The following is a 72,089-nucleotide window of genomic DNA, read 5'->3' as shown; positions in this document are numbered from 1 at the left end:
CTTTTGGACTTACATTGTGCCCTTGTTTGTTCGTTTTGTTTGTAATAGGTAGTGTTTACGCCGGACGGCTCCATTTGAGAATATGAAACTCTGACAGGGGGCCCCTTCTCTCATTGATTAAGGTAACGAGAATGCAGCTCGAGTCCTACTGTTAGTTAATGGAGGGAGAGAATGTATTGAATTAATGGTCTTTTCTCTCCATAGAATTGCTTTTAGAGGGGTTGGATTTCCAACACCCCACCCCTGTCCAGTATATTCGTTTTGCTGAGCGGATTGTTCAGCTAGAGGTCAGTCTAATAGACCGTGTATTTCCTAAGAGAGGTTGTCTCTGCACTCCCCTTTTTAAATTATGTCCAGATTAATTATTTTTACACTACACATGTGCAAAACCGATTGGTGGAGGTGTCTGAATCATCACTTATAGCGCTATTGATATAGAGAACAGTTTTGAGATTGTCACACATATAAATATATGTAGTAAACTATAGATAATAATGATTGTTATTTATTTTCTTTGGTCACGTAATTCGGTGCTTGTTCTTATGTGGTGGGACTTTCGGTCTGCTCTTCACGCTTTGAGTAAAGGACTTGGACATTGGTAGGCGAGCATAGAGGTTTTTTGTGTAATGTATGTCATTGGAGTGTGCTTTTTTCTATATAGATTGCTGCTGCTTTCTTTGTCCTGAAGAGGCCAAAAGGAATTTATTGGCTGAAACGCGACCGCGTCGACAATTTTGGTTTCACAGAGGGCCCTTAAAAAATTTGAATGAGTTGGGACTTAAGAACTTTGCATTGCCTTTGAATTGGTGGAGATATTGTTTTCCTTATGCAATGTACATGCCCTCTGGGATGTCCACACTATTGAAAGGTGGATCCATGATCAAAAATCTGTTGTTGGGACAGTAGCGTAGTTTTGTTTTATGTATATAGGGTTTGGTTTGTAAAATATATGTCTTTTGTATTTGCTCAGCAAAAAATGAAAAATGAGATGTGAATTGACACACATATGAAAGGATAATTAAAAGTGTCCTTATTCAAAAATATTGCTTTATTTGTTCCTCCATACCATTTTCTTTATATTACGTTTTCCTTACCCAGGTTATGGGAGGGTGATTGATGGGTATACCCCTAACTTTCTAGATCATGCAACAGATGTTGTGGCCACACAGGGAGGTGTGGACAGGTTTGTGCTGATCTGTCAGAGGCATTGGAGAATGTCCTGATGCACCACAGTAAGGGCATCCCACTTTGCCTCCATGCGGGCATGGTGGGCAGCCTGCTCCTGTTGTATGTCCTTGAGGATCCCCACTACCTGGCCAAATCCTCCGGTGCTATCCTGGTACGCATCTATGATGCGTGTCAGTTGGGGTTCATCATGCAGTCCAGACCCCTCTGCAAGGCACGCCCTCTGCCTCCCACCCCTCTCAGCACCCCTATCCACATGGGCAGGACCAGCGGCGGGATGCACAGGTGACACTTGGACCCCTTGGGTGGTGTTGCTGGTGGTGTTTGCTGTAGCTTCCGGGGGGTCCTGTGTCCCTCTGCTGTGGGTGTTCAGTGGCCTTGGTCTGTCCGTGTTGGCGGGGGTGCCCTGTCAGTTTCCAGATGCTGGAGGCGTGGGTACAGGGGGTGCAGATGTTGATGCTGCTGGTGCTGGTGCTGCATGATGACTCACACCGGAGGGGCCAGGTTGGTCGTCATCATCCGAAGAGGACAGAGACAGAGTCAAACCAGAGAGCTCAGTGTCCACCAGAGTCTGGGACTGGGAATCCTCTTTATTTGGTGATGGGTCCCCAGCACCACCTGTGTTTGGAAGAGACACACAATGTAAGATATGTTTATACAGGCATCAATGGTTCACAAACATGACATATTTTACTGTACGAACGGATGCCTGCCTGTACACTGCTTTTTTCCGGCTTGTCACGGACAGAGATTGATATTGTTGTTGCACATTGCCCAGCCATGAAGAAACATTTCAATGTGCATGTCGAAGTGTGTGCATGCCCAGCTCATGGATAGATTTGTCTGTACATGACCATTGCTACTCAAGGGCCATCACGTTTCTGACACAGGTGTGTCATCTCTACACATGTGAGCTTTAATAAGGACATACGTGCTATTCCACTGTGGATATCTAGTACTATTGGGGCATGTGTGGTAGCAGAGTTTGCTAGTCTTTGTGTGCCACATTGGTGTATTGGTACGACATGGTCACAGTCCGGTATGCCTGTGATCTCTTTGGAGGAAGTATTTTCTTCCAGTGTTCCTAGTTCCCATCTCATTTCATACAAGTGATGATGTCACCATCGTTAATGAGTCTGGTGCTGAGTTTTGTACGTGCATATGTGATTTGACTTGTCAATGTTCCACATGTTGACATGGATTGGGCAAGGTAGCACTCTGGCTTTTCAATGATCATGACAGTGAGGGCCGGTGGTGTGTGTGTTGCAGTTTGGCTGCTGTGAGTAGCATGTCTCCTCCAATGCTGTCCATGTTTGACCTTGTGTCTACAGTGTCTATGTCAGTGAGTGGTGTGTTGTGTGAAGGATGCCTATGTTTCTGCACAATGTAGGGGTGGAATGCAGCTCACAACAGCACAGAGTGTGAATGTGACCATGCTATGGTGTCGGCTATATTGGTGTGTCCATTTCCATTCACTGTCAGATGTCCCCTGTCAATGATGTATATGTGAATTCCTCTGTGTTTTGAACAATGTACCATATATATAGCTCTCCACAGTTCTGATCTGCAAGACACACCTCCCCTGCCCGGCCAGGGGGCAACCCTGAACACTGCATCCCCAGACAATGATTTAGAACATATGGTTGCAATGGTTGTGTGTGCGACTGGGTTTTGTTTGGTCAGTGCATATGTGTGATTGTCAGCCACATCATTTCTCAGGCCCAGTGTCAGACATCTTGACAGTCCCTTCCCACTCCCTGTGTGGCGAGCATGTGTCAGTGTGAGCTTGCTGGGCCATGTGGGTGGGTGTGGATTGTCTGTGACTGCAACTCCCATCATGCTCTTGGCTACAACCCCTTCCCAGCATGCCCATACTTCCTCCCTCTTGACTCTGCTTCCCTGTGAGGGGGTGTGACAGCAATGGCAAGATGGCTGACTGTGATGTCCTGGTGTTTGTTGTTGCCCAGTTCCCAGCAGGGCCTTGTGCTCCCCACAACAGAGCCCAGTGTCAGACATCTTGTCAGTCCCTTCCTTCTCCCTGTGAGGCGAGCATGGTTCAGTGTGAGCTTGCTGGGCCATGTGGGTGGGTGGGGATTGTCTGTGACTGCAACTCCCATCATGCTCTTGGCTACACCCCCCTTCCCAGCATGCCCATACTTCCTTCCTCTTGACTTTGCTTCCCTGTGAGGGAGTGTGACAGCAATGTCAAGATGGCTGACTGTGAAATCCTGGTGTTTGTTTGGCTACAAGTCAAAAGAGAGCCCCTGTGCTTCACACAGCAGCACCCAGTACGGGGTATCTTTTGCTGATATTTCACTGAGGTGTGGGTCAACGCATTCTACCCAGTGAGTTGTGTGGAGTTTGTGATTGGGGGTGTCTCCACATGCTGGTAAGTATGGTCAGAGCAGTCAGTCCTCCTTCCCACCTGGCCAGACATCCCACCATGAAACGTGCTTCCATTGGAGGGCATGCAAGTTGTCTTTCAGGATGTCAGTCAGTAGTGTCCTGCTTCTGATTTGCACACAACCCCTACCAGGGCCTTGTGTTCCCCACAGCAGGACCCAGTGTCAGCCATCTTGTCAGTCATTTTACACTCCCTGTGATGTGGGCATGTTTCTGAGAGGTCTTGATGGGCAATTTTGAGGGGGAGCATTATCTGTGACTACAAACCCCATCATGCTTTCGGATACACTTGCTTCACCTGCATCCCCACTATTCCTTCCTGTCAGTCAGCTGCACTGTGAGGTAGTGTGTTTGTGGTTGCAAACTGTTTAGCAGTGTTTATTTGGCGTTGTGCCACTGCCTTGCTCTATTTGTTTGTAGGTTGGTACATGTCATGACACAGTTCCAAGTCACTATGAGATGGCTGGTATTGCGTTTGTCTGACTAGCATACACATCTTGTGATGATTATCTATTGGTTACTGTGGCTTTGCTTGCGGTGCATGGTTTCACTATCCCCTTGCCCCACAATATTGGGTATGTTGTTTGTGTACTCACCAGGCTCTGGTATGGCTGTTAGACCATGGACGCTCTCTGGTGGTAGGATGTCCCGCACCTTCTGCTCCCAGGTTCTGAAGTAGGCTGGTTTGGCAGGAGGGCCACCGCCGGTGCACTGACTCAGAGCGTGATCTTTTTCAATGAGTTTCTTGACCCTCCTGCGCACGTCTTACCACCTGTTCTGGATATCGTACTTTGTGCGCCTTGCTGGTGCCTGTGCGTTCACCTTGTCCACAATCCTCACCCATATCTTGGTTTTCTGTGACATGGGGGTCCTTTGGACCAATGTACCAAACAAATGTGGCTCTACTCTGATGATCTCATCTACCAGCACTTCTAACTCACTAACTGTGAACTTTGGATTCTTCTTTGGGGGCATGTTGATGGGTGGTGGTGGTGAGTGATGTGTGTGTGAGGGTGCAAGTGAGGGTGGGTTAGTGTTGGTTTTGCTAGCTGTACATGTGTGTGCTTTTGGTGAGGTGCTGATGGTGTGTGAGTTGTGTGATGGGTGAGTTGTGAGTGTGTCTGTGGTTGCTGTGTGATGGTGTTTGCTGCTGGCTGTGTCTCCTATTTGCAAGGGATCATGGTAGTGATTGAAGTCCTTTATATAGTTGGAGTTGGGGGTGTGTCTTTGTCCCAGTTTTTTTATATTTGATATTTATTGGCTTTGCCATTGCTTGTTTGGTCCTTTTTTTTCTTTTTTCCTTTAAGTTTTCTAGGCATGAAGGAGACGTTCTTCTGACGGAAACGGATGCTGATGTTGGCTCGTGCGGGCTTCTCCACCTCGTTCACGCTACCTATCTTCTGTGTTTCATACGCGTCAGTCGCGGAGATCTCTATTACTTGTGGGCCCGGTTTTCTGTGTGTGTCGGTCGTGCGGCTTGGTCTCCGTGCGAGTCGGTCTGGTTTTACACATATTGCATCATACTGTGCGGGTCGGACATCGCGGGTACGTATCGTTTGAGTAAATTTCAGGTTTGTGTCGGTCAGTGAAACTCGCGTCGGTTTTCCGGCCGGATCACTATTTTCCCTACGGCTCGGTCGTACGGCTTGTATTCCGTAAGTGTCAGTTGTAATTCACATGCGTTGCATCGTACTGCACGGGTCGTACGGCGCTGGTCCGTGTCGGTCGGTCTCCGGTCCGGGTCCGTGTCGGTCGGTACGATTTGCGGCCGGAATCAGAATCGGCCCCTGAGTTGGGAAACTTAGAAGAACAACTAAACATTGAACAGAAAGAAATATATCTACAAGTGACAGAACAGATACAACATGGTTTGTTGCATGAAAAATGATGAAATTGAACAAGAAAAGACTATTGCAGATGAAATAGCTAACAACAGTTCTCAAGATAGTCAAAGTTCTGGTCGACCTAGTCAAGATTCACTGGGACAACCAATAATCGAAAATAAAGTAGCAATAGCCATGAATAAAGTAGAAATTGCAATGTAACAAGCACAACAATAGAATACTATGTTGGGAAACTTAGAAGAACAACTAAATTTTGAACAGAAAGAAATATATCTAAAAGTGACAGAACAGATACAACATGGTTTGTTGCATGAAAAATAGAATGTCTATGTTCATCATTTAAACCTATTCTTATGTACATCAGCGGTCAAGCTGGAACAGGTAAACGTTTTTTAGTTAAAGTTTTGACCAGTTATCTACAAAAAAAATACAGTTTCACATTTATCTTGTGTTGTAACAGATCAGACTGGATTAGCAGCACACAATATTAAAGGAATTACTTTACACAGATTAGTTATGCTACCAGTTGAACATGATAATAAATTAGAAAATTAGAAGCTGTCTGGAGATGCTTGTTATGAAGTATCAAGAGTGCTGAAGAAAATGAAACTTTTAAACATTGATGAGGTGAGCATGGTCTCAAACTTAATGCTTGCCTTTGCACACTTTGGAATTCAACGGGTTTTAAAAACAGATTACGATGTTTTGTTTGGAGGAAAACATTTAATTGTATTTGGAGATCTACAACAACTAACTCCTGTAAAATGACAACCAGTTTTTAAAACACTTGTGCATGAAGACACTAAGAAATATTTGGGAAGTATTGGAAATGTGAACATGTGGTTACATTTTGAATATAAAGAACTTATGAAGAATATGCGACAATCAAGTGATGAAGATTATGGAAATATTCTCAAAGATGTAAGAATTGGTGTTCTATTGAAACATGGTAAACAAGCTTCAGAAAGTCGACAACTAAGGAACTTGTTTACAACTGAAAACACAGCAGCTGAAGTAATATACAAGTAGATTGCAGAAAATAAGTCTATAGTTTGCCTAATGCCTACACTGCAAGAGTGTTGTACATTTAATCAAGAGCTTCTGAAACTGGAAAAACAATAAATAGTTCACATTGAAGCTATTGATAAAATAGAGCACCAGGGTGCAACCATTCTTCTTTCAGAGAAACTACAGACTAAATTGCACTATTTGGAAAAGTCTGTATCTAAAACTGCTGGCTTAGAAAAACTTTAGATGTATGTATAAACTGTCGGGTAATTTTGCGGCGTAATTTGAATGCAGAAGAAGGTTTAGTAAATGGAGCAATGGGGAAAGTTGTTGATTTTGTAAAATATCAGAACAGAGATGGAATAGAATTTTTGAAAATAAAATTTGATCAGATTACAGAGGTAAGACAGAGTGGGCGTTGTGCTGTACGTTTTCCGTTTATAAAAGACTTGTATGTTTGCAGAAAACAGTTTCCTTTGTCTTTAGCATATGCAGTAACTATTCATAAATCTCAAGGTTTAAGTATAGACATTGTTTTGGCAAATATTGGAAGTACTGTGTTAAAAGAGGGAATGGCATATACTGCATTATCTTGAGTAAGAACATTGTCTAGTTTGTATTTGATTGATTTCGATGACATCAAGATTAGTGCTGATGTAAATTGTGTAAGAGAATATATTCATTTAAGAAGACTTTATACAACAAATTAGGTGAATATCCCATTTATGAGAAACGTGTTGTGTGTTTAAAATGAAAATATGTTAAAGAATCAAGTGTGGTTTAAAAAAAAACAAAATTGAAGAGCAAAGAAAAGGTGTAAAGAAACAGAAAATGGAAAGTGTTGATGACGTTGTGGGATACCAATTGGAAAAGAGTTCAGGTATCAACTGTTACGCTAATGTGATTCTGAATGTTGTATTTTATCTACAAGATCTTCATCATGACATCATGGGAAATCATGAAAAAATAATATTTTCTGCACTACATTATGTATCATTTGTGCTGATTGGTATTGCAATGGTGTTGAAATGCAAATAGTTTACATATTTGTACTGTATATTGTAGGAGATGTAAATGAGTGTATATTTTGAAAATGCTCTTGAGATAAATGAAAGACATCCTGTAGAAGAAGGATGTAATGAAAAATTATAAGAAGGAACACACATAGGCACAGATATTGAAAATAATGTTGTGCACTGATTTGTTTTTGTTTTCAACATTCTAGATAATTGTTTTTTTCCCCGCTGTTTCATGATGATACTACATTGACATCACTGTGTATAGTAAAGTCAAGTGGAATCTGAGAACAGCAAAAAAGGTAAGATGAAATCTTATGTAAATCTTAAATTATGCTGTAGTCTTAAAAAAATAACTGTGTAATTTGTGTAATACATTACATTATATAACTGTTTTTTGGATTATTTTATTGTACGTAGTGGTAAACTTTGAAAAGAGTTTTAATGATGAATAGCACAATAGTACTTTGATATTTACTGAAAAAACCATAGGTTTGAGGGACTTTACCGTTAGAAATTAGCATTAAAACATCTTTGAAATTCACTGAAAAAAACCTAGGTTTCAGGGATGTTTAGGTTAGAAATTAGGATTTTAAAATCCTTCAAAATTCACTGAAAAAACCAAAGGTTTCAGGGATGTTATAGTTAGAAATTAGCATTTAAAAACCATTAGAATTGACTGAAATAACCATAGGTTTCAAGGAAGTTATAGTTAGAAATTAGCATGTAAAAAACCTTTGAAATTCACTAAAAAAACCCTAGGTTTCAGGGACGTTATAGTTAGTTGGAAAATTTCACTTGTATAAAACCAGAGAAATTTGGCTGTTACAGTTAGTTGAACTAACTATAACTCGCGCCCCCGCAATGCACTGCTGATAACGTCATATATTATATCACTCATGACATGGTCAGTGACATCACTGATAACATCTCAAATGACATCACTGATGACATCATCCACGTGATAATCTGATGAACCTCCTCATACCCTAATATAAACTTTGATACACCCACTCTAAAATACAGACTACCTTTTTAGAAACCATAGACACACCAATACTAGTTACTACATACCCACTCAGTGATTCCTAGGTCTACATACACATCCACCTATTTACCCATACAGTCATTCATACATGCAGTCACTCATCAATACAGCACTATCAAATGCACTCATACACCTATACAAACACTCAACACTGACACTAATCCATAAAGTTACTCACACACCTAGTCCGTCATGCAAAGAATCAATCACACTCCCATTTATTCACCTATACAGTTATACACACACCACCTCACTTACTCATACAGATACTAACACATACTTACTCTCTTATACAATCTCTGACACAAGCACACGCTCATCCACGCAGCCACTCTCACAATCACTCACTCTCACATATAGTTATTTAAATACTTCAACACTCACATATACTTCTTTTTACATATGCAGTTACTCACACATGCACCACTGAGACATCCATTTACTAACCAACACACTCATAGACACACTCACCCACCCATACAGCTCTTCACAGATGCACTCTTGAACTCATACACCCAGTGTATCACCAACTTACACATCTATGCACAGTCATACACCCCACCCACCTACACAGACACTCAGGCACCCATACAGATACTAAGACAACCAATCAATAACCCATATAGACAGTCATGTAGCTACTCACCAACCCATGCAGCCGCTTATACACCAACTAACAGACTGATACAGACATTCCCAAAGATTTGTCACTAACCCATGAATTCAGTAAGACATGTTTAATCACACACCTACTAAATCATCCATTCAGACCCTCATACACCCACTCATTCTTCAATACACCTTGGCATATATATATATATAAAACATATTTAAACTTTTCAGAAACACACAGTCACTGGATGATGTCATCAGTGATGTCATGAGTCAGGTCATTTGAGATGTCATCAGTCATGTCACTGACCATGTCATGAGTGAAGTAATATGTGATGGCATCAGCATTTCATTGCAGGGGCGTGAGGTATAGTTAGCTCAAATAACTATAACGGCCAAATTTCTCTGGTTTTGTACGAGTGAAATGTCCAACTAACTATAACGTCCCTGAAACCTAGGGTTTTTTTCAGTGAATTTCAAAAGTTTCTTAAATGCTAATTTCTAACTATAACGTCCCTGAAACCTTTGTTTTTTTCAGTGAACATATATATATATAATTTGACTGACGTTAATTTATCAATGGCAGAAAAACAAATATTGGGTTTGGGACTGTCATATAGCCCAGAGAGCAGCTTTAACTATGCGGATACTTGCATGGACATTTTTAGATTCATAAGGAAATTAAAGCTGAGTAAATTCCACATGCTACAATCGAAGAAAAAACCTACTAATAGTGAACCATCGTTAAGTAGCCCTTCCCTGTTAACGGCAGGGGATATGAATTTGTTTCAAGAACTTTGGTCGCTACAAAATGAACAGTCCACAGATATTGGGGCTTCAGGCCTAGAGTCCACTGACTTTAATGGCACGATAAAAACACCATTTAGCCAAAGTCTTTCTTTCAACCCACCTAATGTATAATAACTTGGACGTTTATCATGAACAAGTGACAATAGAACTCAAACAACTATATAAAGCAACCAGCAATGCCCGACACGGAATCAATAGACAAAACAATTGTTATATACAGCTGATGAAAAAACTGCGGAACGACAATAATATAATTGTGAGACAATCAGATAAAGGCCGTAATGTTGTTCTATGGCTACGTAAGCTGTATATGGAAGAGGCATTGCATCAGTTGACAGACATTGAGGGGCCGATTACGATCCTGGAAAAACCCGGTACAAACCGTGGGTCGGAGCGTTTTCTCCGTCCGACTCGTACCGGGTTGTAAAACTTTACAAACATGCAATTACGATTCGTACGGAAACACCATTTCCGTACGAATCGGAAAAAAGACCAACCGACAGAAAAATACATACAAATGTGATCCGGGACACCGCGGATGTGACGTCCGGACGGAGTTAGGCATGTTTTTACGTACCAGCAATTACGATTCGCACCGACTGCAGTCCGGATGGGAATATTTTTACGGCACCTAAAAAGTGCCGGAAAAGCTAAGTACGCAGCGATGCGAGCTGATTAGGGGGCCGGGTACGCACCGTACCCCCCCCCCCGCCGCCCGTATGTTTGCGCCGTACCCCCAGCCCCCCCGCAGATGGACGCGCCGTACCCCCCAGCCCCCCATATGTACGGAGCGTACCCCCGTACCCCCCAGCCCCCCGTATGTACGGAGCGTACCCCCCAGTCCCCCATATGTATGGAGCGTACCCCCGTACCCCCCAGCCCCCCCGTATGTACGGAGCATACCCCCGTACCCCCCAGCCCCCCGTATGTACGGAGCGTACCCCCACCCCGTATGTACGGTGCGGGTACGGTGGGGGTATGCTCCGTACATACGGGGGGCTGGGGGGTACGGGGGTACGCTCCATACATACGGGGGGCTGGGGGTACGGGGGTACGCACCGTACATACGGGGGGCTGGGGGGTATGGGGGTATGCTCCGTACATACCGGGGGGCTGGGGGGTACGGGGGTACGCTCTGTACATACGGGGGGCTGGGGGGTACGGGGGTACGCTCCATACATACGGGGGACTGGGGGGTACGCTCCATACATACGGGGGGCTGGGGGGTACGGGGGTACTCTCCGTACATACGGGGGACTGGGGGGTATGCTCCATACATACGGGGGCTGGGGGTACGCTCCGTATATACAGGGGGCTGGGGGGTACGGTGCGCCCATCCGCGGGGGGCTGGGGGTACGCTCCGTACATACGGGGGGCTGGGGGGTACGGCGCGCCCATCCGCGGGGGGCCTGGGGGTACGGTGCGAACATACGGGGGGCGGGGGGGGGGTACGGCGCATACCGGGCACTTGTTTGGACATCTCCATGGTTGCTATGGGAGTTCGCTCCGGACGGTCTTTTTTCCATACAGTTGTACAATCGGACGGATGGGACGGATCGTACTTGCGCATTTGGACTTCAGTTTTCCCATTTGTACGTAAAAATGTCCGGGGACGTGTCGGAGACTTTTCCCGACCCGAGGACGTGTGGGGGAATTTTCCCAATGCGATTTGTATGGACTTTTTCCCATACAAATCGTACTTGGCAGTTTGTACGGCGCTTTTGCCATTTGTACGGAAAAAAGTCCAGATTCAATTAGGTTGGGGAAATTTTTTCCAGGATCCTAATCGGCACCTCAGTGTTACAAGAAAAGCAATATACACATTGTTAAATCAGCATGGAATGACTACTACTTAAAATTATTGGCGTGGAAGAGCGTGGGGCTGATAAGTGAAGATGAATATCGCTTTTTTAAAAAAATGAACACCCAGTCATCCCTGCTCTTTATTTCATCCCAAAAATTCATAAGTGTGCTAGCAAACTCCCAGGTAGGCCAATAATCTCTGCCATTAACAGTGTTATGGAAAATACATCCAAGTACGCGGACTATTTTTTGCAAGAATGGGTTAAAGGTCTGCCATCATATATACAGGACACATTGGAATTTCTTAGAAAAATTGATAACATTACATGGAGTCCCGATCTACTTCTAATAACATTAGACGTTACATCTCTTTATACGTCTATCCGACACTATAATAGACTTAAGGTTATTCAGCATTACTTAAACCTAAGACCCATGTATCTTTCCATGCACAACAAAATGCTAATTACAATGATCTCTACATGTCTGGAGCAGAATTTCTTTTTGTTTGATAATCAAATTTATCAGCAGATCAGGGATGTTGTGAGGGGGGCCTGCTTTTCCCCCAGCTATGCTTATTTGCATATGGTGCTGTGGGAGGAGCAGGTCCTCATGGGACAGTTCAAAGATACAATAGACCAGCATGTAGTGACCTGGTTACATTATATAGATGATTTGTTTCTTATTTGGAGAGGATCTGAAACTAGTGCATTACAGTTCATTGATCTGATCAACAATTGTTTTAATCTCCAGTTCACCTCCACCATCAGGATGTCTTCAGTATACCTTATGGATGTGGAGGTATTTGTAAACAAGGACACCATTTCCACCAAGCTGTTTAGGAAACCTACTGTTGGCAACACAGTGCTGCATGCTAGTAATCACCATCCACGCCACTTGATACAGAGCATCCCCTATGGGGAGATGCTACGTATCAAGCGCTTCTGCAGCACAAAGTAGGATTGCAATGCAGCTCAGAATTTGAGCAGACAGAGGTTCCAGGCAAAGGGTATGCCCCTAACATCATAGACAGAGCGATTAACAAGACTAAAACTCTGTCTAGAAATGAGGCTCTTGCATTAAAACCTAGTCAGGTAGAAACTAGCCAAGATAATTCAGAGCAGCAACCCAGGATCATACTTACTTACAATAGGCAGCACCAGGCACTCAGAAAGATTCTAAATAGCAATTGGAGTCTGGTGCGGGGTGACCCAATCCTGGGCAAATATCTACCTGTGAAGCCTATCTTGACCTTTAGAAAGCTAGGTCGATGAGCAACAGCTTGGTTAAGAGTAGTCCAGAACTCAAATCACCTACCAACTGGCTTACAATGCATAAAGGTTTTAAAAATATCCAAACTGCAAAGCATGTAAATTTGCAAATAACAAGACCCACTACAACAGTCCCTTTAAGCCAGATCCCATACTTATTAGTAAGAGACTGAATTGCAAAACGGAATTTGCAGTTTATGTGCTGGAGTCTCCCTGTGGGTTGCTGTATATCAGCAGTACTAAACTGCTGTCCCATAAGCGGATACTCCAGCACATAAGGGTAATCAACAACAAGGACCAAGACTACCCAGTAGCCAGACATTTCGAGGCGTGTCATGATAGTAATCCTGTACATTTACAGTATTTCGTTATTGACGCAATTCCTCCCCTGAGAAGAGGAGGAAACCGAGAAGCCAAATTGCGCCTCTTGGAAATGAGATATATATTGGAGCTCGACTCCGTAACATGCATATATAGTTAAGTTAGTTCCATCTCACTTAACTATTAACATGAGAATTTTTGTATTCCATAAGCAGAACCCCTCCTTGCACAGTAATACTATTTTAATTATTTAATTAGCCCTTATGAACTTTTCTGCACCGATAGTAGGTCAGTAGGGTGATTCTTACACACTGTTTAGCATTATGACCCAGGTGACTACAACTATACATAGTTTTGGCTCAGCCCACTTAGGCTTGATTTTGATCAGCTATAGCAACAAGGAGTGATACACCATGACACTTGAAGATTGTATCAACATTTATGTTTAATATGTTTGTTTTATACAATGTTTTTAACCAGAAAGTGCATTAATGATGATGGTATCTATATATCCATTGCAATTTGGTAAAAAAATATTAGAATTTTTAGCTTTTACAAATCCAATTTGGGATTGTTTTAATAGATTTTAAATGCCATTCGTTAGTACCATTACTTTTACTGTGTACATATTTTTTAAAAAAATGTTATCATTATATTTATACATTTATGTATTTATTGTGATATTTATTCGTATGCATATTTGCACCAAGTGAACCTCTTGTTGAGTAGTAACTTTTCTATATCTATGTATTGGTCACCTGAGTCTCATACTTTATATTCTGCACTTGCACTTTAAATCCTGGTCAGTTGCAACGCATCATGTGATCAAGGCCCGAGTGGGGGTCGAAAAGCGTTATGGCGGATATGCTGGGCATCTAACAAAATTCATCGAATTTGCACCAAGAACCGTGGGTCCGCTCTTCGTCTTTCCATACAAAATTTGGAGCAGTTGCTGCTGAGGCGAATCCTGCGAGATATATATATAAATATATATCAATGCTCCAAGACTCACGCACCTTGCAGTAAAAGTCCAGCACTCGGGGGGTCGCTTCACAGATGTTTATTAAGCCACACAAGAAAACAGACGCGTTTCGGAAATTCCTTCGTCAGTGTTTCACTGACGAAGGAATTTCCGAAACGCGTCTGTTTTCTTGTGTGGCTTAATAAACATCTGTGAAGCGACCCCCCGAGTGCTGGACTTTTACTGCAAGATGCGTGAGTCTTGGAGCATTGATTTTTACGTGGAGCACTGCCACGATGAGCACCCACCTTTGAGTGCCTTGGCCTTCCCAGGTCACGGAGAAGCCCTCCCGCGGATGAGCGGGTCCTCTGAAGTCATTCATATTCTGGACAGGAACGATGTGTGTTCGGCTGGGATATACCAGTCCTGCGGCATTCATACAAGCCACACAGCCCCACTTGGGAGATGAATTATATTTGAGACTTTGGCAGCCGTACTTACCTGTGATTATCATTTGAAGGAACTCCATTCACCAGCATGCACTTGTGGACACGCCCAGTGGGCGGAACTTCACTGCTGATGAAAAAGAGCGGCGGGATTCTGCCTTCGTTCATACAGCCAGCACCTGTGACCAAGGGCGCTACGCCCGAAACGCGTCAGGACTTGATGGCACGATGACTTTGTGGGCTTCTGTGATTGCTGTACTGAGCTGCCCATCCGATTAAAGATTCACTCACCTGTATGTGGCTCTCCATGTTGGGACCTCTTTTTTGTGATGCAAATTAATGCGGCCCTCCCAGGTCGCGGAGAAGCCCACCCGCGGATGAGCGGGTCCTCTGAAGTCATTCATACGTCGGACAGGAACGATGTGTGTTCGGCTGGGATATACCAGTCCTGCGGCATTCATACTAGCCATACAGCCCCACATGGGAGATCAATTATATTTGAGACTTTGGCAGCCGTACTTACCTGTGATTATCATTTGAAGGAACTCCATTCACCAGCATGCACTTGTGGACATGCCCAGTGGGCGGAACTTCACTGCTGATGAAAAAGAGCGGCAGGATTCTGCCTTCGTTCATAGAGCCAGCACCTGTGACCAAGGGCGCTACGCCCAAAACGCGTCAGGACTTGATGGCACGATGACTTTGTGGGCTTCTGTGATTGCTGTACTGAGCTGCCCATCCGATTAAAGATTCACACACCTGTATGTGGCTCTCCATGTTGGGACCTCTTTTTTGTGATGCAAATTAATGCGGCCCTCCCAGGTCGCGGAGAAGCCCTCCCGCGGATGAGCGGGTCCTCTGAAGTCATTCATACTACGGACAGGAACGATGTGTGTTCGGCTGGGATATACCAGTCCTGCGGCATTCATACAAGCCACACAGCCCCACTTGGGAGATGAATTATATTTGAGACTTTGGCAGCCGTACTTACCTGTGATTATCATTTGAAGGAACTCCATTCACCAGCATGCACTTGTGGACACGCCCAGTGGGCGGAACTTCACTGCTGATGAAAAAGAGCGGCGGGATTCTGCCTTCGTTCATACAGCCAGCACATGTGACCAAGGGCGCTACACCCGAAACGCGTCAGGACTTGATGACACGATGACATTGTGGGCTTCTGTGATTGCTGTACTGAGCTGCCCATCCGATTAAAGATTCACACACCTGTATGTGGCTCTCCATGTTGGGACCTCTTTTTTGTGATGCAAATTAATGCGGCCCTCCCAGGTCGCGGAGAAGCCCTCCCGCGGATGAGCGGGTCCTCTGAAGTCATTCATACTTCGGACAGGAACGATGTGTGTTCGGCTGGGATATACCAGTCCTGCGGCATTCATACAAGCCACACAGCCCTACTTGGGAGATCAATTATATTTGAGACTTTGGCAGCCGTACTTACCTGTGATTATCATTTGAAGGAACTCCATTCACCAGCATGCACTTGTGGACACGCCCAGTGGGCGGAACTTCACTGCTGATGAAAAAGAGCGGCGGGATTCTGCCTTCGTTCATACAGCCAGCACCTGTGACCAAGGGCGCTACGCCCGAAACGCGTCAGGACTTGATGGCACGATGACTTTGTGGGCTTCTGTGATTGCTGTACTGAGCTGCCCATCCGATTAAAGATTCACACACCTGTTTGTGGCTCTCCATGTTGGGACCTCTTTTTTGTGATATATATATATATATATATAAATATATATATATTATCTACTGGCGGTCGCCAGTAGGTAGTTATAGTTAGGACCGTGTTTCCATAGGAAATCTGAAAATTCTATTTTGAATAACTTTGGCGCCGTTTGACGAATCTTTGCGAAATTTTCAAAACTAATGGGGCGCTCCGCTCCACTCCTACCCTGAAAGTCTCGGGGTGATTCGTCAAGCGGGGGCCGAGAAAAAGGGGGGGTCCCAAAACACGTTTTCCCCATGCATTTTTCCATAGGGACTTTAGTTGCAGCTACAGCCCGAACGGCTGAACAGAATTACGAGAGGTAGCTATAAGGTCCGTTTGGTGCCTTTTGCAGGTTTGGTGTAAATCTGTTTAGTATTTTCTGAGAAAATAGCATTTAAATCAGTATATATATCTATACGCGCGCAGCGTGCGCGCTGGGTGCGCGCACTCGGCAGCCCGCGAGCGCACTTCTGATTGGTTGTTACATCTTAGTAAACATTCGAATCGGTCGAAACCAGGAAGTGTCGGCCGCCATTTTGTCTCTCGCATTGAGAGGGGGGTGAAACAGAAAGGAGAAAAACATGTAAAGGGGGCAGGCTGTACAGTTCCTGAACCCGCTAGCAGGGGTCAACAGGTCCCATGCGGTCCCCCAAGAGTAATTAAAACATTTTAATATTTTTTGAAAAAACGCCGAGTGCACGTAGGGTGCGCGCACTATTGAAATTAAAAAAATATCCACATAGTTCGCGCAGCGTTTGCGCACGATATAAATACAAAAACAAAAAATAGCAATATTAGTCACCCCGTGTAAACAAGCTGCAGGTAGCGCAGCTTGCGTGCATGGTATATCTGACTAAACCAATTTATGCCAAAACCCTTAAAAACAATGCGCATCATGTGTCCTCCGTGTGCGGACAGTGCGCGAAGCTTACCGTGCGTACATGGCCCATAACGCGTAACGTGGGCGCGCGGTGCGCGAAGCGCACCGCGTGCCCACCGTGCGTGCACGGCACGAACGGCGTAAAGTAACTTAGCATTTAAAAAACCGTACAAATTCACTGAAAAAACCATAGGTTTCACACACGTTATAGTTAGGAATTAGCATTTAAAAAACCTTGCAAATTCACTTAAAAAACCATAGGTTTCACACATGTTATAGTTAGCTGGGCATTTTCCTCGTAAAAAACCAATGAAATTCCCCTGTTATAGTTAGTGCAGGCAACTATAACTCACGCGACCGTAATCCGCTGATGATGACATCAGATATTACATCACTGATGACATATGTGTCTTTCTGAAAAAAAAAAATATATATATGTATAGCTAAAAAAAAAGGAAGAACACATGGCTATATAAATGTGTAAATACAGTGATGTAATATCTGACGTCATCATCAGCGGATTACGGTCGCGTGAGTTATAGTTGCCTGCACTAACTATAACAGGGGAATTTCATTGGTTTTTTACGAGGAAAATGCCCAGCTAACTATAACATGTGTGAAACCTATGGTTTTTTAAGTGAATATATATATATATATATATATATATATATATATATATATATATATATACATACATAGATCTTTTTTTAAAAAATTAAGAAATTATGGTTAAAAATGTATGTATATATAGGGATGCTGGCGGTCTGCGGATGCAACAGATCTAAAGATATTATCCAGTTGGCTGTCACCACATCACCAAAGAGGTGACTCAGGGACTCAGTGCTTTGTCCTGTAAAACATATAAAAAACATATGTGGGCAAGGAAGGGATCCCTGATCCCCTAGATCTAGTGCGTGGTCCCAACAGGATCAGCCCTGAGGGCAAAACATTATTATATTTTAAGCAATACTGCAGAAAGTTTCCTAAAGATTCGGCAAACAGCACCAAAGACATAAGCAAACCAAAAAATGTATTTCCTATGCCTTTTGCTTCAAAGTGTAAGAAGCAATTATAAATGATATAAATAACTTTTTCATATGTCATATTATCTTTAACACTAAGGAAGAAACAATTATGAAGGTGTTGATTGTTGGTTTTAGTATGTGATTTTATTTATTTAAGTTTTGGTTTAGATAATATAACTTAAAGGTATAAATAGTGTGAGATCATACGCATGCATTTAGTGTTCAAGATTTGATTTTCATAGCTTGTGTGGGTAGGTACAAATGATAAATCAAAGTATACTGACGTTCAAGAGGATGTACACAAACATCTGAGCCAAATTAAACTGATTTTGTGCCTTTTTCCTCAATTTGAGTTGGGTGGTAATTAGAAAAGCAAATTTCAACTCCTTGATTTGAATACTTTACCCAATGTTTATAGAAATGGATTGTGAAGAATAGTAAATCTGAGCAACCAAGATTTGAAAATTTCCCAAAAACTTCTTTGACTGAGAATAGTTAACTTGACCACCTTTATGGATGCATTTATTAAAATGTTACTTGGAACAATCACAACCATCCAATAAATGCACCTTTCCCAAAGTTTGTTAGACATGTGTTAGAATCACCTCTTTCCTTTATGCCCTTGCCATAATTTTAGCTGAATTGGTGTAAAATCTCACCCCTCAAATTACATTGCTTTCCCTAATACTTGTAACGCTGGAGTCACAACAGTAAATCTTAGCCCTGGTAATTCATGCAGTTTCCAAACTTTTTGGGTATAATTATGATGTCAGGCAGAACACCACCGACAGGCAATCATCATTGGCGGTCCATCCAATATTTGAAGTAGCGGTCCAACTAGTGGATTAGGAAACTGCCGATCAGATCGCATGGGTCAGAGGCTAATGTCTCTGACAGGCTCAAGGAGTCCATCAGGGCATCAGTTGGACCGTAATACCTAAAACTGGGGCCGTGTCAAGGTAGGCACCGCCGTAGGGATTATGATGTCCCTTTCCGACAGCCTTTTCATGGTGGTCCGAATGCCATAAAGCATTTGGAAGTCTGGGGGGCATATGTGGTGCCCCTCTAGACATCCACAACATGGTGCCTGGCACATGGTGCTTCAATGTTCAAAAACATCCCTTTTTCAATTGTGGCTTTTGCTGCGGCCCTTTTTCATGCCAAAGCACAAGCTGCAATGGAAAAAGGGATGTTTGCAACCCCCGTCACATTGTTGGTATTATAATTGAGCTGTCGGAACTACCAACTACTTGCCGGAAGGTCTCTAGCCCAAACCGATGGTGGTCAGGTGCTCGTTCGACTGCCATCCTAATTATGCCCTTTAGTTGGATTGGAATTAGAACTGTAAATGTTAACCTTGCAATTTATGTACTTTCTATGATATTCATGGGACTGGAGGTAGAATTTCAAATATCTCCCCTTTCATTTATGTACTACCCAAAAGTTTATTTGGACTGGAGTTAGAATAATATATTTTTTCTCTCCAATTTATGCATTTTCTCCACTGGAGTGAAAATGTGTATATCACTGGACTTAAAATAGTTAATCTCATCCCCTCATAATAAATGCATTTTCTAGAATGTGTGACTGAATTTAGAATTGTACATTTGGCCCCTTTACTATTAATGAATTTTCTGCAGTGGTTGTTGGCCTGGAGTTAGAATAGTAATTGTCACCATCATCATTTTATGTTCGGAATATTGTAAAAATTTAGTATATTTGAGCATTTCTTTATACTTTGTTTTGGGACTTGTAGTTTGAATTTTAAGATTAAATGCACTGGTATTGAAGGTAACATCCCTCACCAGACCCGTATGTGTTTAGGCATTGTGCTGCTAGGTAACACCAAACCATTTTTCCAAAATAAATATTCACAGTTCCCTTTTAGATTTGTAATCTTTGTTTGTTTACTCTTCCATCATTGAATAGGCCACTGTGAGTTCACAGTCCCATCTTTTGGGTGTTTTGGCTTCTTCAGGAAGAAATGGATGTTTTCCATCCGAGCAAATGTTCCAGGCTCAAAGGAGTGATGATGACTGGACTGCATTCATGTTGCAAAGTAAAATAAACTTGAGTTAAAAATCAATATACTTTTTAAAATTACATTCGTTTTTTAAAAAAGTCTTTCAAAAAGCTAAATACGTATTCTTTAATTTGAGTAAAAAATAAAAATATAATTATGATTTTGAACTTTGAATAACACATTTTAAGTATGATTTGTATTTTTAAAATAACTACACATTTATTTTAAGTTTAGATGGTAGTAATTGGATGTCATTTAAAAAAAATATATATTTTGATATTTTTGTATGCTACATTTAGCAAATAGATATTTGGTAATGCCTTTTGGTAAGGTCCGGACACAAAAGCGATATTAAGTGTAGGAAAAAGCAGTCCAGTAGTACTACTTTATGTACTCACAAATGCTATTCAGTACTCTCCATCCAGGGATCTCTGTCTTCACCTGCCTTCACCTGTCTTGTCTTTAATAGTAAATGTGCAAGGGACATGAATGAGTGGTTGGAAAATGGGCAATATCTTTTAATAAATGGGTGATCCGAAGGGAAATTTTTGGAGGGAAGCACAAGCAAATACTAAAACACACCCAAGAAGGAATAAGGCAATTTCTATTCCCAACAATTCAACCTATGTTTACTACAGCAATAGTGCTGACAGAATAGACTCAGATCTTCTCCAGCCAAGCATTGGAGTAAGTCAAGCACCACATATGACCAATCACAGGTACTGCAACACTGTCACTTAAATATTGATGGAGGCAAATATGAGTCAAATACAGAACAAGCATTGGGAACGTTTTTACAAATCAACAGTACTTCACTTTGTTACCAGATGTCACTCTTGAGTCATAAGCAACAGCTTGAAATATTTTCTCACAAATGAGTGGCTGTGGTTTCAGCATCCAAATCTTCATGTACGCTATTGCTGTTTTAACGATTTGCGCTAGTTTTCTGTAGGGTACTTACATATACCAAAGCTGACCTTTGATAATGTGCCCATATTGCAGCTTACGTGACTGTCTTGAGTATAATGTAAGTAGGTGATGACAACCTATTATATATAGGTACTAGCAGATATTGGCAAATTCAATTGTTTGGCAACTATTCTTATAGACTTCATGTTTTAAATGGTATTGAGCATGTTTGTTAGTAAAGTGCTCTTAGTTTGAGGCTAGGGTATGTCTGAGCTGTGCTGTGTTAGGAGAAAGCAACATGTCAATGTATATATATATGATTTATTTAAAACTTGAGGCTTGCATGACATTTACAAACCTTCAGTACCTCCAGTAGTTACTATAGGTCCCTCTTGAGTCAGACACAAGCCTTTAAAACTATTTCTCAACAATACAGTATGTGAAGTCATTACCAAGGGAGCAATTACGATGCCGTTCGGAAAGGCTCCGAATCGGATAAGGGTTTGCAGAATCGGATTCGGGAGCCTTGTTTCTGAACAATTTGGAAACCTTTCAGACTGACCAATTACAATCCTTGGACTTTCCGAGTCCGTTCCAAATCTGAACCGGACGGCATTTGAAAAGTCATTCTGAGACTAATCTTGTGTGTATATGGGCAATGTTTCTGAAAGACTTAAAAGCTTTCTGCCCGAGCGTTTACAATGTCAGATTCGGACATCCCTTCCAAATCGGTTGTTCTGACTCGGGTTGGCTGTCGGAATCTGGCTTTGGGGGCCTATAGCAGGCCTCCCTTCACCCGGGGCCTATGGAATCTGTCCCGTGGGGGTACCCAAGTGACCCCCCTTTCCAACCATACACAGTGTGCCACAGGGTGCACGATTTTCACCAGCCACCCCTTTCTTCAATGGGAGGCTGTGTATTCGGTCGGAACACAGGCTCCAATGGAATTCAATGGGAGTCTGACCGAATCGTATCCAGAAGCATCCGGATGCATCGTCATCAGTCAGTCAGACTCCCCAGATCTGAGTCCGTCGGAAACCATTCTGAGACCGATTCAGTTGGAATGCCTCTGACCGGCATTGTAATCGACCCCTAGATGTCCATTTAAAGTCAAAACAGCTCTTTCAAAAGTCTTTAACAAGGCTGCAGTACAGCAAGATGCTACTGGCTGTTCCTTCTGTAATGTAATGTAATGTAAACTGAATTTATATAATGCACTATCACCCAACGGGTATCCTGGCGCTTAGAAAGTACCTTGTTGTTATATGGCATAGTTAATCGGCCACCCTAAGATGAGGTATACAAAAAAGTTGAAGGGAGGAAAAGAACCAAAGTGAGGCTGCGGGGTGAGTTGGTAGCACTACATCTATGTATTACTCCTCCCTCGGGAACAGCCAAGTCTTCAGTTTCTCCCTGAATTGCATTAAGTTCTCACTTTGCCTAATGTCGGTCGGAAGTTCATTCCACAGCCGTGAGGTCATGGAGCTGAAGGCTCTCCCTCCTGTCCTAGTTCTTTTAAATGTTGTAGTGTTGACCAGATTTGCTGTTGAAGAATGGAGGTTTCTTGGGGGAGTATACCACGTGAATTTTCTTTGCAATGGTCTAGGACCCAGACCATGTACTGCCTTAAAAACGATGCAGAGAGATTAAAAATGTATCCTCTGCCGAATCGGCAGCCAATGAAGATCTCTTAGGGCCATAGATGCAGAGGACATGCGCTGCCGGTTTAAAGCTAGCTTTGTTGCTATTGATGGATTCTTTGTAACTTTAATATCAAGGAATTTGGAGCTCCAAGACATAGGGAGTTACAGTAGTCCAGTCTGCTCAGAATAACGCTCCTTACTACTTGTATTCTGGCTGAGACAGGCAGTAGCAGGAGAATCTTTCGTGAAGCTCTAATCAGAGAAAAGCAGGTGCCAACTGTTTTGTTTACTTGGGAGTCCAATTGAAGACTATTGTCCATCAACACCCCCAGATTATGTACTGTTTTGGCTGGAATTAGCAGAATGTCTGTGGGGGTGATCTGGAAGTCAACAGATAGGGGACGAGCTATTTTGCTCGTAGTGCAATATACCACTTCTGTTTTGTCTCCATTGAATTGGAGGAAGTTGTTTCTAAGCCAGTTTGTGGTACTTTCCATGCACTTATGAAATTTATCAACGGTGATTGTTTGATTTCCTTCCAACAAAAACACAAGCTGTGTATCGTCAGCATAGTTGACTAGTTCTATTCCAAAGGACTTGATGATAGGAATAAGTGGACGCTAGTATATAAAAAATAAAATTGGGCTAATTGCTGAACCCTGCGGGACCCCGTGTTGGACAGAAGTCTTCGGAGATGTAGAAGGTTGAATACTGACTGCCTGGGTCCTGTCCAATAAATAGGATTGAGGTCAATTTAAAGCTTGACCTTTGACACCGATGTTTCTAAGTCTTTTTAGCAGAATGCTATAGTTCACCGTATCGAATGCTGTTGACATGTCTAGCAGCACTAATATGACTGATTGACCATTGTCCGTTCGCATTCGTAGATCATCAAATACAGTCACGAGGGCTGTTTCGGTTCTGTGCTCAGGGCGGAATCCAAATTGCAATTTATCCAATAGCTGATTGTTCTCTGGATAATTGGACAGGGATTTACTGACCACTCGCTCAGGACTTTTTACCGGGTAGGGTTACAAAGAGATGGGTCTATAGCTAGATGGACAAAGAGGATCAAGTATTGGTTTCTTGAGTAACGGGGTCACTATTGTCTGTTTCCCGCATTCTGGGACCTCACCGTTACTCAATGATTGGCAGCAGATTTGACGTAACCAGGGAAAGAGTTCCAATTTGAATTCCTTCCAAATCCTCTGTGGGAGGGGGTCCAATGGTGATCCGGAAGAGACAGTCAGAGCTTTACTAGTAAACATTTCCTCTGTGGGAGTTTGAAACCACTCCAGAGTAGGCTGATGGTCTCTGTCTATGCTCTTGTCTAGTTTCTCTAACACAGTTAGTGCTAATAAATCATTCTCCTCCTTCCTATGTGGCTTGTTTTCTTCGTCCACCCCGATCTGGTTCTTTAGGTTGAGGCCGCCAATGATTTTATTAATCTTTTCATCAAAATAAATTGCCAGATCGTCGCATAGCTTCTGCGTAGCTATGATCTTGTTACTTTCACAGGCCGGCTTAGATAGATCTTTTACTATGTTAAAAATAGTTCTAGCCTTATTCGGTGCTTCCAGGATAGTTTTTGCATAATATTCAGCCATTGATCTAGCAATTGCTTCCCTATGCATATTCTGTCGCGTTTTGTAGGTTCTTTCATCCAATTCAGCATAAAGCCTCCTCCATTTTCTTTCTGCCTGTTTACACTCCTTCCGCAGTAATCTCAGATCCTCACTATACCAGGGGACAGACGGTTTATCTCTCTTCTTTAGCCTGAGTCAGGTCCAAATACTTGTTAATTATTAGTTGGGGTAGACGGTATTTCACGTCAAGTAATAATGTCACTATTCATATTAGGTCCAGTCAATTTTTCAGTAATTTAAATCCGAATTCAAACCCTGCTAGCTATGGCACAGAGAGGCTTAATTCTCTAAAGCATTTAGAAATATAATATCAAACAGTTAAAATGTGAAAAGCAAACCACAATCAAAATCCCACTTCAATTCATAAAAATAGAGAGTAATTTAGTAAGCAATATAACACAAAAAAATAAATCCAAAAAGGGGAGCAGGAGAAATGGTTAAAACATTTTAAAAATAAAAATAGAGCCAAAAATCATTAAGTGCACTTTGCAGCCATCTTGTTGCACTTGACAGGTACCTAGGTGCGATTCAAGGCCAACCTCAATGGAGCATAGGTCAGACACAGGAACTGTGTTGGACCCGGTCAAAAGATTTATCTTCTGACCTAGTATCGAAAATGAAAGTCAAAAATCCTCATTGGGGCAAAGCAGTGGGCTGTGGCCAAAAAGAGATCCACAAGGCCAGATAGCCAACTAACAGGGTAGAGGTGAAGACATTAACTTTTGCCAGGAAAGTTCGCAGTGGAATAAATTCAGAATTCATGCCCCAGGAAAGTTTCTTGCTGCCCGAACACTTTTTGCACCTATGCTTAGTGAATTTTCCTACATTTAAATTTAGATATGTTTTTGGATCTTGGATTCCTCCATTTGGGCTGTAGTGTCCTGTAAATAAAGAAACACTGGAACTTTTTTGCTTTCCGCTGTACACACTAGGCCTGTGACTTAAGCACTGGAGGGATGAGCTGATGAAAGGCTTAGAATGTTGAGTTCTGACTTACATATTGCAGAATAAAGACGTGTACAACTACTCTCCATGTGTGGCTTAGTTATTGGCGAGTACTGGGGTTGTTAGGATGCTACCAGGGCAAGGTTGTGCAACTACTGTGCTCTGTGACATCTTTCTGAAACTTTTTTACAGCTGCTGAAAAACTCGGAGTGGGAAGAACCTGAATCTTTTGCCCAGTGGGATAGTACCTTGTCGGATAGACTTGGTAGTATTTTCCCGGTCCTGCGGAGGTCTTGGGACTCAAACATTTTTCAAGTCCCAGGTCTTTTAAGATGTTAGGAGGAGTACACTTTCACACAGTCAATGGTTTCAGGTCCTCAGGAACAGCACTTGGGGGTCCAGATTCACTCCAGCAGAAGCCACCAGCAGGGTTGAGTCCAAGACAGGCTCAGTTGGAAATGGTCAGCTGGAAAAGGTTAATCCTGCAGTTTTTTGTAGCCCTGTAGCTTAACAGGAGGTCAGCCAACTGACCCTGGGAGTCCTCGTTTTTGTCCTGGGTACAAGTGGCAGTAGGTCCTCACAGGTCTCAATACCAGGTACAGACCTGTTTCTGTCTTCTAAAGGTATGGTAGTGTTCTCAAGAAGATTCCCGGGGGTGCCACATTTATGCCTGCCACTAACTTGTAGGTGGGGAGACACCTACCCCTGACCAGTAGGGCAAAGGTTACCAGGGGTGCACTATCCACTTTTGCAGCAGATCCTCGGTGCCCTACTGTAGACAATCCATAAAGTTCACCTCTCTGCCCAAATTCAAGAATATGAGACCCTTTCCCCCTTTTGCAGAGCCTATGTACACACCCCAGAGGTGTGACCAGAGAAATGAGCAACTCATCCTCTGTGGTCACTTCAAACCTAGGGGCAGCTCTCTTCCCACTGGGATTGGTGCCTGCTTGACTGGGAGAAAGAAGGGCCCTGACCGGGTATCAGTTAACATTTGTCTGTGACAGGGTAGGCCTCTTTGAAGTTAATCAAGTTCCTGGGTACAGCACATATGGTCATCCTTCCAAAAGAACTCACTTTCCTCCCCATACCCAAGGCCTTTGTTCTCCTCTGGAAAGATTTTTCACACTGTATCAAGGGGGCTATTGAGCTGCCAAGTAACAGCTAGATCACATGCAAATGGTCCTGCAGAGGCTTTAGGCTGAAAAAATGTAAATTTCTCAAAGTACATTTACTTTAATAGTAATAACAACATTCGATTTTACCCATAAAATGTAGTGGAAATAACTATTAAAAAGAGTCTATGAATTATATTTCTAGCTGTTTTAACTGAAATTAGCATTATTAACTGTAATATTTGAATCCAGTGATTTCCTATGGAACAACCAGCCTTTCTACAGTGAAAAAAACTTTTGGGACTTCTTTACTATAAAGACATGCTTAACATTTGCAGGCAGATTTACTAGGGCAACGTAAGTCCTTTAGTGGGATTTATAAAGCCATGCAAAGCCACCTTGCATGGCTCTGCAGGGTTTAGTTCATTTAAAGTAACGCAAGGCAGCACATATAACTGAATCAAAACAAGGAGCTGTAGAGGGAAGACGTGCCAGAACACCCTCCAATCAAATACTATTTAAACAAACAAGAACTGGCACCCCGTAGCACATTTTATTTTATTGTAATCTGGACTGGGAGGAGGACAGATACATTAATCAGAAACCTCCATGACACATCTAGTCATATGGTATAACCCCATCCAGTGTGCCACCACTTCTTAAAAATTCAAAAAGACAGAAAAGATAGAGAAAAGAAAGTGAATAGTCAGTCCTCAAAACAATTTCACAACTTATCTCACTCTACACACACCCTCTTCTTTTAAGAGCTAGGTGACAAAAAAATATGTGTAAAGGAAGAGAAAGCATCTCACGTGCGCACCACCAGAGGAGCTACTGGTAGGTTCTCACCAGCTTGCCCACGTTTATTTCATCATTGATAATTTTCTCATGAGGAAAAAGTAATGTGTCCAGTGCAGAAAAAAGAAAGACACAACAAATAAGTGTCCACCGTGAAAACAGAGACTAAAATGTCTCGAAATCATAACATGTACAAAGAAAGAAGAAGAAGGGGGTAGACTCACAATTACTCTCTTTTTTATTTCAATTAGGAGTCTATCCCACAATTAAAAACACAGCATGTTGTATACCATATTAATGACGGCCAACATATTTCATTGCCAATTTATTTATGGCAAATTCATCAGGGCTAATGAGGTCAAAAAACACCTCCCTGGACACACAACAATAAAAAAGGACTGACAAACACAGGAAAACAACAAAGGTTTGGTTAGATCAACAGGATGTCCGCAATTATATCCTCAATGGTACATTTTAAAAGCACTCATGGTCATTCCCATGATTATAACATATGATATTTACCTAGTGGGAGCCATGGGCCCACATAGCAGCTCCCAACCGGTCAAAAGGGCGTGTAAACTATCTATTATCACGTCCCTGTCTAAAAGAAGCACAGTCGTTGCTAGTGCTTGCGTCTGTGGAGAAACAAAGCAGATTAATAAGTAGTAGACGACCAGGTACCCAGTTTCCACAGTGTCATCGCTTTTGCTCTGTGTACCAGGGTCACTAGACAACCCAACAAAGTTATCCTAACTACTACACATCCAGAAATATGTACAATCTCACAGGGTCTACGCCAGATGAAGACGCATAGACAGACCCATTTCTCCAAACCGGCCACTCCAAGGACATATTAGTCATTCTGCCCCAGTGTGAGACAAAATACAGTGACCTACACGTACTCGAAAAACCCAGCGACGACATGTTTGACTCCTGTGTAAACTGCCCCAGCTATTACATCAGCGAGCAGCTATAGACAGATCGACCTACCAACTCAGTCATCGTAAGTCTCGTCATGTTCACTCCACAGACTGCACGCTTACCGTATAACTTCACACACGGGCGGTAACTCAACCCAGCATCGAGTTGCCGCCTCACCGCGTCCTCCTACAAACAATCGTACTCGCGTCTCGCGAGATTATGTCAGCGCCGGTACCCACTTCAACCACTATAGAAAACACGGCGGCCATCTTAACAATGCTTTCATCATCATGGAATCCTATGCTAATCAACTTACTTCGTTTGAGAATAGTCCAAGACACTGTAAGCCTGTCACATATATCTCCAAGCAAGGACAGCACTCAACCAAAACTTACAGCGCCGCCTCGCTCCATCCCTCATGTACACTTCGATGCTCACAACTTACTAACTGGTGTCAACCAATCATCGAAAAAGCGGGGGTAGCCATCGTGCCAAGGTCTACAACTCCGCCCTGGCTATTCTATATCACGTGGCACTCGTTATATACACCCTCTGACCCATCTAAACTCCACTCGTAATCAAGGACTGAGCGTCAGTATGTTCCATGTGTACATAGGATTTTTCTCACGCATAGGTTCAGCAATCAATCAGCATGCTAACGAGAGTCAGCCTTAATACCCATCATTGGGACCCCTCAAGCTGTATCATATACTCGGGTCCACTGACTCACAACTTAATCAGACAAAGGTCAATAGTAGACACAAGGTAAGGCCCTCACCTACTGACCTTGATCCACTCAATTTGGTCATTAAGGCCAACGGTGTCCACCCTTCTCTAAATAAATCCAGCATGCCTCCTTCACTGCTAATCTTTTCTCCACACCGCCTGAATCACCAAATACCTTCTCCAAAACAACCCATTTTAATGATTTAAAATGATGTAGATGGTCACGGTAATGTTGTACCAGGCGTGTTGTGTGTTTACCTGCCCTGATCGTGCTTAGATGTTCTTGTATGCGCACCTTCACCTTTCTGGACGTGAGACCGATGTAATGTAATGTAGCCCACAGGGACAAGTAAGTCTGTATATTACGTAGCATGTATTGCAATTGGTGAATTGATGAAGAAACCAAGTCCTCCCGCTACTCAATAGTAGTCTCCCTCCTATTATGCACCGGTCTCGTCTACTACTTATTAATCTGCTTTGTTTCTCCACAGACGCAAGCACTAACAACGACTGTGCTTTTTTTGGACAGGGACGTGATAATAGATAGTTTACATGCCCTTTTGACCGGTTGGGAGCTGGTATGTGGGCCCATGGCTCCCACTAGGTAAATATCATATGTTATAATCATGGGAATGACCATGAGTGCTTTTAAAATGTACCATTGAGGATATAATTGCGGACATCCTGTTGATCTAACCAAACCTTTGTTGTTTTTCTGTGTTTGTCAGTCCTTTTTTTATTGTTGTGTGTCCAGGGAGGTGATTTTTGACCTCATTAGCCCTGATGAATTTGCCACAAATAAATTAGCAATGAAACATGTTGGCCGTCATTAATATGGTATACAACATGCTGTGTTTTTAATTGTGGGATAGACTCCTAATTGAAATAAAAAAGAGAGTAATTGTGAGTCTACCCCCTTCTTCTTCTTTCTTTGTACATGTTATGATTTCGAGACATTTTAGTCTCTGTTTTCACGGTGGACACTTATTTGTTGTGTCTTTCTTTTTTCTGCGCTGGACACATTACTTTTTCCTCATGAGAAAGTTATCAATGATGAAATAAACGTGGGCAAGCTGGTGAGAACCTACCAGTAGCTCCTCTGGTGGTGCGCACGTGAGATGCTTTCTCTTCCTTTACACATATTTTTTTGTCACCTAGCTCTTAAAAGAAGAGGGTGTGTGTAGAGTGAGATAAGTTGTGAAATTGTTTTGAGGACTGACTATTCACTCTCTTTTCTCTATCTTTTCTGTCTTTTTAAATTTTTAAGAAGTGGTGGCACACTGGATGGGGTTATACCATATGACTAGATGTGTCATGGAGGTTTCTGATTAATGTATCTGTCCTCCTCCCAGTCCAGATTACAATAAAATAAAATGTGCTACGGGGTGCCAGTTCTTGTTTGTTTAAATAGCACATATAACTGCCCTACATTAACTTGCAGCAGGGAAGTGTTCCAAGGGTGGAGTGTAGCCGTTCTGACACATCCACCCATGGTTTTCGTCAAATTTCCAGACTTTCAAAGGCCTGTAAACCTGGCATCATGCCAAAATGGTGTGCCTCCCTGACCTTGCAGTAACAAGAAGATATATCTTTATTTCTCCTCATTACTTCCTCTTTGTATGCATGCTGTATTCTGCAGCACACTTACAAAGAGGAAAATGCTTCTAAGGCTTACTTTTGTGAAGAAAGATGTCCCTCCTGCTCAAAGATAATCCTGTCCGTAACTCAGACACCTTTGCACCATGACATGAGGGTGCCTTCATTGGCGCTAAGCAACCACAAGTGTGCCAGCACAGGGAGACAGCAGAAAGAAATGTGCCATATCTTTGTACATATGGCACATTTTTACTCTCTCCCTTTCAAGTAATGCAACCCATAAAATTGTCCTGCTGAATTGCATGAAAGAATAGTAAATCTGCCCCTGGATTTATACTTCTTCTACTTTTAAATCAATCAATCATGTCATTTATAAAGTGTGCTACTTACCCGTGAGGGTCTCAAGGTGCTGGGGGGAGAGATTTGACTAATTATGTCAAAATACCATGTACCCTGCCCTAGGGCCAATCAGGCCTACATAGGGGTGACCTATTATTATATTATTATATAAAAGGAAACTTTATGACTGTCAGAAGAGGTTATTTTGACAGGTCGAATCTGTAGTTTAAACCTGCAACAACCAAGCTACAATGGTAGGCCTGCAGTCATATTTTCATGGTCACTCTAGTGGGTGGCACAATAGTTGCTACAATACACTAGTGACAGTGAACTTACAGGTCCTGAGCACACTTTGTACCATTTACTATGGACCTCTAGATAGGTTAAATATGCCACTTTGGAGTAGAACCAATTTCAACATGTTTTATGAGTCAGAGCACATGAACTTTAATATTTTTAGCTGAGTCCTGGTGCACAGAGGGAAATAAACAGCAAAGGCAGTCAAAAAAAGGGGTGATCATGCAAAACAAGGCATTTTGCAACAGTTTGCAAAATATTAACAACATACGGTACTTCAAGTTGGTACTAGCTATCCATCTCAAGTCTGACACTGTAGCTTTCAAAGTTTTTGGCAAAGCTGCAGTCTTTCAGGTGGTTAACTGATGACCCTCTTGAGTCAGATTTGACTGTTTGAAGTCCTCAGAAAGCTCAAGTTCCAAAAGTCATTGATAGATGTCCCTTTCGAGTTAGTAAACACTGTTTCAAATGTTATTCATAAAGCTGATGTTGTGTGGCTTAAACACATATATGTGCATGTACACTTTTCCTATATTTAATTATTTGATCCTGATTTTCCATTGGATACATGAATATGTTGAATCTGGCTTGTGATGATGAGTTCAAGTTGTCAGCTTTTCATTGTTATGAGAGCAGGTCATGACACCCTAGTAACAATGCATACTAAGAGTCACCTGACTTTTAATTTCTAACCTTGGGGTACTTTTGTTTCAAATGGCTACACATATGTGTTCAAAGTGAGGGTATCCAGTGCCTGAAGTGGGCCCCCCTTGTTCTCTACTGAGTGAAGTAGTGGGAGGAAGCATAATTTGAGTAATCATTAAGCAGCCCTCTAGATAAAGAGGGTTGACTAAAAGGTTGTGTGTGTGTGTATATATTTTTTTGGGGGGGAGACATTGGAATGGTATAACTTAAAACTATGTAAAATAATGAAAAAATATTATTGAATATCCACAAATATTGTTTGTTACACTTTAAATTTGACTAAAAATGTTATACTACAACCAGGCTTAAAACACATGCAACACACCTGCTACTGCAAGGAGCAGAGAAAGAGGACAATCAGGATACCACCACAAGCCATCAATACATGTAACACATTACTAAATCATCTAGTCTCACACAGCCTGCCATCATAAGAAAGCAAAACACAGGCAAAAACAGTTCTTTCACCAGGTTGGTGGCTATCCTTTTTCCCTTAAGATTCATTTTGAGGAAATATTTTTTGACAATCTTATCTGAGGCTCAGTGAGAGGATTTACAGGTGAAAGATGAACATCTTCAGCAAGTTCAGAGAAGGAGTCATTGTGTGATACTGCTTCTCTCCTGACTGGAAACAGGGGCCTAATTATTTACATCCTGTTCATAGATCATGCCTGCACATGTAAAAATAATGACTGCACCCCACTATCCGGCCACTCTATCTTTCCAATGCAGTTATTGCGGCCACGTTACAAGTAAGATGATTAAGATGCATTTGAAAGATCATGAGATATAACCAGTCAATGCACTAGTTTTTCATCCTGGAACATTCTGTAGTCCTCTGCCCCAGCTAGTGCTAACAAGGAGTGTGATATATTGACTGTCTGAAAGGTGTAGTGCACTGAGAACAACTGTTTATTCTCTGGAGAGAGACTGCCTGTGAAAGTCAAATGAAATGTTTTGTGCCTGCTTATCTGTTAATGGTTGGAAAAAGATCAAGTGACTTGAGGATTGATACTAGAGCTAGTAGAGAGAGAGGGGGTGTTGAGTTCTTACCTTGCTTTACATTTACATTCTCTGGGGCAGGAACTACATATAGCAAGGTCCTTGTACATAGTGGGGAGGACACCTTCCTTAAGCCCTCTTCTAGCCAGAAGAGACATAAGTGGGATATAGGTCTTTCTTCAGGAAGAGCATTTGCCAAATGTATACTGGAGAACATATCCTTCATCTGCCAATTAGTCTTGAGGTCCTACCTAGTGTGTGCCTCCACCCACAGTATTTTGCCATAATTAGTCAAATTTCACAAATGGTAGCCACCTTTTCTGCTCCATTGACTGTGTATGGAGGCAGACCATATAGTAAATTTTAATGATCAAATACATTAATATAATATAGTACAAGGTCTATGCCCTCCTCAGTGAAATCCTTACTTTTGAGTGTGGGATGGCTGCATCATGGAAACTGTTTCCATTGTGTTGTGTACTATTTTGAGGTTGTCCAAGGGGAAGTGTGCAGATCCTACCAAGTTGGGTATATATGTATTTGGCATGCTAATATGTGTCTGATTTGTGAGATTTGATGTTGTTTTCATATTCCCTTCCATTCTGAGGTCTCCACCCTGGCACTGGAGTTCTATGGTAGAAATCTGACTGTAAAGTCACATGTAAGAAATTTGAGGATGTGCTTTCTGTCATAGAATGCTGCACCCGTTCATGTACGGGGGTGGGGAGTTGCAAGTCATGCTACTTGTTGAAGACTTTGGGTCTAAATTGATGAAAAGCATCATGGTGGAGATCTCCATCCAGGCATGTATGGAAATGTATGTGTACTGAGAATTTGTCACTTAATTTTCCCTTTGGGCCTTATATTTTTGCAGTAGATATTTTTGTAGCAGTCATTTTTACACTTAACATATTTTTTATTCTACATTTTTTGGACATCAATATTTTGCATTTTACATTGTAAGTGTAAACAGTAGATTTTTTGGCAAACAATATTTTTTCCACAATATTTTTGTATCACAATATTTTCACAAGACATTTTTCAAAATACAACCTATTAGTGGGTGTTTATAAATGTCCTCATGTTCAGACCCAGTGTCTCTTATCAAAACATTCAATATTACATTTTACCTGTTCATCATTCTTTCATTCCATGGGGCCAAATATTAACTTTACTGTCCCATTCTCTTAAAAAATGAAGATCTTCTATGTGCATAGAATACACAATATCATAACACCACACACATCAACCACACTTCAGAGAGAAAATTAATAATGAAAGGAAGGTAAAAAGTGTATCTGTAATTTACTCTTTCTGAAATATCAAGGTAATGTAGCTCATTCTGATATACACACACAATTGTCCTTCCTGAGTTGATACTCCTTAGCATTTGTTTTCATACATTCAACACTTAGCATAGGGAATGCCCTGATTCAGTCTGTCATACAGCTCAATAAAGGATTCCCATGATTTGTATGATATAGAATAGTAATGGAAAATTGCTTGTGACTTTTGCCTGCTAAAGTTGGGTTTCTAACATCTCATACATGCCCCCAGTGCCACATATCTTGATTTCATTTTAGATTTTGATTCAATTTACCTTAAATGTAGAACACTCGGTCCACCCCTAATATATTTGAGGATGGTGTCTGTACATAGTTACCTCATCAACGCACTTTTATGATGATGATGATGCCCGTAGGGCGATAGCTGCGCTATATAAGTTTCCCATCAATCAATCAATCAATCAATGTTGGACTGTGTTCTGCTTATTATTTGGGGTGGCCAACTGTCTACCTCATGGAATATTCTCAATTCTTGTCACTATAGACCGTCAAAGTAACTCAGTTAACCTGAGCTCCACCCACTGATAGCTATGGCACAGAGTTGACAGGCTTAACTCAGGGCAATGTGCAAATAACTTAAGCAGTACCAAAAAAGTAATAAATGCAAAACACCTAAAACAAACTGCCAAATTAAATTAGAAAAATACGCTAAAATTCAAGAAGTAGAGCAATACCAAAGAAACACAAATCCAATATGGGGAACCTGAGATAAAATTATGTTTTAAGTGAAAATAGCACCAAAAAGTGCAAAGTTCCTGTCGTAGTCAGAGACCTAGGCACAATTCCAGACAGACCACGATGGATCCTGGGTCACATACACCAGCCAAGTTTGTTGCGGTTGGAGGTTTTACCTCAGGACTTAGGGTCGAATGTAAAAAGCATTTTGATGTTGCAAATGGCCCAATTTGCAGAATTGGGCTGCTTTTGACTGCAAAAATGCTTTTTTATGTACAAACATCAAACTGCGATTCTACAGAAGAGCAATTTGGGTTTGAGATTAAAGTTTTGCAACCAAATTCTGGTGGGAAAAAATTCATATTTTATGACTAATTCAAACTTGGTGATAAACCATTTGTAAATGGGAAGGGGCCCCCATGGGAAACCCTACCATTTGACAATGCTAAAAAAAAAAATTGGGAGGGCAAGCAGTGGTCACTGGTCTCATGCTCCACTGCTATTTCCAATGTATGTGCTTTTGTCCCTTCATTGTTTCTCTGGAAGTCAAAATCCTTCAGCAGAGCAAGGCAGCAGACTGTATCCGAAGAAGTATTCACAAAGGCAGAACACTGTTGGATGAGCTACTGCTGAACCATTGGTTTTAGAAGGAAGGGCTCTGACCAGAAGAAATTCAAATTTTGCATGCAGGGAGGTCCTCATGCCAGATGGATACTTTTAGCACCTTCTCTTGGTTAAGATTTTTACGTTACAACTTAGTCTCTTTTTTGACACAGCTCAGGGCAAGGCTGCAGCCATTTCTGAGGTTGAGTTCCATAAAGCAGGATACCTTATTGCTGAGGGTCTGTTGTGGAGGAGCTCCAAGTAAGAGAGACCTGATTTCTTCACCCAGCAAGGTAACACCATGGCCCAATAGGCTAGGTTGGTTTGTCCCAATCATCCAGAGGTCTGAAAGTCCAAAGATGTTCTAGGTTCCAGGTTTTTAGTGTAAGAATACTCACATTTACCATAGCCTACTGTTCAAGGAACTCAGAAACAGCACTTGGGGGGTCAAGGCCACAGCAGGGTCCAGGTCAGGTAATGTTGGTACTGGGCAGTAGGGAACTTCAGCAAAAACCTTTGATAGCCCTGGAGCTACATAGATGGTCAGAAAGCTGACATTTGTGGTCACTTTTTTGCGCTGAGTACAAACGAGTATAGGTCTGATCCTTCATGGATCCTCTTAGGTCTCAGATTGCAACTCTAGTGCTCTACTGTTCCTCCACAGATCCAGGAAGAATTCTGTAGAGAATGGGGATGGTACATATATGCCTGGCACCATATAGTGGGTGTTGGACATCTGGCCCCTCCCTAAGGTATGGGGTAAAAATGACCAGTTTGCAACAGTCCATGTTTGTCTGACTGCAAACAACTCCACAATGCCCTTCACTCCTAAATTCCTATATGGAGAACCCCTGCTCCCCCTGTACAGAGCCTTTGTGACCATCCAGAGGGTTGACCAGGGTAATGAGCAGTCCCCTCTTCTGTGATTCCTTAAAATCAGCTTCCACCCTCAGTGGGTTTGCTTCCTGTCTGACTGACTGGGCAAATGCTTGGGCCTTTCTTGGTGTTATCTAATATTTGCTTGTATTATTGGAGGTCCATTTGAAGTAAAGTAAGTTCATGGGTACACCCCAAATAGTCATTATGCCAATAGAAGAGAAAAAACATTCCTACCCTAAGCCATTGTCTTTACTTTGGGAACATTTTTTAAACCTCATCAGGGCCTTTCACCCAATGGACTTCTGCTGGAGAGCTAATGCAGATTAGCCTTCATGAGATCCATGCATAGAAAAGTAACTTTCTAAAGGTTACTTTCTGTAATATTTATTGAAAACCCACCTTCATCATTAAGTTGGTCTTTAAATAAATATTGAAAGACTGGTTATTTCTAGCTGGCCCCAATACATAGGTAGCATAATTAATATTTAATCCTGCTTTCCATTATTTACTTTAGGTCAGCCAGATCCCTCCTACAGTAAAATTAACGTCTGGGTGGTCATAACTGTAAGGACCTGCTAATTTAACATTTTTAAATGTACTACTTGTAAATACCATGTATCCTGCCTTGTGGGTTGAAAGACCTATATAGGGTTCAATTGTGAATATCTAAAAGGAATATTTGCTCCTATCAAAAGGGTTATGTCGACAGGTTACACTACAGGTTTTATACTGCAGTAGTCAGGCAACACAGGGTAGTCCTGAGGACAGATTTTCCCTGCTACTGGAGCTAATGGTAAACTTGGTGCTTTAATACACATGCAGAAATTAGCTTTCAGGCCCTGAATTCAGTTTTTATACTTTACACAAGGGACTTATAATCAAGTTAAAAGTGCCTTTTAGGAGTAAGCCAATTCTACCATATTTAAGGGGGGCACTTCATCACTCATTGGCAGGGTTAAATTGCACAGCGTCCTAAAGCCTGCAGAGCAGAGAAGGCAAACATCCTGGTGTAAATCATGCAAAAGATAGCCATTTCCTACAGACTGGATATGTACTGCCCTTGTTCCTATTGATCTAGCATGTTTAAATGCTCATTAACATCATTTAATGTTTAATGGAATAAAGCCCAATCGTAAATTAGGCCCAGCAAATACATTGCTCCCCTTCTTTCATCTAACAGTGGAGGAGGTACCAGGCTTCCATCAATGGAATCTCATCTGGCGCTTTCATTGGAAACCTCTCTCCCAGAGACCCATCCACCACAGGCATACGTTACATCAAGTACATCTAGTGTGTGTGTGTATATTTATATTTACATGTATATAGTTAGGCTCAGATTTCACATGCACAAAACTAGAGAAATTCAGCACTTATAGCTAGCTGAGCTAACTATAACTCATTCCCCCACAATGCGCTGCTTATGAGCTGACATATTAAATCACTCATGACATGGTCAATGATGTCACTGATGACATCACTGATGATATCTCAAATGACATCCCGGATGACATCATCCAGTGACTGTGAGCATTTTTACAATGAGTTATTATCTACTGGCGGTCGCCAGTAGATAGTTATAGTTAGGACCGAGTTCCCATAGGAAATCTGAAAATTCTATTTTGAATAACTTTGGCGGCGGTTGACGAATCGTCGCAAAATTCTCAAAAAAAATGGGGCGCTCCGCTCAGCTCCTACCCTGAAAGTCTCGGGGTGATTCGTCAAGCGGGGGCTGAGAAAAAAGGGGGGTCCCAAAACACGTTTTCCCCATGCATTTTCCCATAGGACCTTTAGTCGAAGGTACAGCCCGAGCGGCTGAACAGAATTACTTGAAATTTGGCAAAGAGGTAGTCCTCAGATCAGGGATGTGCCTTTTGCATATATGGTGTCAATCTGTTCAGTAGTTTCTGAGAAAATTGCAGTTAAAAGTACATAAATATCTATATGCGCGCACCGTGCGCGCACCGTGCCTTGCGCGAGCGTAATTCTGATTGGTGGTTAGATGTCAGTCAACATTTGAATCGGTCGAAATCAGGAAGTGTCGGATGCCATTTTGTGTGTGGCAGTGAAAAACAAAGGTGGAGAACGTGAAAAGGGGGCAGGGTAGAGATTTCCTGACCCCTTAGCCTTTGTCAGGGGGTCCCTGAAGGACCCCGAAGGGTAAAAAAAACATTTTATTTTTTTTCAAAAAATTGCGGGGTGCGCGCACCGTGCGTGCACTGTGTAAAACCCTTAAAGAAAAATGAAAACATTTTAAACGAGCCATTCCATATTACAGGATATAGTCAATCTATAACTATATACATAAGTAGTTTATTGTAAAATAAATATATAAAAAAAATAATAATCCATACATAAATTAGCATTTAAAAAACCTTACAAATTCACTAAAAAAACCATAGGTTTCACACACGTTATAGTTAGAAATTAGCATTTAAAAAACCTTGCAAATTCACTTAAAAAACCATAGGTTTCACACACGTTATAGTTAGGAATTAGTATTTTAAAAACCTTGCAAATTCACTAAAAAAAACATAGGTTTCACACATGTTATAGTTAGCTGGACATTTCACTCGTAAAAAACCATTGAAATTCCCCCGTTATAGTTAGTTCAGCTAAATATAACTCACGCGACCGCAAACCACTGCTGATGATGTCACATATTTCATCACTGTATTCACTAAGATACTGTTAATAAGTCAGTTATACAATTAATTTTACCAAAAAAAACATCCATTTAGACACTTATTTACCCATTTATTCTTCCATTAACCTTTAGATATACATATATAAAGAATATTTATTTTTCAGAAAGACACATATTAACTGGATGATATCATCAGTGATGTCATCAGTGATGTCATTTGAGATGTCATCAGTGATGTCATGAGTGATGTCACTGACCATGTCATGAGTGATGTAATATGTGACGTCATCAGCAGTGGATTGCGGTCGTGCGAGTTATATTTAGCTGAACTAACTATAACGGGGGAATTTCAATGGTTTTTTACGAGTGAAATGTCCAGCTAACTATAACATGTGTGAAACCTTAGGGGGCCAATTCACAGAACTAACTTAAGACAAAATCCTAAATTTACTACTTTTGGTATTCACAGAAGTTAAGATTTTGACCTAAGTTTGTCTTAAGACAAACTTAAGACAGACTTAAGACAAACTTAAGACAAACTTAAGACAGACTTAAGACAGACTTATTTAAGTCTGTCTTAAGTTTGTCTTAAGTCTGTCTTAAGTCTGTCTTAAGTTTGTCTTAAGACAAACTTAAGACAAAATGCTAACTTCTGTGAATGCCAAAAGTAGTAAGTTTAGGATTTTGTCTTAAGTTAGTTCTGTGAATCGGGCCCATGGTTTTTTCAGTGAATTTATATATGTATACACCAAGGTGTATTGATGAATAAGTGGGTGCATGAGTGCCTGTATGAATGATTCAGTGGATGTGCGACTGATTGTATAAGTGAGTGATTAGGTGTCTCAGTGAATGCATGGGTGAGTGACTTGTTGTGTGAATGTACCAGTGGTATCTAAATGGTTGCAGATGTGCGTGAGTGAGTATGTGAGTTTCTTTATGGGTGACTGAGTGGTTGTCTGAGAATGTGCATGGGTGTCTCAATGTCTGTGTGACTGGGTGAGGGGGTGTGTAACTACCTGCATGGATGAGTGCATGGGTGAGTCAGTATCTATATAGGTTAGTATGTATATGTAAGGGGCTGTATGAGTGAGTGAGTGTGTATATGGCTGTGTCAGTGAGTGAATGGATGTGTCAGTGGTATATGGGTGAGTAAATGCATATGTGAAATGCAGTATAGGTGAGAGTTGGAGTATATGAGTGACTGTATTTGTTACTGAGTGATTGTGAGAGTGGCCGTATGGGTGAGTGTGTGCTTTTGTCAGTGACTGTATAGGTGAGTGAGCATGTATTAGTACCTATATGAATACATGAGTGGGTGTGTGTATACCTGTATGGGTGAGTAAATGGCTGTGTGATTGAGTTTATAGGAGAGTGAGTAGGTGTTTTAGTAGCTCTATGAGTGACTGACTGTATGTGAGTGGCTGTATGGGTATATTAGTTGATATATCAGTGTCTGTAATACTGAGTGAGTTGATGTATAAGTGGCTGTATGGGTAACTGAGTGGATGTGGGTGTAGACCAATAAATCAGTGAGTTGGCGTGTAAGTACTGGTATGGGTATGTCAATGGTTTTGAGAATGCTAGTGTAGAAGTTGTAGTGGGTGTATAGAAAGGTTATATTTGGGTGTGAGTGGGTACATCAGAGATTCTGTGGATGATGTCAACAGTGATGTCATTTCAGATGTCTTCAGTGATATCATCAGTGCTGTCACTGACCATGTCACTGACCATGTCATGAGTGATGTAATATGTGAGGTCATAAGCAGTGTATGGGGGTCACGAATTATAGTTATAGTTAACTCAGCGAACTATAACTGCTTAATTTCTCTGGTTTTGTGTGTGTGAAACCTGAGCCTAACTATAATGTTCCTGTAACCTTAGCTTTTTTCAGTGAATTGCATAGGAAGTGCATGTGTGATTCTATGAGCGCAATTGCCAAGGACACACTGCAAATACGGGGTGTTTTTAACAAAGTGTAAAACATATATATAGACATATTTTACATAAAGTTTCAGTGTAGCTATTTAGTAAGATACTAATTTAACTTTCCCCTTTGTATTCATTTGTTGAAATAACTACATCAAAAATGCATTTTCCTTCTTCACAGCAACACCGGAGGTCTCAATGACATCAGTAGTCTCAAATACAAATGACAAAGTGTAAAACAGATATATAGACATATGTTACACAACGTTTGAGTCTATTTGTTTAGTAACATTGGTTTAACTTTATTTTAACAACACCTTTGTAAAAGATAACAATTTCAAAAAATAACTTTCAACATCTGAACTGACGAATAGAACATAACTACCTAACACCCATCAAACTACCCATTGTTACCCAAAGTCATTCAGAATCAAAAACTGGGGCAAAACTACTAGTGCAATGCACAATCTGTAACAAGACTCTCTCTAGAAGGATGAACAAAAAATATTCATGTTATATAATCTTAAAACCTTTTATAGAAAACATGTACAACTGGCAATTTAGGAGAGGAAAACTGGAGGACCATCAACAACAGTGGCAGAAGCAACAATTAACAGCAAGAAAGGCCCTTTAGAGGTTCAGACTACTACAACTAAGCACAATAATGGTACACCACTCTCATACAAAGCCTCCAAAAAATTACAATCTTCAACTTTGCACTCTGTGATCATGAGAAATGCAGCAAATTAAATCATGTCTTTCCTTTTAGACCACACTTTCAAAAAGAGATTGCTATCTGTGTGAGTTCGCATTGTATTCGTCAATGATTACTGAGAAATCATGAAAAATAAGGAATTCAAACCTTTATCTAGCTTCATTTTTTAAAATTTAACTAGTACGCAACAGTTTATTACATAGTCCCGAGTTGCAAACTAAAGCTTGCCATCACTTAAATTGTGTAATCAGTCATCAAAAAACAATAATCTGTTTCTTTAACACCCCTCCCACAATATACTCTTAGCTAGTCGCAGGGTGTGGGCAGGAAATCCGACATACAATGGGATAAGTTAAATTAAATTTAAATTGATGATGCGGCCAATGCAAGGTAAGTGCTTTTATTTTTTTAATTTAGCGAGAGTTAATGGGCAAGATGGGGAGTGGAATGGAGGAAGGAGTGGGTTTATTGAGCAAAGTACGTGGTTTGAGATTTTTGTAGGTGGCTTCGCTTTAGAGAATACCATGATGGATGTGGTGAAGGCGAGGGAGAGGGTGATTAAGAAAGAGGAAAGGGGAGAATAATGAGATGAGAGAAGAGGTTTTGGTGGCAAGGGAGAGCACAAGTATTTTAGAATTAATGGCAAGGTTTGATTTGTTGTAGATTTGGGAAGCAGGGGTATATCAGGGTGGACAGCAGGGTGTTATTTACAGTATCATAATTGTACTACTGTGGGGGTGAGGGGGCATGAAGGGGGTTATGTGTCCATATAGTTATTGTTTTGTCACTAGTTTGCATTTAGATAACATGCATGAATTACAATGGATGAGTCAGTTAAGCTGTTTATCTTATTTGTTGTTAGAATCCCCTGACGAAGAGCCTTAGGGGCTCGAAATGCATTGGGAACAAACACACGTCGTGCCTATTTCGTTTTTGAGATCAATTTGTAGGTACCGTTGTACGAAGCCTCGAATGGCATACAGCTGGTATTACAAATGTTTAATAAAGATTACAGATTGAATCACACTGTCTCCGTTGTGATGAAGAGTACCAAGGATATGACAGATAAATGGATATAGAAAACATGGGAATAAGTGTTCACTATGGAATACCTGGACTAATTGGATACATTGGAGGGAATCGTTCCTGATTTTCGCAGTACGACAATAATGAGCACGAGAGGAGAGCCCTGTTTCTGAGTACTCTAATATACGCCAAAGACAGAAATTGAAGTGGTCAAATCAATTCTGTCTACAGATTAACAAAGCCACTAAAAATTGTATTAAAACTGGTTCTGCATTCCTCAGAGACAATTGTAATGGGTTGTTTCTATAAAAACAATCTGTGTTTTGACATGCATGGAATTTATAGAAAAATGGAATGCACTGTACAGATGAAAACAACAGGGTGTTTCTAAGTAATCTGAAACTCTGCATCCCGTCTTATGTGTAGCAGCCATATACACACAACCAATGCAACGGCTCTTGTCAGATCAACCCTAGTATCTGAATGTTGAACTTGGCCCTTTTGCAGGGTCATCCCTAAACTTTTTGCCTTTCTCCTAGCCTTTTCTCTGACATGGTGTTGGTGGTTTTAGGCCTCTGGGCACTTTAGCACTGCTGTCCAGTGTAAAGTGCGTGCACTCTCTGTGTTACATTTGGCAAGATTGGTCTACACTTGTTTGGCATATTTAATTTACCTGTCAGCCCCTTGTAAAGTGGTATCTCATATACCCAGGCCTGGTAAATTAAATGCTACTGGTGGGCTTGCAGCGCTGATTGCACCGCCCGCCAAAGTAGCCTTGCAAACCTATCCCAGGCCTCTGCCATTGCAGGGCCTCTGCGCGCAGTGTTACTGCTGCTGTGATGTGGCACCTAAAGTGTGTGCCATGTCTGTGACCCCCCTTTTTACTGCATGTCAGTCACCCCAAAGGTAGGCCCTAGCTAGCCCTTTGGGCAGGGTGCATTGTAGGTGAAAGATAGGACATGTAGCTTAAGTGTGTGACATGTCCTGGTAGTGACAAACAGCCATTTTAGTTTCTCACTACTGTGGGGCTTCCGTTCCATAGGAATGCATTGGGGATTCCCTGATTAGTGTTTCAGTGGTATTCCTGATATGGGAAGAGCAGCGTGGTCAAGTTTAGTATATTTGGAATTGTCATAATCAATGCTGCACAATGGTGTGCGCAGATTTATTATAACTATTTTAGAAACACCACTTTTAAAGAAGTTGGAATTTCTGTGTGCTATATGTTTGCCTGCCTGAAGTGAATTGCATGTCTGGTTTTTGAGTGACAGAGGCTGGGAGGTGTGTGTGGCTCCAGAAGGGGCAGGGTGAGTCAGCACTAGGCTAAATGGGACATCTGCATTGGGAGTAGTGGGAGGAGTAATCCCCTGAAACTGAATAGGTCTGTGCCTAGCCTATACAATGCTGGCTCCACCCGCCACCTGTGGTGTGTCTGATCATCTAGCCCACACCTGACAAAGTGGAAAAGGAGACTGGTAAATAGAGTGCTCCAATTCCCCCCTGAACCAGTTTCTACTGGTTCCTCCAAACCCTTTACTGCAGACAAAGGAGAGAAGTAGTATAAGTATAGTGGCTGTGACCCCATGTTTGTATACTGTGCTGTTCCTGGACTTTGGGGGTTGTTCTGCTGCTGGGGCCCAGGAGGAACCGCCATGGGGGCTTGTCTCCCTGCTGGAGGTCCCTGTGAGCTCGCCCCCCTGGGCCCAGCTTTGCCCCCTTCCCTTCTCAGGACTTTTGCTTCATCTAGCGCCTTGTGAGTGCAATATTTTACTTAGCCCAGCTATGCCCCATGGACCTGAGGACTATAACGTCTGAAGGGTGCTCACCTTTTATCTTTAGGAGGAGAAGAGTGTGTGGGTCTTGCGCCGAGCTGCAACTTGTTTGGAGGGAATGCCGACATGGGGATCCTCCCATTGATGACGTGGAGTGGGTGCGCACCCCGCATTCTTGGTGTACCGAGCGGGAGCCCACCCCGACAATTGGGTATTTAAATTGGGGTGCCCACCCGGCTTATGCTTTTATTTTTGCGGGTGCTGACCCGCATCTGTGCTATTTGAAATATGCGGGTGACCACCCCGCTTGGTGCCTGAATGGTAGAGGGAGCCCACCCCGCATTTTGTGAAATCAACACCACGGCCTGAGCCGTAGAGAGGAGAGCACCGAAAGATGGAAGTCAGGCACCCGCACCTGACTGTGGGCAGGGTCTGCATGCATAATGGAGCTGGAGCCTTGAGGGTACCATTTCCGCCCCTTCCGCCGAGGAAACCAGGAGAAGTGATGCCCCCGGTGCAAAGAGAAGTGAGGAAGGCAGGCGGGAGCCCAACCCGCCTACCTAGAGGCTGCAGAGTGCATCTGGATTCGAGGCAGGGCTCTCATGAGAAAGGAGACCCCCGCGTGTTACTGCGGCCACCACTGAGTCCCAGAAGCAGACCCAAGAATATCTTGCAGACCCGGTCAGTGGGGCCGCCACCTGATTGTTGTGGTGCCTTTCGAGGCACATTATCGGTGCTTGGGTGATCTGAGCAGACCCGCCAGAGAGCGGGCCGCTCCAATGCGTGCCACATTGTTTCTAGGGCCCCTCTCGGGGTCTAGAGGGCCCAGGGGTGCCCGTGCCTCTTATGTGTGGCTATTTTTGTACAGCTGCTCTGCTTGCTAGAGGGCAGCTGCAACGAGGGGGCAGTTTTGTTTAGAGAGCCCCAGAGCAAGGCCCCTTTGTTACTCACAACTGCACCGCCATAGCGGGCAGCTGCAACATGGTGCATTTTTGTGTAGAGAGCCTCGGAGCAGGGCCTCTTTGTTGATCCCCAGCTGTGCCACACCAGATCAGGCAGCTGCAATGTTTTGCACAGATTTGTTTCACAGAGTCCGAGTGGGGACCCACCCAGAGGGCACAGTGAGTGCCCGTGCCTACAGTTCATCACAGCTGTACAGCAATTAATGGCAGCTGCAACGTTTAGGCCAGCGCAATTGCGCACTTGTGAATTCTGCTGCATTGGCAGCCCAAGCCCTGACATTATGGACATAGGGCATTTGAGCCCTCTGAGAAGGCCAGTTGGCCAGGGGGACTGTATTAGGTTGATAGGGCGCCAGGCCCTAATGTGATTTATGTGGTGCGCAGGGAATGCGATTTATGCACCGTGATTTATGCCTCTAATGAGGTTTATGATTATGAGGATTTGCATACTGTTTTTATGTTTATGAGGTTATTCTCTACTGTTATTTATGCCTCTAATGTGATTTATGATTAGGAGGTTATGGTCTAATATGTTAGACTTATGAGGTTGGCGCATAATGTATTTTTCGCGTAATTTGATGCTGATTGCATATTATGATTTATGTTGCAGGATATAATACTGAGTACAGTGTTTGCCAGTAGTTACTGGTTGTGTTCTATATCTACTATTTTCACTTTGTGATGGTTCTGACAGTGGCCTAATTATCCCTGTCATGTGTATATAATCCCCTGTAAATATTGCCTAGTGCCAGTGGGCACAGTGTATATTGTGTGATTACTATTCTAATGTGTTTATGATATTACGAAGGCTATTTTTATATATAACCTGGTGTGGAGTTCCTTTTGTGGTGTGCCTAGTGTGTTGCTGCTGTGTGTGTGTTGCGCAAACGCTGTACACATTGCCTCTGGGATAAGCCTGACTGCTTGTGCCAAGCTACCAAGGGGGTGAGCAGGGGTTATCTTCAGCGTGTAAATCCCTTGCCCTGACTAGAGTGGTGGTTTCTGCCTGACTTAGGCGCAAGCCCTAGCCAACCAGAAATCCAATTTGTAACACTTAAATATTGTGAAGTTTTTTCTACAGGTTTCTTTTTTAGTTTTTTACAATCTTTGCAACAAAATCCCCACGGATACGTCGTGAAAACTGAATCCAAAAGAAGGCCTTCAATGACCACCAACACATCCAAAAATAATATGTAAAAATATCCATTCTGATCATTGCGCAACACATATTTCTATACACATACTTCTTTCAAAGCATGCTTCAACTCATATTTTTGTACTGTTTCTTTAAAAACCATCTTTCAGACCTATTTACTGTTTTCAAGGTAATTCGGGATGTCGCCGTGAGTTGTTAACCGCGATGATCATGCCTTTTCCATAAATTCTAAAACACATATATCCACACATATTACAGTATTTTACACACAAAGGGGGTCATTAGGATAGCGGGCGGATCGCCACTGCCTGTATGGCGGTGGCGATCCGCCCGCCAAAAACCACCGCCCGCATTGAAATTTCCCCCGCCACATTACCATGGAGGGGCGACCCCGATGGATGGAAAGACCGTCTGCCGGTTTTCCACCGGTAGGCAATCCGCCCGATTGCCTACCGGGCGGAAAAGCTGTTAATATGGTGATGGTGTCTGGTAGACACCGCCATCCATATTAGTATGCAGGCGGGGACATGCCCTTGCCGCCACGGTAAGGCATGCGGTCTTTGACAGTGGGGGCCCGTAGCGGGCCCCCAGGGATTCTGGGGGATGCACATGGGAGTACCTATGGTACCCCCCTGCTGTTCCATGCACAACATGGCAGGCACCGCGCGGTGCCTGCCACGTTGTGCATGGAACAGCACGACATGCCTTCTTGGCATTGTGGTGGGAGGTGCTGAGAGCACCGCCCGCCGCAATGTCAAGAATGCAGGATGCATCCGCCAGTGTGGCGGGCGCATCCTAATGTCACCAATGGGACCGCCACACCAATGGCGGGCGGTCCCATTCTACGAAAGGATGGCGGGCGGACAAAGTCTGACCGCCATCCTAATGATGCCCTAAGTGTTTCTTACAGTATTCTCTAAAACCATTTCTTTCTTGAGCGTGTCTATAAAAACCATCTCTAAAACCTATTTTCTGTTTTCGCTGTGATACCGGAGATCGCAATGATTCAGGATGCACGATCATCGTAGATAAGTCGTGAAAATGCAGAGCAAAAGCAGGAATTCAATAGCCACCACCACATTCAACAACAATTATAACTATCTTACTAATTCTAATCATCACACTAGATAAGTGACTATCTAATTAACTCTATAAAAACATGTATCAATATCTCTATAACAATCTGTATTAATGATTCACTTGGTTTTGTGAGTGCATGACTACGTCTCTGAGTGGGTCTCTCACTGCATATATAAGTTTGGAGTGGACATCAGAGTAGACTTGTGAGTCTTTCAGTAAGTGTGTCACTCTCTGCATAGGTCTCTGAGTACATCTCTCTATCAGTGAAAGTTTGAGTGGATGTATTCATCTCTCAGTGGCTCTGTGAATCAGTATGTGATTGTCAGACTGTATCTGTGACTGAGTCAATCAATGTCTCAGTGGGTGTGTGAGTGGAATTATATGTCTCTCAGTGGGTCTGCGAGTGGGTCTGGTGGCTCAGTGGACTAATGCGTCTGCTGCAGGGGCCTGTGTTCAACCTCATGGTCACAGGTTCAAATCCCGGCGGGTCCACTCAGCCTTTCATCCATCTGAGGTCGCTAAAATGAGTACCATTGAGTTGGGTAACAATAAACATCTGTTATTCAGCGCCAAGATACCCGTAGTGGTGAACGTGCGCTTTACAAATACACGTGTTATGTTATGTTATGTTATGCATGAATGTCTGAGTGAGTCTGACTGGGTGTGTGAGTGTCTGAGTGGGTCTCTCAGTGGGTGCATGAGTGTCTGAATAGGTCTGTGAGTGATTGCAGGAGTCTCTGACTGCGTATTTGAATGGGTAAATGACCCTGTGACTGGATTTATGAGTTGGTACATTAGTGTCTGAGTGGGTCTCACTATCAGTGGGTGTGTCAGCGGAAGCAAAATTCTCACACTGAGTCTGTAATTGGGTGTATGAGTATTGAGTGGGTTTGCACATGGGTGAGGCTGTAAGTGCTTGAATGAGTACCTGAATGGTTATGACAGTGAGTACATCAGTATCTGAGTGAGTATGTTAATGGATATATAGGTGCGTGAGTGGGTATGTGAATGGGTGTATATGTCTGAGTGAATATGTGAGTAGATACATATGTGTGTGACAGTCACCGGCTAGTGTGTACAAATATATAAAAAAAAATATATTTCCCTTAATATTCGCAACCGCGTCAGTAGCCACGATGTCCTTGCGCGGTAGAGGGGTGGCCACGCTGGCAGTCGCTGCATCATTGCGAATATCACATGCAATTACAGAAATCAATTTTGGACATGTTATGTAAGTTACTACCACCCCCATTCCTCAAACATGGGGTTAGAGTACCGCCACTCTGACCGTTCAGCCTGGTAACCATGCCCGATCAATAAGATGGCGGCCACAACTTTCTGTTCAGGTTGCGTCCAGCCAATCAGGGCATTCATGTTGGCATGTGCATTCGCGATTAATCACAAAACCATCACTAAATATCCGCTATAATTTTGGCTTAAATTTCTCAAAAACTCCAGAACAGATTTACACCAAATAGGCAAAAGGCACTTCAATGAACTAACTTCTACCTCCCTGCCAAATGTGGTGTAAGTCCTTTCAGCAGTTCGGGCTGCAGGTGTGGCTAAAGGTTCCTATGGGAATTAACATTACAAATTCTCCCTTATTTTGTGCCCCAAATTCTTAGTACCCACTACACAAATCACCCTCAAACCTTTCATGACAATCAGAGCTTACCTTGAGACCTTTTTTGGAAAATGTAATGAAGATTAGTCAAACTATGCCAAAGTTATACGCAAGTCAAAAAATGCTTTTCCTATGGAAACTGGGTCCAAACTATGACTACCTACTAGCGACCGCCAATAGGTAATATATATATATACATAAGAAATTGTTTTTTATTAAGAATGCCCTTCCTCCTGGGTTGGGGCTCGCCAGAAGCAAACACTCTCTCCTTCCAGAGAGTATAAACGAACCACACCATCCAATTATGGCTTGATCTCTTTATTTGCATCTGGTACCCAGCATGATGTGTTTCGACCTAGTAACGGTCTTGATCACATGGTATGTGCATTCATTAGTTGCTAGATTCTTTTAAAATATAAAGACAGTGAAGAAGGACTTCGTTTTTCACTTAGTCAATGAGCAAAACCAAAGCGGTCGTAGTTGCATATGATAACTTTTCAGACTTAATCAGCAGCACAAGTTCGAATTTTACAACTACAGTCTCACTGGACAGTTCACTGAATCACTGGTTCAGACAACACAAGCGCACAGATTTCTTCATCCCACTCTGGTATGTGACTACATTGACCACAATGCCTTCCTTTTACCTCCAGTCCTTCCTTCATAATCAGTGTCACTTTTGTGTTCATATGCCACATCATATCACTCTCCAGCCTCATGAAACTAATTTTGTGTTGTGCTTGGTGATATAGACGTTCTGCACAGATAATCCAAAAGTGGTGACAGCCAATTACAGTTATTACAGGTACAGTCACTGCTGCTCCAAACACCCTCTTGCCAGCGAAACAGCACTGTGCTGGCGAGTCTCCTCTGCAGACCCTGGCTGTAAGTTGCATCCAAATTTCATAAGCCATGGGTGCCGCCTCCTTTCTCCGACAGCCTTGTGTAAGTTGCATGCAAATTTCATAGGCCATAGGTGCTGTGCTGCTGCCTTTCTCGGACAGCCTATGTATGTATGTGTATATGTATATATATATTCACTGAAAAAACCATGGGTTTCACACACGTTATAGTTAGGAATTATCATTTAAAAAACCTTGCAAATTCAGTGAAAAAACCATAGGTTTCACAGACGTTATAGTTAGCTGGACATTTTACTCGTAAAAAACCAATGAAATTCCCCCGGTATAGTTAGTTAAGCTAACTATAACTCGCGCACCCGCAATCCACTGCTGATGACGTCACATATAACATCACTCATGACATGGTCACTGACATCACTCATGACATCACTGATGACATCTCAAATGACATCACTGATGACATCATCCAGTGAATGTGTGTTTTTCTGAAAATTAAATATGTTTTATATATGTATATCTCAAGGTCGATGGAAGAATAAATGGGTATATAAGTGTCTAAATGGATGATTTTTTTTGAAAAATATATTTTGTAACTGACTGATAATGTGTATCAAAGTGAATACATGGCTTAGTGAGTAATGTTTTAATATGGAAATATCTGTATCAGTCTCTCACTTTGTGTATAAGTGGCTGCATGGGTTGGTGAGTAGCTACATGGGTGTCTATATAGGTTATTAGTTGGTTTTTTGAGTATCAGTCTGAGTGTCTGCATGGTTTGGTGGGGGGTATTACGTAGTGCATAGGTGCATGAATGAGTGACTCACTGTATGTGTTGAAGACAGCATGTGTGCATGACTGTATGGGTGGATGAGTGTGTGTATGGGTGTGTTAGTGACTGAATGACTGTCTCAATAATGTCTCCATGAGTAACTACTTATGTTTTAAAGTAGTATATGTGACTATTGGTGTATATAAGTGAGTATATGTGATAGTGAGAGATTGGAAGATTTCCTGTATCAATAAGTATGTGTTTCTATAAGTGATTGTTTAAAAGACCAAGTATGTGTAAGTTTCTTTAGAAGTAAGTGTGGTGGTGTGTGTATAACTGTATATGAAGGTAAATGGATGTTTGATTCTTTATTAGCATGAGTGACTATGAGTGTGAGTAACTCTATGGATGAGTGGCATTGTGTAACAGGATGTACAGGTGTATGAGTACATATGAGTGAGTACATGTATGAGTGACTGTATAGGACTGTTGGTAAATGAGTAGATGTGTATGTGGTTCTTAGAATTACAGAAGAGTTTGTTGAAACTGGTATTGGAATTTCCATTAATTTTTTATTTTTTAGTCTCTATTTTTTAATGTGTGTATCAAAGGTTATATTAGGGTGAGAGGAGGTCTGCCACTTTTTCACAAGGATGATGTCATCAGTGATGTCATCAGTGATGTCATTTGAGATGTCATCAGTGATGTCATGAGTGATGTCAGTGACCATGTCATGAGTGATGTTATATGTGACGTCATCAGCAGTGGATTGCGGGTGCGCGAGTTATAGTTAGCTTAACTAACTATAACGGGGGAATTTCATTGGTTTTTTACGAGTAAAATGTCCAGCTAACTATAACGTCTGTGAAACCTATGGTTTTTTCACTGAATTTGCAAGGTTTTTTAAATGATAATTCCTAACTATAACGTGTGTGAAACCTATGGTTTTTTCAGTGAATTTGTATGGTTTTTTAAATGCTAATTCTTATATTTAACGTGTGTGATTTTTTTTTTTTTTTTGCAAGGTTTTTTACATCTTTTTATTTTTACTTTATATTATCTTTAAACACTATTGTAAAATTTAAAAAATTCTGCAATATATATTTTTTTCACTTTTTTTTTAACCAAACAGGTAAGATATATTAGTATAACATAGTGATTCTTTTTTCAAATTTTTTTTTTTTTTACGTGCGCGTACGGTAAGCTTACCGTAAGCGCACGTTTTGCTTTATGTACGTAATATTTCTACTCTGTTTACGTATGGTTACGCAATTTACGTAGACGTGCGTACTGCGTACGCGGCGCGTAAGCGCATATGTTGCACGCGTACGTTACGCGGAAGTGTTGGGGCGTGCCTTTTATACGCGCATGCGTACTTTTACCGTAAGCGCTCCGTAAGCGCTGCGTAAGCATAACGTACGCGCACGGTGGGTCATGTGATCAAGAAAGAACACTTTTGATTGGTTTAAACTACTTTCAGTTCTAGAACTCTCCTACACCAGACCCATTCCCCTCATTTCTGCTTGTGATCCCTTAGGAGAAGGAGCTGAGTTGTCTTTGGGATACAATGGCAGACCAGCAGTCCTCTTCTTCGAGTGAGGCTAGCAGCACCACCATCAGGCAGAGAAGGAGGAAACAAAAGAGCTCTTTTATATGGGAGTATTTTACGTTTCCAGAGGGCCAAAAAAAGGTAAATGCTCCTTTAGTGACTTGCAAGCTTTGCCAGCGTGTACTTTCTAGAGGTAATCCTAACAAGAAGTATTCCTTCGGGAATCACACTATGTTAAGACACCTTCAGGATGTACACCCTAGGACAAATGCTCGACATACTGGAGCAAACTCTTCAGTAAGTCGACCGAGCACATCCACAGCAGCTCAGCCGAGTACATCTTCGGCAGCTCAGCTGAGCCCTTCATCTGTGGGGGGAGAATCACCTTTTTCTGGTCCTCTGGAAACTAACCCTCGATTTGCGAGAGTTACAATGCGGTGCTCAAATTGTCATGGTCTAATTGTTCGTGGGGAGACCAGTGTTCCCCTAATTAACAACAGAATAGACCAGCACATTTGTCCTACCAGCTAATATTCCCATTCTTTCTTTCCTCTGTCCCTGTATGAAAACAACGGCTCTTTTAAGAGCCAACCTTACCTTTCAACTTTTTTTTGTTTTGTTTTTTTAATTTTTTTTTTTTTTTTTACCGTACGCGTACGGTAAGCGTATTTTTTTTTTATTTTTTTTAAAAACACTAAAAAACAATTACCACATTACAAGGTCCTTGAGGGATTATAACGAAAAACTGAAAATCTGATTGAGGAGAAGTGGAAAAAAGGGACCATGAAATTTCTGACTTACCTGACCCACCCAAAAAATTAAATATCAATTAATTTTTTTTTTAAATTGCTAGAAAAATGGTTTTATTTTTCGAAAATTTTCTTTCTCAATCTGAAAAAAAAAGAAAAAAGTATTAATATTTAATAAAACATTTTATAATACAGTACACGTATTTACATATTTTCCAAAAACAATTTTTTGCCATTTTTTTGCTGTTTTCAGAATATATTGCATTTCACTATAAATCGTGAAAGCAATGGCATTCATCACTTAACAGCGGGCAAAAAAAAAATAACAATCTCAAAGATTGTTTTAAAAAAGCCCAGAATCTCTTCTCACTTAAACATAACATTATAGAAATGCAAAATATTCAATAAAAATATCATCTAATAACAATAACTATTTCTAAAAAATACCGTCTGACAATTTTGTTACAGAAGCATAATCACAAAAAGATTATATCTCAAATAACTCCACAATACATCTGGTTACCTTTCCTTTAGGCCAAATGGTAATTTTTAAATTCTTTTGTGATTAAATTTCCAATGGTAATCCAATAAAATTCCAAAATTTGATTTGTACAGATGTTACCAATTCTCTCTAAAATTTTGGTTTCCGAAGATTAATTAGGAATTAAATAAGTCCACAATACAATTGGTTACCTTTCCTTTAGGCCAAATGGTAATTTTAAAAATCTTTTTATTTGAAAATTCAAATGGTAATCCAATAAAATGGTAAAATTGATTTGTACAGATGTTGCCAATTCTCTCTAAAATTTAGGTTTCAGGAAGATTAGATAGGAATTTGCTAAATCAAAAGGCAAACATTGCTTAAAAACCAATTGACAATCATTACACATTGTCCAGCCTTTTTCACATTTTAGATAAACTGTGTAATGACCAGAAGTTACAGTAGGTCCATCATGGAAAATTATTGCAACTGTTACAAAAGTTTTTCCTGAAATTGATAATTGCTGTCCTGTAAACTTCTTTATTAAAGTATCCAATTTTGAACCATCAGCTCTACATCGTTGCATCATTAAAATTACATACTGTCCGTATTCCTTTAAAATTAACGTTGAAAACATGTCAGATTTACATTCACCGCATTCCATGCTATGATTAGCATCTTTAACTAATTTAGTAAAAGTGACTGATTTACTCTCTGGCAATGTTAAATAAATAAACCTTTCAGAATCAACATTAGAGCCACATGTATTGAAACAGTTTTCACAACTATGTTCCCATTTATAAGAGAGACCAAACATATTTTCTATTTGTACCCCTTCTTCTTCCAGTACCTGAAGAAAATACATCAAGAATTCCTGTGCATCTTGCTGTACATTTTGAGAAAACTGTGTACATCCTGAACATACATCTAAAAGTTTTCTAATTTCAGTAGCACTTTCTATTTTAGTTTTATCAATACTCAGCTTTTCAAAAAGGAGACTCAGCGCAGACCAGAATCTTTTTCCCTGATTTACTATTATCTGCTCTTGCAAACTTTCAAGATAAAATACAACATTCAGCACTACATTAGCGTAGCAGTTGACACCAGAGCAATTTTCAAAATAACAACCAACAACCTCTTCAACATTGTCCTTTTTCTTTTTGCTTGCAATTACATCACTCTTCTTTTCTTTTCTCTTCTCTACATCCTCATTACAGATATTCTCAATTCTCCTTTTACGAGAAACAACACGTTTTTCCAACACAGGATACTGACCTAAATGAGGAGCATAGGTTCTTCTTAATCTATTATACTCCTTTACACAATTTGCATCAGCACTAACTTTTGAGTCATCAAAGTCTATCATGAATAAACCAGATAATGTTTTCACTCGTGACAAAGCAACATAAGCCATACCTTCTTTGAACACAGTTGAACCAATGTTCACAAAAGCACAATCTACAGTTAATCCTTGAGACTTGTGAATAGTTACAGCATATGCTAGAGAAAACGGAAACTGCTTCCTACGTACATATAAGTCTTTCACAAGCAAAAAACGGACTGAACAACGACAAATGTCTTTAACTTCTTCAATCTGATCAAACTTTATTTTTAAAAATTCAATCCCATCTTTTTTCTGGTAGTTCACAAAACCCACAACTTTACCCATAGCTCCATTCACTAAACCTTTTTCAACATCCAAATTTCTCCTTAAAAATACTCTACAGTTCATGCAAACATATAGATTTTTTTCTAATCCAGCTGTTTTCGAAATGTTCTTCTCTAGAGAATCCCATTTTTTTCTCAGTTCGCCTGTTAATGTAATTGTAATTCTTTCATGCTGAATTTTGTCCACTGCTTCCAATTTCTTAATCTCTTCCTTTTCCAATTTCAAAAGTTCCTCATTGAATATTGAGCATTCACGTAGAGTTGGCATTAAGCAGATTACACTTTTCTTTTCTGCAATGTTCTTGTATATTTTCTCTGCAACTATTTCTTCCTTTGGGAATAAATTATGTAGCAACCGACTCTGTAATGCTTTGCTGCCAACTTCAGTGAGTAGTCCAATTCTGATATCTTTCAGAATACTTGCATAATCTTCATCGTTTGCTTGCCTCATATTAGTAGTAAGTTCCTTGTACTCAAAGAAGGACCAAATATTTGCATTACCAATGCTTCCCAATGACTTCTTTGTGTCTTCATGTGTCACAGTATTAAACATTGGTTGTCCTTTAACTGGAGTAAGCTGTAGAAGATCCCCAAAAACTATGACATGTTTTCCACCAAATAACACGTCATAGTCTCTCCTTAGAATTTGCTGCATTCTTAAATGCACAAAGGCAAGCATTAAGTTTGATACCATGCTCACCTCATCAATAATGAGAACTTGCATCTTCTTCAACACTCTTGACACTTCGAAGCATGCTTCTCCTGTTAGCTTGTGGTATTCTATTTTGTTCTCATGCTCCACTGGTAACATTAGCAAACGATGTAACGTAATTCCTTTTATGTTATATGCTGCTAACCCAGTTGGAGCAGTAACAACACAAGACAAAGTTGAATCCGTTTTTTGCTGTAGGTAGCTTCTGATGACTTTTATTAAGAAACTTTTTCCAGTTCCAGCTTGTCCGCTCACATACATACTGATTGGTTCAAATGATGTGCATGAGCACTGTTTTTTTTCATGTAGTAATCCATGATCAATTTTGTTTCTGACTTCTTCATAAATTTGTTGCTGTTCTTCATTCAGTTGTTCTTCCAAATTTGGTAAGTCTATTAATTCTTCTTGAGCTTGATTCATAGCCGTTTCCACTTCAGTCATGGCTAGTGCAGCTTCATTTTCTAGGATTGGTTGTCCAAGGGGATCTTGACTGAGCGTTCCTGAACTTTGGCTGTCTTGAGAACTGTCTCTAGCTACTTCAGCTGCAATTGTAGCTTCCTGTTCAATTTCTTCATTTAACATTTGGACATAATTTGTGAAAGTACTGCATTCAATCGTGTCTTTACATGCATTAAATGAGTCCTCATAGCTCTGGAATTCTCCAAGTAGTTCATCCTCTGAACGCCATGGTTTGAACAGCTGTAAAAGTGCCAAGTAGTAAAATTCCTTTTTGTCAGTAGTGTCGCAACTCAGCTTCCGGTGATTTATCAAACTTTCTTTTGTTTGCTTCACCAAACATCCTTCCTCACCACTGACTTTATATTTTCCATTGTTGATGTCTTCTGTGGCATTCCGTTTAAAAATGAAGTTCTGCAGCACTTCATAGAGACACATGTTTTCAAGGTGATGACTTCTTTTTGGGTAATATGTGTCCAACATGTTTGTTTTTAAAATGTCTGTACTTTCAGGTTCGAACTGTGCTAAATATTCAATTTCTCCAACAGATTTCAGTACCCGATTTCTCATTGCTGCAAGGCCTAAACTTGCCCAAATTATTCTTCTTGATTTCGAGTAGAGACTTGCAGAAGATAACCTGTCTGAACATTCGTAGGATCCAATTTCTCGATGCGATAACATCTTTAAACTGAAACTGTATAGCTTCTTACTGACAGTCTTCTCGTGAGAAATCTCTTCCCACATTTCTTTCAATTCAGTCTTTTCTGATTTAGTAATGTAAGACGTTACATATCGAGCAACAGCAATGGAATTGTCAGCTACATACTGTATATCCATGTTAGCATTCCACATGGATAAAATGACTGGGTTGTAGTCATTTATATATTTTGACTCTTCTTTTCTTTTTAGGTTGTAGGTATTCTTAGGTGATTTTCTTGTAATAGTATGTCTCACAGCTGACATAAAACTGTTTACTCTTCCTTTTGAAAGAACAGGTCTAGGAAATTCAAATCGACATTTAGTGTAGAATTTATCTTTGCTCTTGTACTTCCGTCGACAGTATTTTCCACACCGATGACTTTGGAAACGTAAAACTTGCTCCTTTAACTTTTTCTCTTCTGTGCTTTTTGGTATAGCACATGTTGCATATTCTTCGATGAAACTTAAAACAGCATCATCAGATTCTGTTCCAAATTTTGGGGCAACCTTGATCCACAACAGCATATGAATATGAGGAGCACCTCTTGCTTGGTACTCTTTTCTCCAAAAGAAATCCACAACTTCTCCAAGAGGTGGATTTCTTTTATTGCAGATGAAGCACATCATAGCCTCAAATCTATGATTGAAATATCTGCAAACATTAACCGGATCCAATGAGCACAGTTCTCCTGCTGTCTTGTATTGGATGTTTTTAATGTTTGAATTTGCCTCTCGTAGAAAATCCAGTAAATCATCCCAAGCGTTGGAGTTCCTAAATTCCGTAACATGCATTTTAATTCACCATGGCGTCGGTACCAATATTCATTTGTCCCACGCTGACAAGCCATCAGATTGATCAGTTGTGTTTCCAAATGATCATCTCGGTGCAGCACTTTCTCCATAAAATCCTTAGCAGACACATTTTGTAAATGTACTCCACTTTTTAAAATGTGATTTACTGCATAAGATAATGCAGACAAGTCGCTTTCAAATAAAAGATGGAACAAATAAGGAATACTTTGACGAAATCTTGGATCTTCTGCATATAGTCTTGTAGTCCTATACTCAGAAGCTGGAATCTGTTCTGGACGTTCATCGTATCGCCCTCCTTTTCCTGTAGGAAACAGCTGGGGAAAACATCGAGCTTCCAAGCTCTCTTCCCATACACTCACGGGAGTTCCTTTTGCTTTCTTCATCTGAAACAGATCAATAGTGTCTCCCATAACTTCTTTTGAATGAAGAGGATGTATGCTAAAATGTTCATAAATTTCTTCTCCCTTTGACTTGTCCACTTTTTCAATTTGACCAGTTGGTGTTTCTGTGTCTTCTTGTAAATCTTCTTCTTCTTCTTCTATATAAATTGATTCATACCATTTATTATTTTTTTTCAAATACAAATTTGCTCTTTGTACTTTTCGTACATCTACCAGCTCCTGCCAAATTTTCTTACTCTTTGTAGGTACACCATTAACCAGAATAACTAATGGTTCAGTTTCCAAAGTATCTGTATCAATAGTTTCCATATTTTTTTTCAAATCCAATGGCAAATACACCACTCTTCCTTTTAAACCTCTCAGTAAATCTGAAGGAGGTAATTTACCAGTTTTTGGCTCCATACGTACTATAGTCTGGAACGGATGGACACATTGAATGAGTATAGACTCATAAGTATTTAAATCAGAAAGTTCAGCAGGAATATCATGCAATTCTAAATTATTATGTACAGCTCTTGCTGGCATTTTATTTTCTTCTAACTTGTTATAACAGTATTTACAAATACGCTGATCTTCACCCAAATCAAAACAATTTTCCAGAAATATATATGTTGCAAAATCCTTCCACTTATAATTATCTTCTTCTTCACTTTTTCTGTAGAGATCAACATTCCTGGTTTGATTTTTATAATGAGTTCTGCGGCAACAAATACAAGTAATATTTGGTCTTTCATTAGAGATGATTGCAAATTTTGTCATTTGATTATCAAATTTCTTACTTACAGAGGGTTCTACATTCTCTTCCACATCTTCCTCGATAACTGTGTCATTACCTGCACTCTCTTGTTCTGGACCAAAGTAACTAAACTGAATTTCATCAGTAACCTTCTCTACATCTGATACCGATCCACGGAACAGAGCCCTATTCAATTCATTTAACTTTATTGCTGGACTTTTAGCAAAATACAATCGTCTCACAAACTTTCTCATTTCAGTATGATGAACTGCCAGCATCCTAAAATGGTGAAAAACACTTTGACACACTTTCCTAGATAGACAAGCCAGAGAGTGTCCTTGCAAACCAGTATTCTCTCTCACTCTGCATGGATCTAGACTTTGAAGCACCTTAATCGTCTGTTTAACACTTTTTTTACTATATTCTCTTAGAAACTCACAAAATTTATCAATAGATTCCTGACGCACAGTGCAAATACTACTACAATTCCAAGTATACACTGGGGCTTTAGGACGTCTCCCCATAACCTCATCCGCCATCACTTGTTCCTCATCTCTTGGAACCATTTTCTCCTTCTCCATTATACAACCCTTTTTCACTTCATAAGCACGCCCTCTGGTGTCAACTGCATGCAGCAAACTATTACTTTGAAGATAACTCTCTTCATTAAAAAAAGGTTCACTACTTGAACTATGCATCCATTCTCCTAAAAACACTTTACAAAAGTTTGTTCTTTTCACTAGTCTTTTCCTTTTGCTTTGTGATTTCAGTACATTGACCATTTTATCTAATGTACGCATCCTGTTCAAAATTAAAATGAATAGTTTCCTTTTTAATTCTAAAGCCTTTGCTACAATGGCTTCAATTTCTTTTTTTCTCTTATAAAATTTCGCTTTTTTCTTATATTTCTTCACATCCTTTATCAAATTGGACATAACTCTTCTCTGAAACATTTTTCTACGAATCTCTTTAAACGCTGTTTTTCTTTTTAAGTTAATCTTTATTGTTTCTGAAGGTATATTTGCATCAACTAAATGCTCAATTTTTTCCTGTAGTTTTCTATTTAAAACAGTATTTCCAGTACAGACATTTTGTACATTTTTCCTTTTTTTGAAGATATTTTTAAAAAAATCTTTTGTCTGCTTACCAGAAGACTTTCTCTTTTTCCCAACATGAGCATCTCCAACTAACTTGGGTCCTCCAGTTGTCTTCAAATATAGATTTTTTTTCTGGTTTTTCCTTACTCTGGATTTTGTAGGCATCTTAATTTTTGTTCACTGCTCTTCAGCAATACCTGAAAGAAACTAAAAAAAAATTCCTTTATTTTATTTAAATATATTACTATATTTTTTATGATCTTTTCAAATCTTAAAATACTATCTACCCCTTTCCTACAAGTGAAAATCACAATAAAACCATCACGAATTAAATATCTAAAAACAATTCCTGTGTGCACACAGACTCATGGTGTGATTTTATGCAGAAAAAGAAATTTCTTTGCCAATTTGAAAGCACACTTACTACTCTTTTTTTGGCAAGTGATAAGTACTTTTACAGTCTGACACATTTTCAATCCACTTTTCAGAATCTGAAAACAGCACATGTCCAAACAGCTTTTTGAGACCATGAACATGTGTAACCTGGGTGACTGACTATACTCCAGCAAAGGCAACCAGCCTTAGTGATGTTGAATGTATTTGCATTACTCACTGCAACCTCAAACACCACTCGGTTGTGAATACTATGCATGATTCTACAGGATAAACAGCTGGGTGTGTGCTAAGAGTCTGCTTCTGCTGAAAAATAGCTGCCCCTTTCCTACTAATGCAAATCTAAAATTACCAGAGTAATACGCAATAAATCTCTGTCAACAATTCCTGTTTGCACACAGAGGCGGCGATCACGATCCTGTAAAAACCGGGTACGAACCGTCGGACGGAGCATATTCTCCGTCCAACGCGTACCCGGTCGTCAAAATCTACCAACATGGAATTACGATTCGCACGGAAACACCATTTCCGTACGAATCGTACAAAACCCCGACCGACGATAATAAACCTACAAATGCGATCCGGGAAAGCGCCGACCTGACGTCGGGACGCTTGCAGCCTGCCATTCACGAACCAGGAATTACGATTCGCACCGACGTCATCCCGCACGGTGAATATTATCCGGCAGCCAAAAACTGCCGGGAAATCAGGCCGACGCGAACAAGGAGTACCAGTACGCGACGGACAGACAGGACGACGCGAACAAGGAGTACCCGTACGCGACGCACAGACATGGACCCGAACCTACGTGTCATCCCGGCCCTCATAGCAGTCGACCTCCTCTACAGGTTACGACGCAGATGCCGCAGAAGGTCAGAACAACTAAGGGAGGGGGGAAAGTGGGGTGGGGGTGGCAGGACCAGGGCAGGCCACAAACCCCCCACCAAAGTCACACAGCACACATGCCCTGGACATACCTGACTCCCAGGCCCTGGTCACTACGAGGGGGTGGGGGCGTGTCCAGCTAAGCCAGCGACCGCCACAACGGAAGTTCTTGACGACGTGAACCGGCAACACAACCAGACAGGTACGTCCCGTACCCACGCCTTAAGAGCGTGGGTACGAGTCGTACCACGCCCACACCTACGTCACCCCAACAATGGCGGGACGGCTCGTACCCACGTGGCAAAGGCCTGGGTACGGGCCGCACAAGCATCACATAGCGTGGGGACAGATATGTACGGACCGTACCCCCACCCCGTATGCATGGAGCGTACCCCCACCCCAACAGTGTAAGTACGACCCGTATCCTCACCTCGAATGCATGGAGCGTACCCCCACCCCAACAGTGTAAGTACGACCCGTACCCCCACCCGCGTACGTATGGAGCATACCCCCACCCCAACAGTGTAAGTACGACACGTACCCCCACCTCGAATGCATGGAGCGTACCCACATCCGTGTATGTCATGAGCGTACATATTGTGAAATAGGAGGGGTGTGTGCAGAGTCCTCCCAGCAGTGCCCTGAGACAGGAGGGGTGTGTGCAGAGTCCTCCCAGCAGTGCCCTGAGACAGGAGGGGTGGGTGCAGAGTCCTCCCAGCAGTGCCCTGACACAGGAGGGGTGTGTGCAGAGTCCTCCCAGCAGTGCCCTGAGACAGGAGGGGTGGGTGCAGAGTCCTCCCAGCAGTGCCCTGACATAGGAGGGGTGTGTGCAGAGTCCTCCCAGCAGTGCCCAGAGACAGGAGGGGTGTGTGCAGAGTCCTCCCAGCAGTGCCCTGAGACAGGAGGGGTGGGGGCCTATCACTCCCAGCAGTGCCCAGAGTCAGGAGGGGTGTGTGCAGAGTCCTCCCAGCAGTGCCCTGAGACAGGAGGGGTGGGTGCAGAGTCCTCCCAGCAGTGCCCTGAGAGTAAAAAAAATATTCTATATGTGGAGCGGTAAAGGTTAGGGAAATAATAACAATATTACCAAGAGGACTTACTGGGGCCAGCAGATCTGTCGGCAGGAACTGTGGCACTGGTGGTAGTGGAACTTCCACCCACCTTGGCACTGGTGGTGGAACCTCCAGCTCCCAGAGCCATCTCTGTGCTGCTAGCCCTCTCCTTGCCCCTGGATGCTGATGTAAGAAATAAAGAAGATAAAATAAAAACAATTTGTGGTACAGTTAATAATCTCCCCAAAATATTTTTAACAGGCAAAGGCAAACCCAGTAAGACTGTACTTTTCCAAATCAGATTGCCTATAGCACTAGTTTTGAGCTGGCCTATTCCTAATTTCTTAAATCTAACTGCTTTTCTAAATTTCCTAAGCCTAAACTACATTTTGGAACTACAAATGCATTGCAACAAATGATCTTGACTTCTCATGTCATTCTCAATCTCAACCCTTTTTGGTGGGCCAACTCAGCCTCCCTTTTTTTCAATGCATAGATTCATACTACCCATAACTAGGAGATTGCTTGGGACTGTACGAGCTACATAAAGAAAGGCACAGAGAACGGTAACTCACTGATATTGCTACTACTACCACTATCTTATTTACATAACAGAGAAGTATGCATGACTTCATAATTATAAAGCCCAAGCGAGTGTCAACAAGTATAATTAGGTGGCGCCGAGCACCTGGCTGGAGATTATAATATTTGTAACGTAAACTTAAGTTACCTCTGAGTGTGAGCAGCATGCTATTTGGAAAAATAAATATTAGCATAGAAAGAACACAACAAATAAATAATTGCTCACAGAGCCCTGCAACCTCGATGTCCAGGAGGTCAAGCAGGTCCTGCTGGATGTCTAGGATATCGGCCCAGCGGTGAGTCAACTGCTGTTCTGTGCGCTGGACCCCAGAGCTCCGGCACACACACCAGTGCACCATCCTCCACACCAGCTGATGCCTCTGCAGGCAGTTCCTGCTGCCAGGCCTGGTGTACCAGCCACACTGGCCCAGCCGCTCCCTCTCTCGTCCTGCTCTGCCTTGGTGCTGAGTGGTCACAAAAAAGAGAAGAGAATAAATTGGAAAAAGGAAAAACTAAAGACTTAAAGGGAAACCCAAAAAAAGTCATGAAAAGCACACAAAGAAATGACAAAATGTAAAATATACAAACACAAAACCACACACTGATACAATAATAGAAAATGAGGGGTGGATGAGTCAGATAGGGGGAGGATTGAACAGATTAAGGGTGGATTAAACAGTACCATGCACAGAGCAGAAAACAAAATGGCTGCCCATATGCCAACCACATGGTGCCGGTCGCATGTAGTTTAGAGCACAACAATTTGCGATGCACTACTGAATGTCAAAAACATAGCACGAATGGGTGCATTGAGCAGCTCTGCACACCCTCGGAATTCCGTGGAATCTCTTTTTTTTTTTTTTACTTTGTGTCCTCATTAACGAAAATAGAGTGAGTGATCGGTAGCGGTATCATGGCACCCTCTTCAACCCCACAGGGAAGAGACGAGACCCAACAATACTCTTTCCACCTCGTGGGTATCTAGGGAATCCAACCGCATTATACTTGGGAATTTACGAAGATGGTATAACAACCAAAGTTGCCCATGGACCATTTTCCTCAAGACTCACTTGTTTCATAATCATTGGACTTTTATGATATACTAAGCAATTGCAAGGCTCAAGTTAGTATTATTAACCCAGTTATCCCAAATCACCCAAAATCTAGTTCTTTTCTTTGCCTTACATTCCATATCCAATTTATAAGTTATTTTAACCGATGACACCCAATCTAAAACCTTTGGAGAATTAGGAGAGATCCAAATTAAACAGATTTCTCTCCTTGCCAAGAGACATGAAAATTTGACAGTTTGGTATTAATACTGTCTTCAGGTAAGATCCCAAAAATAATTAATGTCAGGCTTACCTGGATCTCTTGGCCCATTATATGATCCCACCTACTTGGCTCCAAAAGCCCTGAATCTGCGGATACTGCATAAACATGTGCACGTCATCTGCGCTTCTCAGACTACATTTCAGGCAGGCCTTTTCTCCACCTCCCAGCTTAGATATCCTCTTCGGGGTCCAGTAAGCTCTGTGGAGTGTAAACAGATGATTCCTTCTAAATGACGCAGCCTTTACAACCTTCCACAAAGTGCATAAAGATACTTGCCATAAAGACAAGATGTCACTGCCAGGCAAGTCTCTTCTCCAGGGCTCCTCCATAGGTGACAATGGTTGATCTCCTTCGGTCAAAATCCAATACCATTTCGCCACTTCCTTTTTTTGATTGCACGGGACCAAAAACCTGCTCTCTGATTCATCATATGTACAGCCGATGTTACCCTGCTTTATGAACCAGGAGGAGAGTTGATAAAACTTACATCTGGATAAGCTTTGATTTGTTAGGAGCATAAGCTCATTCCATGACAGAAGTTTGTTGTTACACAGCAATTGGCCCCATTTCTGAAAGCCATAATCCCGTAGAGGCGCTGAAAAACTATGAATTAAGCATTCTGGGGTCCCTGAAGAATTCCAAATGGGGGCACTAGAGCAGTAATAAGGAATTTTAGGCAATTTCCTCATCTGGAACCAGAGTTCACAGGCCGTCCGTAGCGCCTTCAATTTAATCTTTTTAAAGTATTTCAGGTGTCCAAATTTAAAGGGAAGACCGTCCCCACTTGTGAAACGCTATTAGACATGGCTAAAAGATAAGGCGTAAAGCTGGAAGAATCAAGAAGAGATCTAATGTTCCTAAAAAGAAACACCCAACTATAAAACCCAAAATCAGGGCTGGCTATATCCCCCTCTTGTTTTCCACATCTCAGTTTCTTCCATACAATCCTAATCCCTTTAACACCCCAAAGAAAACTATTAATATCAGACTGTAAGTGTTTTAACGCAGCTGGACTTAATAAGAGGGGGATTGCATCGAAGATAAATGTCATTTTTGGCAGAACTGACATTTTAACCAAGTTAGATCGACCAAGGATGGTTAATGGGAGGTTACGCCAGGATTTCAATAAGGCTCTAATCTCCTTCTGTTTAAGCTCTAAATTAGCCTGAGCCAGCTCGCTAATATTCTGGGTTATTTGGACACCCAAGTATCTTTTTCGCTGGGGTACCAAGGGTGAACTAAATTGCCAATTCCATGACATAATCTCGTTTTTGGGGATTCACTTGATAACCCGATATCTCCCCAAATTCAAACAGCATTTGCTCCAACTTTGGCTAGATTGCGGGTGACTCCTTTGTAAAAATCATCAGGTCATCTGCATACAGGGCCAATTTCTTTGACCACCCCCTGAATTCAAATGGATTAAAAAGCTTACTAGACCTAATAAAAAGTGGTTCTATATACAAATCAAAAAGAAGAGGGGAAAGAGGACCACCCTGCCTAGTACCTCGCTCTAAAGGAACAGCGTTAGTTAGGTTCCCATTCACTATAATCCTGGCCTTTGGAGAGTTGTAGAACTTACTAAGAGTTCTCACAATGTTTTCTCCTAAACCAAACGCATGGACCAGCTGATGTAAACAAGACCAGTTAACCCGGTCAAAAGCTTTGGCTGCGTCAAATGCAAAAATCATCAGTGGCATGTTATTAGTAGAGGCACTATCGATGGCACCAATTAGCTCATTGGTTAAATACCCCAAATGGCGCCCTCTAATGAACCCCTTTTGATCAGGATGAATTAGGTTACTTATTATGTTATTTAATCTTCCTGCTAAAATTTGCGCAAAGATTTTATAAACGCAGTTAAACAGGGAAATGGGTCTATAAGACTCACATTTTTTTTATCTTTGTTGGGTTTCAATATCAAAGTGATAGCTGCCTCATTCCAGGAACTGGGAATTGGGGAGTTATTTGTAAAAATACTGTCGAAAAGTACCTCCATAATCGGGGCAAGAGTCTTGTTTAAGGCGATATAAAACTCATTAGGGATTGCATCTAAACCTGCAGCACTCCCTCTCTTTAGATTTTTAATTGCAGCCCTGATGTCAGAAAGTACGATCTTCCTATTAAGCTGTTGAGCCTGCTCTTCAACTAGAGATGGTAAAGAGATATTTTTTAAATAATTATTAATTTGGGAGTCCGTGACAACTAGATCTTCAGTATATAGATCCTTAAAAAAGCTTTCAAACGCTTTTTCCATCATGACCCTATCAGAAGATAACTCCCCTGATTCAATGTTGACAATCTCTTTAATAAGATTTCTTGTTAAGTTGACTCGGGATTTCCAGGCCAAACGTTTCCCACTGCCTTCTCCATATTACTAGCATCCCATCTTCTCTTAACAATACTATCTAAATAGTCTGCCAGATCCTGTCTCTTAGCCAACAGCTCAGAACTTTCTCCCCTCTGATCTACACTCATCCTGTTAGTTGATTGTGAGAGCGAGGCTCTATGAATCTCGGCTTCCAGTAACTTTAATTTATCTTTATTTGCCTTATTGAGAGAGGCTGAGATGCTGATAATTCTACCTCTAATGAAAGCCTTATAGGCGTCCCATATTATCTCTACCGGGGCAGAATTATCATTTGCCTCAAAGAAAAATTGGGTGTCGATTTTTAACTGAGCAACCACTGACTCATCTTTGAGAATGGACCTAACCAACGTCCATCTTTTAACTTCTGATTGGTGAGAGAATTTTAGAACCAACTGAACAGAAGAGTGGTCGGATAAATGTTCAGGTATATGAGAGATTGCCCCAATTGATTCTACCAATCTATGATCTAACAAAAAAAAAACAATTCTAGAGTAATATTTATATTTTTTATTATGGAAGGTAAAATTGGAGGGGCCACTTATGGACTTATTTTTTATTCTCCAAATATATATTAAATTTAAATCCGCCATCAGTGTTTTAATCAATGAGCCCATTTACGAATTTAGTAAATTACCCCCTTTAGATTTATCCAAAGATGGGTTTAAGAGAACATTAAAGTCTCCACCCATAATAATAGGATATGTTGAATCAAGTAGGTGATTGTAGATAACTCTAAGCGAGGACTCATCATCGATATTCGGCCCATAATGACCCACCAATGTCACCCAGTTATTAAGTATTTTTAATTCCGTTATAATCCAACGCCCCTTATTGTCTACCTTATAGGACCCTAGAACCACATTTGCAGATTTTTTCCAAATAATAGCCACCCCCTTAGTATAAAAGGGCTGTGTGGTGTGAAGTGACCCCTCTATCCAACCTTGTTTAGCCTTAACCAGCTCCCATTCGTCCGATAAAAGATGGGTCTCTTGTAGAATCATGACATCAAATTCAACTTGCCTTAAATACTGGAATAATCTCCTTCTCCTACTTGGGGCCCTTAAACCATTAATGTTCCAGGTACAAACTCTAATTTCACCTATTTGTGCCAACCCAGCCATCCTCACTTTTACTCGAACAAAATGCACATTGCAAGAGAACCTTTCCCAACTGCTTAGCAATTTCTTTTAGAGAACTGTGTAAATGAGGACTTTTTCTTTTTTTTCCCCTATTTTGCTCCCCACCCAGTGCATGATTAAATTTGTGAACTGCCCATATATCACCAACCCCCCCCTCCCCTGGGAACCCTCCTATACCACATGGGGTTTGTTATAAGATAACCCCTATGAGCTCATAACCCACCCGACAACCTATACTTGTTCTGCTTTTTTCTATATAACCTTAGCCTTGAGCCTTGATTTGATCAACAAAGATCTCTACCTCCTTGGGGTCTCTAAAATTGTGCATTTTGTTTCCCCACATTACTCTAAGTAGAGCAGGGAACCTCAGCTGTACTGTAGCGCCAAGTGATCTTAATGTTGGTATAAATTTCCCCAGTTCCCACTGCCTGTCTTGTGTAATTCTGGAGAGATCTGATCTTATCCGAAAGGCCCAATCCCCTTTTGTGAAAGACCCAGCTTTTAGAGCTTCCAAAAGAACCCGTTCTTTTAGAGCATATGATTTAAAGTTCACGAGAATTTGCCTGGGGTTTTTTCTATTTGGGTTCTTGGAGAAAGGGTCTCTGTGGATTCTCTGGATGTCAGCTTCCAAATCCTTAACCTCTAGGACTGGGATAAACTATTTTAAAAGGCTTATAACATAGGTTTTAATATCCCCCCCCCTTCTGAACCTTCCAGAATATTCATTAATATTGTTGCACCTGGCGTTATTCTCCAAAGTTTCCAATTTTTCCAGCATATCTTTTTCTCCCCTTTTTAAAGATTGGATTTCAGAACAGTTCATCTCCACTTGCTTATTTAGAGCATCAATTGAAGCCTCCATTACACATATTCTTTCAGTGATAACCGACATTTTAACTTCTAATGACTCGCATGAATCTTGAATCTTAGCCTGATTCTCCTCCGAAATGGCGAACTTGCTCCGAATTTCTGAAGATAGGGAGTTTAGCAGTTGCACCAGATCAGACTGGTCAGAGGTAGTTGGTAAAAATGGCAGTACTGGAGGGGTTGGAGCCGTATTGGGATTTTCTAAAGCAGATATGAGATCTTGGCTGCTTTAACTCAATGCCTCAGACCTGTTTTCTGTTGTAATATTAACGAGATCCGCCCCCGTAGGACCTGCAAAAGTTTCTCTTGTACCAATGTTGTCCACGGCAGCCGCAGATAGCTTAATTGGGGCTGCTTCCCCGCTACCCCTACTTGTAGTAGGGTCGGACTCCTCTAATGGCTGCAATGGTGTTAAAAACGTCTTTTCCTGTACCTTGAAAAAGGATCTTAAAGATGGTTTAATTTTAAGGTTTGAGAGATCTTTTAGCTGATGCAAGGGCCGTGAAGGGATAGAATGCTGGTCTCTTTTTAGACTCTTGCCATATATTTTAGTGGGATTTTTAGGAGGGAGGCTAATACTAGCAGACCCTACTAAAGTATGGCCGATGGGGGTAAGACGGGAATCCTCCAGGACGACCGACTGGTTGTAGATTTTATTATGAAGGGTATATCTATTAGGATATTCCTGATTATTTGGCCCTTCCTCTATAACCACTTGGGAAGGCTGACCCTCCCGACCTTTCTGTGGGATAGATGGAGTAGGCAAATGATGCTGCAATGAAGGACCCTTTATCTGTGGTCACATATACGCTGGCGGAGTCAGTAGTAGGTGCTTGAGAGGGTATTACAGAAGGTATTACAGAGGGTATTGTAGACACAACAACTGTTTTAACTTTTTTTCCTCTCTTAGCTGGAGAGTTTGAAGAGGCGCTCACATTATTATCCCCCTTATTTAGTTTTTTTGATCGTTTGGCTCGCCCGGGGGTCATATGTCGAGATAAGTGGTAGCACCCCCTTGCACTCTTAACCAAGATATCAAGGGGCAAAAAAAGTTTGTATCAAGTTTCTCTGCTCTGAGAAGTGCTGTTTTTTAAAGTCTTCTTGATGAAAAGGAGCGAGAAAACAGGAACTTCTACTACTAACACCTGGATTTGGAATAACACCAGTAAAGCTGCAACTACTAGAATGTGGATTCCTCTTACATGAGATCGTACCTGGTATTCCACGCAGAGAGATCCTGGCAGCTGCGCGCCTGTCAGGGCGAATTCCAGCAGCAGCCTGCAAGAGTCTCCCCCCACCACAGGTGACCACAGGACTTCCACACAGCCCCCACCACTCTTGCACCAGGTTTTCTGCCGATAAACTCCAATGACCAGGACTTGACACCACCTCCCTCAATGGCAGAGCGACAAGACAGCAGCCGAAGACAGCCGGAGACAACAGAACTCAGCCCTGGCCACGGATCAGACCACACGCCAGAGAGCCATCAGGCGCCCTCCTGAACCGCACCAAAGCGGACTGCCAGACTACCAGAGGAAAGCAAAGCCACCGGAGGCCACAGGAGGCGAAGCGAGAAAGCGAGAAGGCGCGAGCCGAAATCCGCCCCCGTGAAGCGCGGGACTTCCGGCAGTAGGAAGCCGGCCACAGGGCCGCGCACACACTCGCTAAGCTCCCATCAGCACACAGCAGCGAGCCGAGAGCCGCACAGCGAGAAACGCGGCCCCCCAACAAACGGCGCCAGAAGGACACCCGCTCCACCGCAGGTAATTGATTTCCCAGGAGTATTACTTCGGGGGACCAGGCGGCATTAAATTAGAGCAAGGCTCTGAAAATCAAGGCATTCAAAGGCATTCAGAGGTGCCGGGGGTAGACGAGCTTGCGGCGTGACCTAGTCAGCCGCCATGTTCCCCCCTAGTCAGCCGCCATGTTCCCCGGAATTCCGTGGAATCTCGTGGAGTTTTTGAGCACGGAATGCCACGTAGCAGAACTCTACGAGATCTCCCCAGGCCTAGTGATCACCTTCCGCCAGGGCAGGCATTGTTCCAGACCATTGAGATCATAGGCTCTCACCAACAAGGGGTCAACAGCTCACCTGTGGTAGTAGGCTGGGTGATACCACTGAGCCAGCACACTAAAGGACTAGTAGGTTTTCAGGGAGAAATGCTGAGGTGCTCTCTGGGTGCATGTCACCATGAATCTAGTACTGGTAACAAGTGCAGATCTATTAAGGCAACATGTTTGATGCCAAACACCATTATTTTCAGTGAAACCATTATGTAGCTGGGTAATTCATTATAACCAGTGTCCATAACATATGTTTAAGATGGCTTCCTGAACACTTGGGGAGAGGAGTTGGCCTATTGACTAGGGCGGTCCACCTCAAATCTGGGGAACCGGGTACGAGTCTCTGCAAGGACGTGCAACTTCCTGTGATACTGGGCAAATCACTTAATCTCCCTGTGCCTAACAAAAATGAATGTGTCCTCATGTAACACAACTGGTGCTCGTGTAAAGCGCTCTGATACCTGATACCTTCGGGTCAAGTTCGGGCTATATAAAACTCTGTCAAAAAAACTTGCAATGTCATGGGATTGAAACTAAACATCGCAGGGGTATCTCTGCGCATGCAAATATGTCCTCACATAGAATCTAATACATCCTGCCTTTGGGCTCTAAGGCCTACTGTAGGGGTGACTAACATATAGCATAAGCAGTGTGCATCGGCATGGCACACAGGGAGTGTGGCATGTCGTGTTTTCAAAATGCTTTGCACCATTTCACACAGCCTGCAATAGCAGTCTGCTTGCAAACTGTGTGTGGGTTCCTTAGGATTGCATAATACATGCTGCAGCCCTTAGGGACCCTCTTTAGTACCTTGCGTTTGGTACAAGGAGTACCCCTTACTAGGAACTTACAGGAGTGCTAAAGGCTGTGCCAATTTAGGTACAATTAGACATTTACTTGGTTTTAAGGAAAAGCGCACTGGCACTGGGGCCTAGTTATCAGGGAGCCAGTGCACTTTCAGTCGGAAAGCATC

The sequence above is a fragment of the Triturus cristatus genome, chromosome 5_2, assembly GCF_964204655.1.
Source record: "Triturus cristatus chromosome 5_2, aTriCri1.1, whole genome shotgun sequence".
Lineage (NCBI taxonomy): Eukaryota > Metazoa > Chordata > Amphibia > Caudata > Salamandridae > Triturus > Triturus cristatus.
The sequence above is the reverse complement of the archived record's forward strand: the minus strand, read 5'-3'. Positions refer to the sequence as shown.